The following is a 71379-nucleotide window of genomic DNA, read 5'->3' on the forward strand; positions in this document are numbered from 1 at the left end:
ACCCACATGGCGCAGCAGACCTCTCCTGTCTCGCCCGCTGCTCCCTCAGCAGTGCATTTCAGTCAATCTGCCTATTCTACTCCCAACTCTGTCTCTGGTGAATCCTCTCACCTGCCCGCATCTCTGGCCTGTACCCAGCTCTTGTATGCATAAATAAATAAATCTTAAAAAAAAAAAATACAGTGTGGTTAGGCAGACAGCCAGGAAGGAAGCAAGCTGGGATTCAAACTCAGATTTGTAGAACTCCAGAAGTCAGTGTTAAGCCACTTGATTGTTTTCCTGGAGACCACACATTCTCTTTTCTGATCTGTCTGATTCTAGGATGGTAGCTGACACATGGCTCAAAAATCGTACAAATTAACTGTTATGACATGGCTGGGTATAAAAGTTGGCGCCCTTAGTACTCCTTTACCCAGATAGACTTCCACCCTCCTAAAAGTCACATTCTAGGGGAAAGGAGAAGGAAGTCTAAACCTCACATTTGAACTTAAGCTGCTTTATTTCACAGATTCAAGTATGGTAAATGAAGGACTTTTCTTCCCGCCCCCCCCCAACAAGAGAGCACACAGATAACAATGGTTGTGTCTCATCAACAGGCAAGAGCATCTGGGGATGAGAGTCTCCTCTTACAGCAGCGACTCAAGTTGTTCCAATCAAACCAGGTGGAAGCAACCAAGATAATATCATCAGACCCTATCACTGCGCACACTGAGGCCTGGACAGGGGCAGAGGGAGGCCGGGGGCTAAAAGATGAGATTAAGCTGCGCCCGAGCTGGCAGCCCGGGATCAGAGTTCTGTAGTGTGGTTTTTCATCTAGTCAGCCCGGTGCCGCGTCTCCAAGCAAGTGGTCCTGGACCACTAGGAAACTGTCAGACCACAGGCTCCACTCCCCTCCCTTCGGGCTCGGTAACCCCACCTCCCCCGGGCTCAGGCCTGGGGAAGACGGTTCCTGGTTCCACCTGCAAGGTCCTCCGACGCCCGCAGGTCGCTCTAGCCCCGCTTTTCAATGGTCATGCTTCCGGGGCGGTCCAGCCCGCCCCCTACTACCCGCCTCTCCTCCGCGCTTAGCCCCACTCCTTGGCAAAAGACACCTCTTCCTCAGGAAGCTGGGTCGACAGCCCCATGTCCTGGCCACAGTTCATCTCCCCGCGAGCCCGAAAGAGGCCCCGCCCCCCAACTTCCTCTCCCCAAGCACCGCCCTTCCGGCGGGGCCCCTTTCTGATTGGCTGGCCAGTGCTTCCTCAGGGACGCGGCCACTCGGAGGTCGCTGCAGCGGGCGCTCTAGCCGCCGTCTCGTGGTCTCGCCTCTCTCGTTTGGCTGCGCGCTCTCTATGGTGCTGGCGACATGTGGCGCCTCCCGGGAATCCGGGGCCGAGGTGAGGGGCGTGGGAAACGAGAACCTCTAGGATGCTGAAACATCCACCCCGAAGAGGAGGCGCGCCAGAGGAAACCGCTAAGCTGTAGTGGGCGGGGCTAGGGCCGCGTGAAGGCGGGGCCCAGGGCCATGGCTACACCCAGAATTCGGGCTGTTTTGGCATTTGAGGGTGGGTGGGGTTTGTGAGAAGAAGGTGGAGCTTAGGTCCAAGTTGATGGGCGGGGAGCTGTTGGAAAAGGGTAAGAGTCGAATAGCAGGAGATTGTAGGTGGAGTCAGTGTAAGATGGGCAGAGGTCAGTAAGTCAGCCGGGCCAATGTGGCGGGAATTTGCGACAAAGCGCTTCAAACATTGAGCATTAGTTGGTGGATGACAGTCTCGTCATTTTAGGATCGTGGTGGTCAGCTCTAGGAGGGCACCAGAATCATCTGGGGAGCTTCTTAAAAATGTATGTGCTCCACCCTGAATGGTTCTTATTTATTGATTCTGGGGTGGCACCCTAGAATTTGTCCTAGGCAATATATTGACTGCCACATGTACCCCTATGTAAGGACCTCTGCAGAAGCACATGTCAGTGATTTCTGGGTTCCTCTGGTGGGGCTGTGTCAAGGATCTGAGGGAAGATTGGTGGGACACCATTGCCTCAGTCCTGTTCCTGTTGAGGTGACTGTATTTGTTGCCCTGCACAGCTCTTACCCGGCTGCTGGGACCTGGTCTCCAGGGCGTGAACCCCAAGTCCACCACCCCAGATGGGCTTCAGGTTACCTCCTCTACTCTCCTGGTCCCAGTGCCCAGCTTTGACAGGTAAGATACTGCCATTCCATCCTCAATCTCCCCAGGCCTTACTCTCCTCCAAACTGGGACTGAACTTGATAGTGTCTATTGATTGCATCATCTAGGTCAGGTCCCCATGGCCCAGGTCCAGGTACGAGCAGAGGTCCGAGGTCACACCGATGGAAGGATGCTTTCCAGTGGGTGTCTGCCCGTGTCTCCCCAAATACCCTGTGGGATGCCATATCATGGGTAAGACTTCTATCTTTATGAAAGTAGGACTGAGAAATAAGAACTGGGCCATCCTTATGCTCACACTCAAAATTTGAGTAACCATGGTATTGGAACATATTTGGGGAGATATTGCCGCATATTTTTATTCCTCCTTTCATTCAGGAAACATTTATTTAACACCTTCTGTGAGTCAGGCATTTTTGGTGGGCACTAGGGATACATACCAGAGAACCAGGTAGATATGATTGTTGTCTTCACAGTGCTTACAGTAAGTAATAATAAATAGCTAACATTTATTTGTGCAAAATATTATGCATTACCTTGTTGTACCCAGTATGGCTTCTAAAAACACCTAGTACAGATATCCTGGTCATAATACCTGATCAGTAAATATTTGTTGACTCTGACATAAAGTCAAGTGCTTAGTAGTAAACACAAGGTCTGATAGGGCAGAATCTCTGCCTTCTAGGTTCGGCTTACAAGGTATTCTGAATGAAGTTGGCACACACATCACTCTCATGTCTGTCACTTCTTGTCCCTGTCACTTTTATGCTCTGTACTTTGAGCAAGTGACTTGACCTCTCTGAGTTTCAGTTGTTTCTGCTGTAAGTGGGTGTCAGCAGCAGAGGCAGGGGATTTTCTCCATAGCAGAGGCACTTCTCCCTGGGGAATTGGGAAGAGGGCATACCATACCCAGGAGAGGGGAACCTTTTCCCATTTTTGCCAAAGATCTGAGCCCTAGGGTGATCTCACAGTGAATCCTTCTGGAAACTGGGCCTGAATCTCAGATGTCCTGATGCCAACCCTCAACGCTATCACTGCTGTCTATGTGAAAGCGCTTGAGCTCAAGCTGTCCCCAGTGCCGTGATCATGCGTCCCAGTTATTGACAGTGCTGGCACCTTGCCTTCTTTCTGGTCTCAACTCACACATTACCCCTACAGAGACTTTCCCTTACTCCCTTTCTTATCAGGTTATCCTCTTCTGCTCATACATACCCCCAATTTGTTTCCTTTTTGACAGTGAGCAAAATTTGTACTTGGAGTTTATCTTTCTCCCTCAATGAAGATATAAACTGTGCATCTGATTTGATTGCTATTGTACACAGCTCCTGTTGTAACAAAAAAATATTGTTATGCACAGGAAGGGAAAGGGAAAACCTAGCAGTCACTGGGCTAGCAGCTAGCTTAGGTCTTCTGTAGACCAGGAATGGAGAAATGCCCTCAGCAAGCCTACATCTGTGAATGTGTGTGTGGCAGGGTGGCTTGGTGGGGGGAAGGGAGGAGTTGTGCCAGGCTAGAGAAAGAGTGAGCCTGATGGGAAACTTTGATCTGTTGCTATATTTGTGGTCAAGCCCTAACATACTGCCTGATTGCTTTGCCCTCTTAGACTCTGTGTGTTCTGTCACTCGCTCATACATCTATTCACCATGTTATGTGCTAGTTCTTATCTTAGTACTTTATTGGGTTTTGGGGATACCTGGTGAGCAAAACAGACATGGCTTCTGCCCTCATATTATTTTGGCACTAACACAAAAGACAGACCCTAGATGAATAATTTGAGATGATTATTTAAGTACCAGTTTAATAGGGCTCCAGAGAAGATTGAATGCTGTGAGTGTATATAGTAGGGGAGCCGCCCCAACCAGCATCACAAGTGGCTTCTCAAGATAGTGGTGTTTGATTTGAAGGCTGAGATTGAAGGAGGTAACTGATGGAGACTTGTTTCGCTGACACGCTGTCTTTTCCAGGGCACTCTGGCCGTGCTGGCCCTGCAGCTGGCAAGGCAGATCCATTTCCAGGCATCCCTGCCAGCAGGACCTCAGAGAGTGGAGCGCTGCTCTTGGCACAGTCCCCTGGACCGTTTCCTCTCCTCTCCCTGGTGGCTCCCGCAACCCTGTGAGTTCTCAGTCCCAGGGACAGGAGGGATAGGATGGGAGTTTCGCCTAGCCAGGAAACATCTCTGGGACCCACCTCAGGAAAAGAGCCATCAGCAGCTCTTTGCCTTTCCTATCTGGAGTCAGAGGAAGGGGAATATTCTATCCACCCAGGGTGTGGGCCACACCTACCCCTCACTGTCCTCCCATCACCTTGGAGGGAACCCCATAGTGTTCCAGGTTACTTTCAATCTGGGTGTGACTTCCTGCCTATCCCTCAGCAAGTTAGGTCATTCTCTGGTCTTTCATTCACTAATAAATGCATTTTAATGAGTAGCTATTATGTGCATGGTAGAGAGGCAATGCAGCTTAGCAGTTAAGGCTCTGGAGTCAGATTATCAGGATTCAGGCACCAGAGTGCCTTGTGTGCCAAGGCAAATCGCTTTTAACTTCCTTGTGCTTTAATTTCTTCATTGATAAAAATGGGATATCATAAAATTCACACCATAGGTTTTTTTGGGGGACTAAATGAGTTAATATATATCAAGGATTTCGAATAGTGCCTGGCACATAGTACATGCTCCATAAGTATCAGTTTAAGTTTTTATTATGATGATTAAAATCATTATCAGTGTTACCCTCAAGCAAAGTACTGGGAGCACAACTGTCCATAAGATTGAAGCTGCCCTCTTGCTACAGGAATTGAAGCAGAGGAGTGATTTATGCTGAGGGAGGGAGGTTAGCATAAATGTGGTCCCCTCACCACCCCTGTGGAAAGAAGCCAGCAAAGGAAATGGAGGAGGAGCTGTCACAGGAGTTTCCAAATTCTTTCTGTGGTTCCCAAAACCTCAGGGAGCAATCACTCAAGCTCGAGCAAGCTGACCTGATCCCCTCTGACCTGACTGCTCTTGCTGACCTTTCCAGCCTTGCGGAGGCACATCCTCCCCAGCCCTGATGGCCCAACTCCCAGCCACCCTGGCCTCAGGGAACCCAGGCTGAGTCAGGAAGAGCCCTACCCTCCACGTGAGAGCCCCTCCTCTCACAGGTCCTTGACAGCAGCTGGCCTTCAGGATCCCTCTGAGGAAGGTAGGTCTCTACCTTCTAGAACCAGCAGAAGGTGGTAGGGAATGGGGGTGGTGAGGACAATTGTGCAGATGGTGGCTGGGTGTCAACCATTTCTCTGCAGATCTCAGTGACATTTGCTTCCTGCATGGCAGCAGTAACTTCAAAGGTGAGGCAAAACCAACCCAGCCTCAGCCCTCTGGTGAAAAGCAGGTATTGTCCAGCTTTGCCCACTCAGATCTCCATAACAGGCCCCATGGGCAGGTGGCCATCCCAGTGAACAATCCCATCATAAATATTTATATTTCTTTTTCAGGAACAAGATAAGTCAAAGACTATTTCTCTGGAGGAGGCTGTGACATCCATTCAGCAGCTCTTCCAGCTCAGTGTTTCCATCGCTTTCAACTTCCTGGGTAACTGTGTGGCCCTGCCTCAAGGCAGGTGGATGGGAACGTGGAGAGGGTATGGGCTCGGTCAGATAGAGTCAGGGTAGTGGGTGGTTAAACAAGAGAGAGTTTCTTTTTTCCCAGGTAAGTGGACCAAATGTACCACAGTGGTGTCGGGGCCCCATGCATCCTTATTCTGCCATTCTTAAAACTGGCTTCCTTTTCAAGGTCCAATTTGACTATTCCAGCTCCTGCCCCCTTATCCATGTTATAACAGCTTGGTGGGGTGCGGGGGAAAGCTAAAGGACCCTTCCTTCCCTGTGAGGACCTGATCCAGAAGTTATACTAATAATTGGGCCTCCCTGGTGGCGCAGGCGGTTGAGCGCCGCACTATGAGGCTGTCCACAACCTCTGCAGCGCAGTTTTGATCCCAACCAGCCGGCGAGAATCCCACGTGGCGCGGCAGACCTCTCCTGTCTCGCCCACTGCTCCCCTCAGCAGTGTATTTCGTCAGTCTGCCTGTTCTGTTCCCAGCTCTGTCTGGTGAATCCTCTCACCCTCCCGTGCATCTGGCCTGTACCCCGGTTCTTGTATAAATAAGTAAATCTTAAAAAAAAGGAAGTTATACTAATAATTGTCTAGAATGTAGGCTAATGACCTCACTTTGTCACAGGTGAGCCTGGGAATGCAGTCTAGCTGAATGACCATGTACTTACCTAAAAATTTTGTTACTTTGGGGGCCTCCCTGATGGTGCAGCAGGTTGAGCACAGCACTGTGGGGCTGTCCGCAGCCTCTGCAGCACGGGTTCAATTCCCGGCCGGCCAGGGAGATACCCACATGGCGAGGCAGACCTCTCCTGTCTCACCCGCTGCTCCCTTCAGCAGTGTTTTCGGTTGTCTGCCTGTTCTGCTCCCCGCTCTGTCTCTGGTGAATTCTCTCACCCTCCCGTGCCTCTGGCCTGTATCTCAGTTCTTGTATAAATAAAAATAAATCTTTAAAAAATTTTTGTTACTGTGTGAGGAGGAGAAAATAAATCCTTAGCATTTAGAGAACATTAGCATTCTCTGCCATACATAGGCAGGAAAAGGCTCCTGAGGTTTGGAGTAGACTCTCGGTGCACAAATAGGAACCTCGGTCCTAGAGACTCCAGGTGCCCTCCACCATTTGGCCTGTTCTCTGCAGTGACATGGCTTAAGTTTTCAGCCTTCTGCTGTGAAGATCCAGACACCCAGTAGCATCTGTTATAATATAGAGGGTAGTCAGGTGAGAGACTGGGATTCATTCCAAACAAGTTTGTTGAGTATCCACCCTTTGTCAGACTGCATCTTAGATATTGAGCGGTTCATAGGTGGTTCACAGTGCTTCATAGGACCAAGTCCTTACTCTCATGGAGCTGACATGAAAGTTAGGGACAGAAAGACAGTCATTGGCAACAAATAAAAAAGATAATTTTAGATGGTGATAAATGTTGTGGATAAAATTAAACAGGAATATGTTAGTTACCTGGGCAAGGAGCAACTTTTTTTTTTTTTATAGAGGCATGTTTTATTTATTTATTTATTTGCTTGTTTGTTTTGTTTATACATGCACTGGGTACAGTCAGAAGCGCGGGAGGGTGAGAGAATTCACCAGAGCCAGAGCGGGGAGCAGAGCAGGCAGAAGGACTGAAGTACACTGCTGAGGGGAGCAGTGGGCGGCAGGAGAGGTCTGCACGCCATGCGGGACCCTCCTCCGGTGGCCGGGGAGCAGCCGGGGATCGAACCAGCGCCGCAGAGGCTGCGGGCAGCTTCACAACCCAGGGCTCAACCGCTGCGCCACCTGGGAGGCCCAAGGAGCAACTTTTGATTGTAAGACCTCACTGGGAAGATCTTCGAGCTATGACTTGATAAACAAAAATGAGCCAATCTTGTTTCCATCTCAAGAAAGCTTTCTGAGCAGAGGGAACAGTAGAACCGAGTTTTGCTTGTGGAAGGAATGAAAGAAAGGTGAGTGTGGCTGGAACTTCAAGATAAATGGGAGAGTAGGAGGAGATGCAGTTAGAGAAGCAGGCAGGTGTCAGATCAAGCAAGAACTTCTGAGCTAGGGTAGAGTGTGGATTTTCTGAGTGAGTCAGGAAGCCATTGGAGGGCTTGAAGCTGGAGCAGGAAGGAGGGCAGTCACATGATCTGATGTACTTTTCCAAAAATCTCTGGCTGTGGTGTAGACAGATGTGGATTGTAGTGATGCCAGAGGGGAAACAGGAGTCAGCACCGAGCTGTTAATGGCTGGTTAAGTATCATGTCATGGCAGTTTGTTCCAGGTTAGAGGTAGAGGAGACCGAATAGATAGTGTATGTTGATGGAGCCAGTGTGGGGGATGGGGAAGGGTAGGATCTTTTGCCCTATTGAGTCTTCTCAAGGATAGAGGGTTCTGTGCATCCTGGGCAGTGAGTTTTCAGGAGGCAAGGAGATGCCTTTAATTCACTGCTGGCTGAATGGAACCTGGCTTCCACCTCATTAGCTTTTTGTGATTTTGATGGGCAGCCTCTTCTGAGAATTTTCTTGCCCATTCCTTCATTCATATATTCATTTATTCAGCAAGTGCTAAGCACTGCAGCAGAACACAAAGGGAGCATAAGCCATAATCATATTTTGCATTTGTATAGAGCTTTCACCCTATGCAAAGTTATTTCTTCCACATTCTTTTTCTGCTGCTGCCTCCCGGATTTTACAGTCTAATTGAGGAGACAGAGCTTGTACTCTTGAAACAGTTTAGTTCATAGAAAAAGGCTGGTATAATAAGTAAGTGCCAATGTGTTTAAAGGCTGAGTGTGGTCTGAAGGTTCTGGAGCAGAAACAGATGGGAAGGCCTGATGGTGAAGGCAGGAAATGATATCCTGGGCAGGAGAAATCACGTGAGCAAAGGCTCAGGGCTGACATTCGGCTGTGCCAGCTCCTTCCCAGTTTTCCTTTTTGTTTGGATGATAAAAAGAATGAACATGGGCTTTGGGGTTGGACATACTTGAGTTCACATCTCAGCTCTGTTATTTCCCGTGGTTTCCTTATAAGGCAAGATTAATAGTATTAGCTGTATCAGTTAAGTTTTGTCAGTTAGAAATAGCCTAAACCCACTCTGGTTAACAGAGGCACACAAGGAATCAATTGACATCTAGTGACTTGCCAAGCCTCAATAGGCCAGGAGAGAAGCTCCAGAGATACAGGGCAAGTCATTGCTAAATGGGATGTCCCAAGGGCTGCCCTCAGAATAAATGTGCAAGAGCTGTCATAAGCAGATCAAAATTCAGGTTCCTGAGAGGGTCTCATTGCTTGGCAAGAGCACAGGCATGTTGACTGACGGCACTGTGGGGAGAGCCATTCCCAGAAGGACTCCGTACCATTCCCAAGAGGAGGAGGGTGGTTTATAGCAGGGCAAAACCTACTGATGTCTAGGGCAAACCAAGGGACTATTGGAGGATGAAAATATGTACAAAGTATCTAATACAGAAAAGGAAAGGAAGGAGCTGGTGGATATCTGGCCAAGGAAATGGCTGAGGAAGCTTGAGTGTTTATGCCTGGTGCTTTCTTATAGGGACAGAGAGCATGAAGAATGGAGACCACACAGCAGCCTTTTCATACTTCCAGAAAGCAGCAGACCGTGGCTACAGCAAAGCACAGTACAACGTGGGCCTGTGTCATGAGCACGGCAGGGGTACCCCCAGGGACCTTGGCAAGGTACCGCAACCCCCACCCCCCTCCCAGTTCAGCTCCTGTGCTGGGCTGCTCACAGTGACCTCCAGAAATGAGCAGTGAGCTGGGCTTGGGGGAAATCTAGCTTCTCTCTCCTAGTCATAAGGGAAAGAGAAGAAAGAAGCTCCTAATCGCTCGAAATTTAGATTCAAAACTCAGGGAGGGCAGGGACCTTGTCTTTGTTCTCTGCAGCTGTATACTCAGGGCCCACACCATTACTTTGATGAATGGATCATTTAATTCTCAGAAAGTAGGGTAGTACTCCAAGATGTATATCTAAGAATGGGTTTCTTAGAATTTCATATGGTGATAGTAAAGGGAAAGCAACTTGAAGTTCCTTTCTTGGGGAACTGGTTAATTACATCTATGTGGACCTTAAAAATGATGTGCTAGATTTATATTTATTGGCAGGTAGAGACATTCATGGTGTATTGTCAGGTGAAAAAAGAGTGTACAAAATAGAATGTATTCTCTCTTTCTGCTCCTGTACACACATGTACACATATGTGTATGTAAATGAATATATACATATGTGATGTGTATATGTATGTAGGAAAACATATAAACAGGAAGCAGTTTGTAAGGCTATACACTAAAATATTAATGGAACAGTCTTTAAGAAGCAGGATTTTTTGGGCCTCCCCGGTGGCGCAGTGGTTGAGCTCTGGGTTGCGAAGCTGCCATCGGCCTCTGCGGCGCCGGTTCGATCCCCGGCTGCTCCCCGGCCACCGGAGGAGGGTCCCACATGGTGCGCAGCCCTTTCCTGCCTCCCGCTGCTCCCCTCGGCAGTGTGCTTCGGTCCTTCTGCCTGCTCTGCTCCCTGCTCTGGCTCTGGTGAATTCTCTCACCCTCCCGCGCTTCTGACTGTACCCAGTGCTTGTATAAACAAAACAAATAAATAAATAAAAACATGCCTCTGTAAACAAAAAAAAAAATAAAAAAAAAAAAGAAGCAGGATTTCTTGGGGTTTTTTTTTTGTTTGTTTTATTTTTGATTATCTGTATTTTTAAATTTAGCTTATTTGTATTTTCTGACTAATCTAGTATTATTATGTATTATGTAATTAGGATAATTTTTAAATATTTCACTCAAATTAAAAGCCAGCTTTCAGAGTTACCAGTTGGCTGATGTTTCTCCCATTGCCCCAGGCGGTCCTTTCTTACCAACTGGCTGCCAACCAGGGCCACAGCCTGGCTCAGTACCGATATGCCAGGTGCCTGCTGCAAGAGCCAGCCTCCTCCAGGGATCCTGAGCGGCAGAGGGCAGTATCCCTGCTGCAGCAGGCTGCAGACTCAGGCTTGAGAGAGGTGAGTGCGGTGGGTGTATCTCCCCCAGGTGGCCGGGACATGTGGGGCCCGGCAGAGACCAAAGCGCCTTTTTTCTTTCTTCCCTAACCACAGGCCCAAGCTTTCCTCGGGGTACTTTTCACCAAGGAACCACACCTGGATGAACTGGGCGCCGTGAAATATCTGTGGCTTGCAGCCAACAATGGGGTACGAGGGCTCCACTATCCAGCCATTTTGGGGTTGGAATATGATGAAGGAATTTGGGAACTGGCACAGAGCCCAACTATGCTTAGAAGATTGCTGGGAGCCCTGTGCTGTTTTAAAGCCTTAACTTGCTGACTTCCTGTGTGACCATGGGCAGTCCAGTAGTGTACTAGAGCTGGCTGGCACCAGCCTGGGACTGTAGACACCTTAAAATCAGCTCTGGTAGGAGTATTTGCACTACAGAAATTGCTACAAATCAGGACTTAGCCCCCTGGGGAACCAGTTGTTAAACATTTACCAGGGCTGTACTGGGCCAGTCACATCTTGTTTTTCTGGGCACTAAAATTAGAATAGTAATGCCTGCCTTACCTGTGTGTTACTTCATAGGGTTGTGGTGAACATTGTAATCTGACTGAAATAATAGGTATGAGAGCAAGTGGTTAGCTGTGTGCTTGGAAGGCACCTCCTCATGAGCAAATAGTTTGGGGAAACTTGAAGTAATGTGAGGGAAGACGCTGAGCATTTGGAGGGGCAGAGATGTCTGGTTGTGAACCAGGGGTACTGGCATTCAAGCAGCATGACCCAGAGTTTGTTCCACAGAGCATTCCATGGGATGTTTATAAGTAATACAAAGGAAAAAAATCTTCAGTTGCATTTGGGAAAGCCTATTAAACAGGTATCTTTAATGTAGGAAATCTCAGAGCTTTATGTCTCTGTGAACCACTGAGATTCACAGTGGTTTGCTGCATTCCTTAAGTGCATTTGACCAGTGTAATTTTTGAGTTACGTCTGGAAGGACCAGGAGCGCCGGATAAAGCAAGCAATGTGCTTGTACTAGGATTTCCCGGCCCAAGGGTTGCTGCTTCTCTTTGTTCTCTGGCCAACTTACTGACAGCTTCATTCAACTATTGGGCCTCAGAATACTTTTCCTTTTTCACTATATGTTGGCCAGAGTATCTATAGTCATCCTCAAAAGAACCGAAGTCATCAACCAGTACCTGCTCTACGCCCACCTTTCTTTGAAAGAGCCCCAGTGCCTGCCTTGGGCCGAGCCAGCCAGCACATGCTCACCCAGCCTGGGCCTTGCTGTCCTGCAGAAGGCACCCAGCATGCTAGGTGGAGAAGTCCCAAGGGGCGTCATGTAATACTGGGCTGGGGCATAGTCCTCACACTCGCTCACTGTGCTGGGGTAAGTCTTTCTCTAGCCTTGTACCAAGCAGCATTGTGGGGGGTGGAGAAGTGGGGAGGGTGTTGGCCTAATGGACATCCAGTGATGTGTTTTAAGCTGGCCTGGAGGCATGAGAATCTGGCCTGCATGTTACAGAAACTCCTTCCAGAGATTTGACTGTGGAAGGTAGAAGAAATGGGATCATGGCTGGAATCAATACAGTATTTTATTGTCTTTAGTTGGAAGAGTGACTATAATGAAAACTTTCTACTAGAGAGGGCGAGGCTAATGATGCAGGTCAATAAAGGAAATGAAAATAATAGCATAAATCTAAGTACGTTTTATATATATATCAACACATTGTGTGCTCACAACAGTGTACTAAAGAAAGTACTGATATTATACCCACTTTATAGATGAGAAAACTGAGACACAGAGACTTGCCCAACATTACATAGCTAGTAAGTGGTGGAGCCAAGATTGGAATCCAGATGGCCTGGCTATAAAGAGTAGATCCCTCATCTCTACCCGATACTGCCCCTCTGAGGAGCACATTTCTCAGTAAAAGGAGAGAAACCATCAGAACCATGGACAAAGCCCTTTGCAGAAAAACACTTTGTGATTTATACTTCACAGGCATCCCTGGAGGTGTATTGGGCTATTCCGGAGGACAGCCTCCACCTTTATTCCTGACTCAGAATAATGTAGGCACCTGGCCCTCAGGTTTCCCACAGCTTCGCTGAGTGTGTTCTGCAGCTGGCACTTTTGCAGACTTTCTGCCGCAGCCTCTGCAAGAAAAGCGTCCACACGTTTATGGCTGGAATCTCCCTGGGTGTAGGGAAGCCTGTCTCCTAGGCGTTGCTTAAGTTCTAGCCTCTGGCTTTTCAGAATTGTGATCCCTTGGTACCAGGAGGGCCTTGACCCTGCGTGGATGAAACTACCACCAGTCCTGACTCTCCCACCTTCCTCCTGCCTCAGCATTCCAGTTCTTCAGTACTGTGTTGTATGTATGTACATGTCTGTCTGTCTTCTCCTTTAGGACTCACAGAGCATGTACCACTTGGGAATTTGCCATGAGAAGGGCCTTGGTGTGCAGAGGAGTCTGGGAGAGGCTGTGAGATGTTACCGTCAGTCAGTAGCTCTGGGGAACAAGCCTGCCCGGGAGCGACTGCGGACCCTGTTTTCAATGGAGGCAGCAGGTACAGAGAGGAGTCAGGCCAACAGGGTCTCCCTCCCCGAGCTCAGTATACCATGACAGGGGTGTACTGTCACCATAGTCCTTGATTCAGGAGAGGGTGGCCATAGTCCTTGTCTCAGTATACCATGACAGTACACCTGGTGATGGGTAAGAACACAGTGTTTCTAGTCAAGCAAACCTGAATTTTCATCTCTGCTCTGCTCTGGTCACTGAGCTTCAAGTTTTTGAGCTTCAGTTTCTTCACCTCTGAAAATAAGTGTGTTCCTAACACCGTACTCATTAGGTTGTGAGGATCAAATGAGATGGCTTAGCACAGCCTGGTACTCAGTAGGCCCCGAATACATGAAAGCCACTCTGGTGATTTTTCAGGGGAGACAACATCTGAGGATGCTCAGTGCCCTGGACTACCCTTCTAGGGCTCAGAGAGCCCCGCTCACTCCCGAGTCCTTGGGCTAGTCTGGGTGAACAGTGCCAGGAGGTCCCAAGTCCTTTAAGAAGCCCTTGCTCCAAAGTAGTAATCCAAGAATACATGACGAGTAAGAGTTTCTCTCACTCTCCTTGCAGCCTCAGGACCCAGTGACCTGGCAGTTACAGGACTGAAGTCCTTCTCCAGCCCGTCCCTCTGCAGCCTGAACACCCTGCTGGCAGGAGCCTCACACCTCCCACATGCCTCAAGCACAGGCAGCCTTGGTCTCCTCTGTAGAAGTGGGCATCTAGGATCCAGCCCTGGAGCCCCCAGCAGGGCTATTGCCCCACACCCCTACCCCTTGGAAAGGAGTCTCGTCAGACTGGGTTTTGGCTAAGGTGAGATGGAATAGTTACTGTTTTCTCACTGGGATGTGGATGGGTGGATGGGATTTGAATGGCAATAAAAATAGGGTGTCAGTATTCCTTTCCGGGATAAAAATCCCCCCCGGGGGAACTCAGATTCTCAAGCAACTAAGTGCATAGCTAATAAACGACTTTGACCTTTACCTCCTGTTGGGAGCTCACAGATAAGTGGTGGATATATTTATAGTCATTTCTGGTCTGTGCACAAAAAAGATTTATTCAGTGACCCATGAAAATCTCTATGGAAGGTTCCAGTGACCCTGCTCCCCACCTTAGCTTCTGTCTGAGGATACCTTTCCCCACCCCATGCCTCAGCTTCCTCAGTCTTAGCCAATGTTGTTTTTTGTCAACATTGGATATATATGTGTTCAGTGGTTCACAAGAGAATTTTGGGTGGTATTTGAATTAATATTTTTTATTTTAGCAGTTACTTATTTAATATCAAATGTGAAAATGTGACTAGCATATTCTAGTTTCACAGATATTAAAAACAGTGAATCAACTTAAAGAGAAACATTGTGACATTATATAAAAGGGAACACAGATCCTCCAAAAATAATGAGAGAGAATGGTTCCATGAACAAGTAGTACTTGGGAAATACTGAATCAGGTGGTCCCCAAGACCAGCTCCCACCTTCACTGCTTCCTCCCCAATGGGTTCGTGATCATCTCCTTTTACCCTTTGATCTGGCAGGAAGGAGTTTCTTTCCTAAATGCCTGATGTATGTGCTTCACTTTTCAGACCCTTTTACTTCAGTCCTAAAGCGGGAGTCTGGGTTCTCAGAGAGACACGACAATGTGAGTCCCAAAGAAGAGGCCAGCTACCACCCATCTTCCCAAAGAACCTTAAACCCCTGCCCTAGCACTGTAAAGAGGAAAATGCATGAAGACCCAGGTTCTGGCAGCAGCCCCTTGAAGCACTGACCCAACTCTGCGTTGTTTGCTTAGTTGTAGATCAAGGGTGGTGGTGTCTGATGGGGGGCATTTTGCTGGGGAAAGGATCTTGGTACTCACTGTGGCCTGAGGAGGCTGCATGATGCCCATGGTTATGTGGCTTTGTGAGTCACCAGGCCAGGAAAGGTCCCAGGCCTCTTGGCCCAGGGCTCTCTTGCACCGGTTCACACTGCCACTTTATATGAAAGCGTTATTATCATCCTGCCGATGTGAGAGAGTAAATGGAGATTGAGCACCTGGAGTCTGGAAGCAAGGGAGGGGGGTTCTGAGATCTTCATCTCTGATGGGTGTGCCAGAAATGTATAGGAGTTTAATAAAACAGATATTGGATTATCTCATCACTCTTGCCCTTGAGTGTGTTGGGGAGAGCCAGGAATATGAGCAGGGAGAACTAAAAGCCGAGGCTCCATCCTCATCTCTAAACTCTCCATTAACCAATTTAAAGGGTCTTAAAAGCTTCTCCGAGAGAGACTTAGAAAAAAATGATTTCTGAGTCAACGCTAATGACTCCAATTACTGAATTTGTGAATAGCTGTTCCCTGGCTTCTGGATGTTTGCCCAAGTTCAATAGCATAGGCGTGGTTGGGGGTGGGGATGGGGGTGCAAGGCACTGAAGACCAAACCCCCTAGTGACCCTTCAGATGGGAAGGACCTCCTGGCTTGAGGAGTTCAAAGGTGGGAGTACCGCGGGAGAAGGGCTAGTTGTCCACATTTGCCTCTTTCCTGCCCACCCCCCCACCCCAACCTCTCGTGGTCCCATATCTCCCTCTTATCCAGTGGGGCCCATGTGTTTCCTCTAGCTCCAGGGCCTCCCCTACCCTCTGCCCTGCACAGTGGCTTCATCCCTACTGGTTCCGTTGAGTCACTGCCTCCCACAGAAGACTCCTCAGCACCAGGAATCTTGTCGTCTTTGTATTCCAGTAGCCGAGGCACTTAGCACAAGGCCCCATGCAGGTAGAGGCTCAATACAGACATTGGTTAAAGCTTAGGTTTTTAAGCTGTGCAATGCACTAATCTCTGTGGAAAGAGAGAGAGAGAGAAAGGTTTCTGTGGTCAAATAAGTTTGGGAAACACTGCACTAGACATCCCCTTTTTATAGATTTACAATGCACATCAGCATATTCAAGGTTCCAAGAAGTCCTGCAGTAAAGAACTTGATTAACCCAACGCTTCCCGTCTCCTTCCCTGGAGCAGAGCCCAGCTCCCTGCAGATTGCCTGTGGACCTTCCAGGGGCACTTCCTGCCCTCCCGTGGAGCCCGGCTACCGGCTGCTTCCCCTTCTGTTGTTACTTTGGATTCTCATATTTCCTCTTTCCCTTGCCCCTGCCAGGGGGTCCAGGAGCAGTTCAGACAGTCCGGGGACACTGGGCCTCCTGTGGTGGTGGCCACAGGGGGTTCTCCCTCCCACTCAGTCATTTCAACTTAAGTACTGATTCAATTTGGGGTACCAAAGGTGGAGGTGGGATATTTTTAAATTCTCCTTGTGGAGAGGGAAGGATAGAAAAGTCATGCAAGAATGTTGTCAAAGGACCAAAAATCCTTGGCTCTCAGTCGCTGCGGTCTCCAAATAGCCCCATGGGATGGGCTCATCGGCAGACCCAGGAACTGCTGTGCTTGTGCCATTAAAATTCCGTTACTAATGACTCATGTGCCCTGAAAGGAAATGTGAAGGGAAGACAGGGAGGTGGCCCCTGTCAGCAGGGCCAGCTTGGGTCAGGATATTGGATGATCCGGGGTTTGGGGCCTGACCTTCTTGGTAATGAAACCTTTGTGCAAGGCTCCGCTGCCTCAGTTTCTTCATCCAGAGACCCTGTGGGGCTCAGGGATCCTTGAGACTGATATTTGTTGTATCACCAATGCCAATACTCTACAGGGGCACTTAGTAGATGTTCAGTAAATATTTAGTCAATGAATGAATGATTCTGCGCATCACCCCCTCTTTACCCAATGCCCAGCACCAAGCCTACCCAATTTATTTATTTATTTATTTTAAAAAAAGATTTATTTATTTGTTTGTTTGTTTATTTATTTATTTATACAAGCACTGGGTACAGTCAGAAGCGCAGGAGGGTGAGAGAATTCTCCAGAGCCAGAGCGGGGAGCAGAGCAGGTAGAAGGACCGAAGTACACTGCTGAGGGGAGCAGCGGGCGGCAGGAGAGGTCTGCGCACCATGTGGGACCCTCCTCCGGTGGCCGGGGAGCAGCTGGGGTTTGAACCGGCGCTGCAGAGGCTGCAGTCGGCTTCGAAACCCAGTGCTCAACTGCTGCGCCACCTTGGAGGCCCCAAGCCTACCCAATTTATGCCTTAAATAGTTGTTGAGTGAATGAATGATTCTCTATATCCTCCCCCCACCCACTGCTGTTCTTAGTGCTGCTTCTGATATGTAATTTTTCAATACATGCAAAATGTTCTTCGAATGAATGTTTCCATCATGCCTCACTCCTCCCCCCACCCATTACCATGTACCCAATACTTGCTAGGGACTGGAAAACACAGCTGTTTTCTAGGTACATCTATGTGCCAGGCTGAGCCTGTGCTAACATTCTTCCTTACCCCTCCTGTGTTCTTTTTGGGTTTTGGTTCTCTCCAGGGTCCCTAGGGTAGTGGTTGCCATCTCACTCTTATTTCAGCCAGTGAGAGGTAGGGTCAGCGGTGACAGATGGGCAGGCTGCCTGTCAATCTCTGAGCTGCCCCCAGGCTCCAGCAAGCACTGTATTGCACTCCTGGTGCTGGGGAACAGCTGACTACTGGTAAAAAATGTCCCTCTGTGCTTTCCAAATTAAGACGATATTTAACTGAGTGCTCGCTGGCTTGCCTGTTCCCTCAGTCTCCAGGGGACAGAGCCCATCTTGGAGGAAAATGTTTTGAGCATGTCCAAAGTCTCAGCTTTGACATCTTGGCAGATATCGGGAAGTTTCTGTAACCTTCCTGTTCAGTACACTCAGTTCTGTCACCATATACATGGTCTCACTCTCAGTCTGTTATTGGGGAAGGGATGGCTTCAGCATGCTAGAGGGGTGTTGCATAGTGCAGGCAAGAATGCCAAAACACACACACACACATACCCCTGCCCTGATCAAAGATTAGTTGAACAGCTTTGCGCATGCTTTCTCCAGGCTCTGCAGGGAAGGCAGAACTGAGGACCCTTCTAGCGGATTGCAGTAGTCCTTAATCTTAGTTTGGGCACAGACCCCTTTGAGAATCTGATGAAAACACTGATTCTTTCCCCTAGAAAAATGCACTTCCTCCCAATTTGGCATGCAATTCAGCAGATTCATAGATCCTGAAGCCCAACCAAGGTTAAGAACCTTTGATATATTAGAAAGAACCTCATACTAACTCCCAGATTCAGATCCCAGCCCTGCCACAAACCTGCCATGTGGCTTTGGGCAAGTTGTCAGCTCTTTCTGTCTTACCAATTGCTTGGCTATAAAATATTCAGCCTCCTTATGACTCAAATTGCTCACGTCTGTGGAGGTTTAGATAGGGACTTAGAGCTGTGCAGCATAACCTTTTATAGGTCATGTGTTCCTTTGAGAATGACGAGAACGTTGTGTCTACTGCCTAGCACAATACCTATATACAGTTTACCCGGAATGACAGCTGTCGGATGTTTGAACTAGAGTGATGGGTGAGCCAGTGCAGCCAGCCGTGGTTCCCGGTCCCTTAGGTCACCCCCCACTCCCCAGCTTACACACTTCTCCCCATCCTCCATGCCTCCCTCTACTCTGCATATGAAGCCACAAGTAATCGGGGAATCAGCACTTTTGGCTCTTGTGCTGTGGTTTTCAGACTTTGCTTTCACATAATGGAACCATTTATTTTTCTAATGAAGTCTTACCTGGAGCTCCAATATAAATAAAAGGGAGCTCTGAAGCCTTTATTTCCCCATGCATCATTCATTCATTTATTCATCCATCCATTCAAGTATGGTTCAAGCATCGCTTTGTGCCAGCACCTGGCCTCTCTGACTTGGGCACCCTGTAGTGTGAAAATCAGAGATCTCATAAGGGGATCACTCTTGCCTGGAGTGAGACAATCAGAGGCCTAGGGACTCTGCCCCTAAAGCTCTTAACTTTGGGGTGCCTTATTTTCCTCATCTGTAAGGTGAAATAACGGACTAACGATGCCACAGTGCATTCCAAGTTAATATGGCTTTCACGATCCCTAGTAGGGAGTATGATTAGCCCATTTCTGTGGATAGTGAACATGAGTGCTGAGCTCCAAAAAAGGACAAAAAGAAGAGCACAGAGAGGAATCCAGAACCCCAAACTATTGAGAAGCTAGCTGAATTACAGCTTGGAATTTTCCAGGAAAATTAGTATAAATCTGAGCATTGGGAAAGTATTTGCTGTCTCTCACTCTTTTCTCCCCTGGAAGGTTTGATGCTCTCAGTGTTGATTTCATAGACTCAGTTCACGCACTGTCCTCTTGGATTGAATTCACAGGCCTGAACCTGTTGTGACAGAGAAAGTTTTACTCACAAACAGTGGGTCTACAAAGAGGACTTCTGTCCCTGGAGGACTGCTTGTGGGGAAGGACAGGAGCCTGCAGAAGCCCAGGCCTGCATTAGGTCAAATCCATGTCCCTTTTGTTCTTGGATGTGCAGAGCCACACAGGCCTGACAGGCTTTGGAAGTTTTCTTTTAAATATTGTTTTTTGAGAGGAGGTCAGGCAAGTCTACTACTGGCAAAAGTTCACCTACGGGGATTTTGCCTTGCCTTGCCTTGCCAGGCAGCTTAGTGTCAAGGTCAAAAGCATGGGTTCTGGTATTAGACAAGGCTGGCTCCAAGTGCTGCCTCTGTTTCTACTTGATCTTTGGGCAAGACACTCAGCCTTTTCAAGCCTCATGTCCTTGTCTGTGAAATGGGGATAATTACACCTCCTTCCCAGTGTTGTTGGGAAATTAAATCCTATTGTAAAACCCAGTGCCTGGCTGGTGTAAATGCACTCTAAACAGTCATTCTTTTCCTAGCCCTAATTTTCCAGCTGAGTGTTAGAGTATTAGAGAATGCAGCAGTAGACGTGTGGGGTCAAGGGCATGTGTGTCCATTACTGCATACCTAACAACACTCCAACTTGCCTGACTCCTGTTCAGACCTGGCAAGGTCTTGTTGGAGATGGAATGACAACCCTCTCTGTTGTTCTTCCTTCCTCCCCCTTAACAGGTGCAAACAGGAGAACAAACCACAGCTTTTCCTTTATTAGTAAGTCAGTGAGCTTTTCCTGGTACTCCAGGATCCAGCCCCCATCCTCCAGAATGCAATAAACCATCCTTCCCTGCTTGTGACATTCCTTGGCATAATTCCGCCAGAGGACTGACGCTTCACCCTTCATGTGTGTTTTGCCAGCAAACACTTAATCTTAGCCACAGACACTTCATTTTCCAAAAAGTTCACAGGCAGAGACAGCCCAGGGCTGGCTGCTTTGCTCAGCCAGTTGTTAGTCCTGGACCCCTGCCACCCTCTGTGGGGCAACATGATCACCCCAAATTTCTTGGGTCACCTCTGGCCAGTGAGTTCAAGGATTTTAGAAGCCAGTTCATGTCCCAGGATGTTCAGGGTCTGGGCTCCATAACATCTGCCAGAGCTCCTGGTTCCTGGATCCACAGGCCCTTGCTGCTGCTGTTGCTGTAGGACCTACTCTCAATCCCCTTCTCACCTGCTCCCCCCTGGACTTCTGCGCCTGAGGCCCCACTGGTGGCCAGGTTTAGGCTGAGGGTTCTCCCACAAACAGAGAGGCGTCGCAGCACCTCAGAGGCGGCCTCTACGGGCACGCTGGGGCGCTGCTCCAGCAGCATCTCCAGCAGTGAGCTCATCTCTGAGACGAAGGTGCTGGCCAGTCGTGTGCCCGTCGGGCTCAACTCTGGTCCGGTCCCCTTGCCGAATGTCTGGAAGGTTCTAGGCTCCTCTGAGGCTGCAGCGTCAGCAGAGAATAAGTTGTCACGGTAGTTGGTGGCCAGGGGTAAAGAAAGCCTTGCCATCCAGGCTGGGTCGGGGGTGCTCAGTCGGTCCAGGGCCAAACCTGTAGGGGAAGAGGAGATACAGTGAGGCCCGGCCCAGGAAGGGCCAGGCGGGACAGGGTGGGGTGTGGGCAGGGCAAAGACATGGGACAAAGGAGGGAAGGGAAGTGGGGGAGGGAAAGATGGGTGGTTGGAGGAGGAGCGGGAAGGAAGAGGCCCTGACAGGGAAGCTCATGAGCAGGAAGGCAGGACCCAAGTTCACAGGAGAGCTGAGTGGAAAGGACGCAGGAGGAGAAATTAGAAAGTGGCTTAGAATGAAATTGCCTTGTTTCTAAAGACTCTCCCAGTCTATGAGCTATTTCATGTCTTCGGGTCTTCCACCCATTTCTGTAAGGCCCTGATGGGGTGCATCAGGGCACCACTAGCTGAGAGGGTGGGGATGGAAATCCTTTTTCTTAGCCAAGGCTGCAGTCCCTAGCTTGGTGCTGCCTTCTGTTGGTGTTCAGGATAATAGTTACCACTAATGAAGCACTTCTGTGTCAAGCCATTAAATAATTATCTCATTTAACCTCTATGCAAACCTTTGGAGTTGAATATCATCCAATTTTATGGATGAGGAAACCAGAGAATAGAGTTAAGGCCATCACAGGGAAGCCCCCTGTGGCTGTACCACCCTACATGCTCTCAAAAGCTGACCTATCCTCTCTGGGTGCTCCTAGTGCCCACCTATGGCCTCTGGAATTCCCAGGCCTGCTAAGGTTTGTGCTGTCACAACCTGGCCCTACGTCCTCATCTCCTCAACCTTTACCCCCTGGCCCTGTGCCCTCAACTCTTCAACCTTTACCCTGAGGCACCCTGAGCTCTTCAGCCATTACCCCCTGGCTCTGCACCTCAACTCCTCAGCATTACTCTCTAGTTTCATGTCTGGAACACCTCAACCTTTACCTCTCAAGCTGCGGGAATCACAGTCCTGACATCAGGCTGGAAAGGAGCTGGTGGGGCAGTGAAAATCTTACCCCCAGTCCGCCAGGGCCACCTCACACTGCTTCTTTCCCCAGCTCTTCAAAAGAAAATCCTCCCTCAAAAAACTAGTCCACATCTGATGGTAGGAGGCTAAACCAGAGGAAAGTGTAATTCTTGTGGTTAAGAAACTGAGTCTTTGGAAAAAAAGGGGGGGCACAATACATACTTCAACGTTTATTTAATGTTTGCCTAAGGTGAACTACTTTAAAATCTGTGCATAGAGACTAGGAAGCCGTATGTCAACGTGTTAACTGAAATTACCCCGGGAAAAGGTGATTTATTTTCCTTTTGTTTATCTACATTTTTCTATATTAACCAAATATTACTTCTGTAATTTGTAAAAGTTACTCCAAAATACAGCTAATGGTTGTTTATATTGATAAATGAGCCCTCGCCTTGCCTTGACGGTGTCAGGCTTGCAGGCTTGCAGTATCCGCTTCGCAGCTGGATACTGGGGTCCAGCCTGGGACTTAGTGAACATTTATTGAATGAACATAAGTATTAACCCTGGAAACTTGGGAAATGTAAACCTTAAGGTTCCCTGAGACTCTGAGGTAATAAGGTTGAACTCTTTTGGTGTTACAGAATCAGGCCTTTCCTTGCATGAAGGTCAGATAGCTTCAGAAGGGGTGAAGCTTGGAATAAGTAAACCACCAGGATGTATGAGAAGGACTGGAAGGCCATGGTGAAGTCACTCAGCAGAAGGTGGGGCACTGGGCCAACCTGGGTTTGATTTCCCTGCTTTGCCACTTAGGGGCAGTGTGACCTTGGGGAAAATTGCTTAACTTCTCTGTGCCTCCTTTTCCTCTCAGAAAGTAGAGAAGTGGTAGCACTCATTGTGTCAGGTTGAATTCAGTGAGCTCATGCAGCCAGTGAAATATTGTCATCATCACACCCTTAGGCGGAGCTTTTTTCTGATGCGGCCAGGATCCCAGTCTCAGGCTGGCCAGTCCTGCAAGTAGTAGATGCTTTTATCTCTTCTCCTCTCTTTGTTCCCTAACTTGAGCAGCCCCCAGACTGCTGTGGGGAAGGAAACCATGTAGGAACTGAACTCACAGGTTCTGGTCAGAGCTGGTTACAGAGCTATAATGGCCACAGAGGTCATTTTCAATTTTCTAGTAGACATATTGAAAAAGTAAAAAGGGGAAATTGATTTATAAATTTTTTATGCCTAATGTCATCATGTTTATCATGTAACTGAAATTTTTTAAGTTACTTATAAGATATTGTACATTCTTTTTTCACACTAAGTCTTCCAATATGGAGTGTATTTTATACTTACAGCACACCTCAATTCAGACTAGCCTTTTTCTCTGTGGCCACTGTAATGGCCTCACAGCTCTACATTCTAGACAATGGTGTCCTATAAAACTTTCTATATGGTGATGTCCATAGTATGTCCACTAACCACATGTGGCTATTTAGCACTTGAAATGTGCATAGCATGGCTGAGTAACTGAATTTTTCATTTTACTTAGTTTTAATTAGATTTAATTTTACTTTATTTTAATTTAGAGCTACACTGCCTGTGTTAATAACCATTGGCTGCACAATTTGGGAAAATTACTAAACCCCTCTGACCCTTAGACTTTTCCTTTATGAAATGGGGATAACGAATAGGCCCTATCATAAGATATCCTCATGAGGCATATAGAAAGCACTCAATAAATGTTACATGTATTTTTTAAGGAAAGGGAAGTGCTTCCCATGCTTTCGGCATGTTTGTGCCAGATGAAGCACACAGAATATGCTTGGATGAGAAAGAAACTGTTGGCTACAGAAACGGAAAAAAAAAAAAAATAGGGATGGTCGTGTATAAGGTGAGTCACCTGAAGGAGGCTGACCAGTCTCCACCACAGGGAGGGGGCACTAGCAGGTTCTTGAATTAAAATTCATGTTATACAGTTTATTGTCCAAACTAATTGTTTCTTTAGAAAATTCTCGGTTTCAATTGGAAATGTTAGCACATTAAAGAATGGCTTCAGTTCTCAGGGTTAAAGGGTATTTAACACACCTAAGAAATGGAAATGATTGGGTTAGAAAGTGAGGGGAGGTATCCTGATGACGGGACTGGCTGACCCCTCTCAATTGCTGATGAGCTCTGTGAACCTAGGTGACTCCAGGCAGTCCAGTTACCTCCCTAGCTTATCTCTAAATTGGAGATTTTTTTAAAGATGTATTTTTTTATTTTATTTATGCACACAAGAACTAGGGTGTAGGCCAGAGGTGCAGGGGTGTGAGAGGATTCACCAGAGACAGAGTGGGGAGGAGAACAGATAGATTGACTGAAATACACTGCTGAGGGAAGCAGTGGGTAAGACAGGAGACAACACCGACCATGTGGGTCAGCAGCCTGGCCAGGGATCAAACTCATGCTGCAGTGGCTGCTGATAGCTTCATAGTGCTGAGACTTAACCCCTTGCCCCACCAGGGAGGCCCCTAAATTGGAGCTGTTAATATCTACCTCGAAGGTCTGTGTGGAGGCTAAAATGCAATGATGTGTATAAGATGCTTACAGGGTACTTGGCAAACACCAAGAACTCAGTAATTATTCACTATTTTTATGATGATGTTTTAAAATTAACAATCGAAGTAGAATCTGGTCTTTAAACAAACAAAGGCTTTAGGGGAAATAAAATGTTTCTGAGAGTCCTCCCCAGAAATAGAATGCTGTGTTTCCATGTGGTAGATCTGAGCAGGACTTTGAAGCCTGGGTACAAGAGGGGACTGTGGGGGGAGAAACAGGTTTGGGGTGACCCTGGGAAGTCCTTACCTGTATGGGGGTCCAGCAGGCTTGACAGTTCTTCTTCTAGCAGCTGCTTCACGGAGAGATCCTCTTCAGAGTCCAAAGATCCTTCTTCCTGGTCAGGTTCTGTTTGGCCACCAGCCCTGGCACCTGGGCCCTCTGCGTCTGGGTTTGTACTCCTGTGAAGGAAGCCAACACTGTCAGCATGTGAGCAAATTCACCCATGGATGCATTCATTCCTGTTCACAAACATCCTTTTATTCTTTTCACATTCGTTCATCCATATAGGGAGCTGTATACACAACCCTGCCTTCAGAGTCAGACCAAACTGGGTTCCTGATCCTAGCCCTCCTGCCTACTCTGAGTCATGTTTCCTCATCTGTAAAATGGGGGTAAATAAACAACACCCACCACATGGTAAAATGAGACCTTGTGTGTAAAGGATTTCGTTTGTGCTGCCTGGTACATTGTGAGTGCCTTGGTATAATTATTCACCATTTCCCTCCCATTCTTTCACATTGCCTGGCACAGAGTAGGAGGTTAGTAAACTGTAATTCTTCCCTCCTTCCACCAGCCATCCATCCACTCACCTCTCCCTTCTGCTCCTTCTGTCTCCCTCTTTCTTTTTTTTTTTTTTTAAGATTTATTTATTTATGCATACAACAACTGAGGTACAGGCGAGAGGTACGGGGGGGGGGGGCATGGTGAGAGGATTCACCAGAGACCCAGTGGGGAACAGAACAGGCAGACTGACTGAAATACACTGCTGCAGCGGGGGAGACAGGAGACATCTACTGCACCATGTGGGAAGCTCCCTGGCCAGATCTAACTCATGCTGCAGAGGCTGTGGATAGCTGCACAGTGCTGTGCTTAACCCTTTGCGCCACCAGGGAGGCCCACCTTTCTCTCTTTCTTTCCCTCCCTCCCTCCCTCCAAGTTTGAACTCTAGTGAGGGCGGGGGTTTTTGTGTTTCAGTCCCTGTTCTCCCACCAGTGCTCAGAACAGGACCTGGCACGTAGTTGGTGATTAAAAACTTTGTGGAATGAGTAACCAAATATTTTCTTCTCCCTATTTGAGGCCAACTGCCAGACCAGAAGAGCAGGTCTCTAGAGGACATAGCTGAGGTGAGATATCCAAAAGCTACTCAGAACTTACCACCCTGTTACCACCCTTCACCCTCCCTGTCATCTGGAGAGGTGGATTCCTGAGACATTTTAGCTTGGGGACAGAGGCTTAGCTCCTTATCCCAGAAGGTCTGAAGGCTCCCTGAGAAACTTGTGGACCTGGGGGTCCTTTCTGCTCTTTTTCTATGGCCATTTCTGCTTCTCTGAAGGGGCCAATGGGGAGGTGGCAAGTTTGCAAATAATAATAACAACTAACATTGATGGAACAGTTCCTCTGAGTCAGGCCTCATGCTCTACAAGGTGCATAAACTTCCTATCAGACCAGTTTTGTTACTCACTGGCTGTGTGTCCTTGAGCAAAGTCACTTTTTTTTAAAAAGATTTATTTATTTTTTATACAAGGGTTGGGGTACAGGCCAGAGGTGTGGGAGGGGGAGAGGGATTCACCAGAGACAAAGCAGGGAGCAGAACAGGCAGACAACTGAAATACACTGCTGAGGGGAGCAGCGGGCACAACAGGAGAGGTCTGCCACGCCATGTGGAAATCTCCCTGGCCTGCAGGGTTCAGTGCTGCAGAGGCTGTGGACAGCTTCACAGCACTGCACTCAACCCACTGCACCACCGGGGAGGCCCTGAGCAAAGTCACTTTAAGAGGAAAGAACTTAGTTGTGTACCTGTGATGTTGTGTGCCAGGCGCTGGACTATGGGTTTAGGACATACAATACATCAAATCTTTACCCCACCTCTATGTGCAAGTGTGGTGACCTTCATTTTACAGGTGAGAAACAAGGCCTCAAGGGATTATCTGACTTGCTCAAGTTTACATAGCTGGTGTGGATCACACTACTTAGAGCCTCAGTTTCTCCATCTGTAATAAGGAGGAGTTAGGTTAGATGTCCTTTTAAGGTCTCTTTAATTCTGGGATAGCCGGAAAGAATACTCCCCCGCCCCCTACTTCTGTCCTTAGCCAGGAGCTTTCATATTCTGTTTAAGAGTTAAGAGAAAGAAAGCTGAAAATTACAGACTTAAAGTCCATAACCCAGTACCCCTGCAGTCAGGGGACAGATAGAACCTGGGGCAGGGGCGGGGATGAAGACATTTCCTTAGTAATTTCGGGTCCTGTAAATACTATAAATACAGTTGCTCTAAGACCAAACTGCTTGGGGTGGGGAGATAGACACTGTCTACTGTACCCTCTGGGGACCAGCATCTGGGATGTCTTCCTCTTCTCACATGATAGAGGTTGCAGGGCTGAGGGCAGCCAGTGGGAGGAGGGGGGGTGTTGAGAAGCCTGTGGGAGCTACGTGCTGCTTACCTGCCGCCGCCGGGCTTGGCTGAGTACTTATTTCCCCGGTGGTTTGGTTTGGGCTGGAATTGGCCCTGATGCAGCAAGGACAGCAGCTGGGAGATTTGCTACAAGACAGGAAAAATCTGTTGACTCCACACAATTCCGACCCAGCACACTTCCTCGCCGGATGTTTCCCTCAATGCCGGCGCTTTCTTTTTATAGTCTTTCCTCTGGCTTCAGATGTTTGTGTGATCAGATGGGGGATGGTGAAAGGTAGCGGTGGCAGCGGGGGACCTGTGCAGGCAGGTTCCCCGCGTGGCCGTGTCACCAAAGTACCTGGGTGCCTAAAGGGAGAGAAGGGAGACCTTGTGTGCCCATACCCTCGCTCTCATCCCCCCAAGTGACCTGCTTCTGGTGGAATCTGTGGGATGGGGGTGAAAAAGGCATTTCCTGACCATAAATTCATTATTGCTTTGATAAAAATTATCTTAAAGGGTTATTTCCTCCCCTTCCACAGTATTCTAAAACTCAGCCAATTTTTGTAGGTCAAACGTAAGACAATTTAGTAGAGAAGACAAAATGGTATCATCTAATCATTCACTTATTCATCCATTCATTCAGTCAAGGAGAATGCGAATGAGAACATGACTGAGCCACTGCCCTCAGGGAGCTCACAAGAAGACAGGGCACAGGGTTCCTACCAGGAATTGCATGGGGTTGGGAAGGAGGGGTCTGTGGGACAGAGGAGGGCCCCTCACTCAAAGAAGGGGGGAATGAGGGAGGAACAGGGGAAGTTTATTTATGTCAACATTTGTCTGTTGAATTCATATAACATGCCAGACACCTCTTCTAAGATCCAAAGCTTCCACTGGAGTTTGGCAAGTAGAGGGGGTCAGGACTGGGCGAAGGGTGAAGAGAGTTTCTGACAGAAGTCTCTAAGCTAAAAGGCCAGAGGAGATGGTGACATTTCAGAAGGCTAGATAATGGGGACAGAGGCTGGATGACATGTTGCCATTCGATGCAGCAGGGCCTCCTGGGGGTGAAGAGTAAGTCTTGGGAGGCTGAGTTCTAGTTCAAGGTCATTTCTAGCTTGTATAATTCCAGGCAGGTTTTTAGACATACTCAGAATTTAGTTTCCTCCTCTCTAAGGTGGAACTAGAAATACCTGCCAACCTTCTTGAAAGGGTTGCTAGGATTAATTACATGATTTGAAAGTTAATTCAAACTCCAGATTACTTCAGTTTGGGTTTTTACTCCTAGAAGCACTGCCTCTGCCTCCTGGGCCCATCCCTGCCCTCCCTAAGGAGACCCACTCCACCTCTCTGGGCAGCTTAAGACAAAAAGTGACAACCTCAGGCAAGTTGAACAAGGAAATGACCAGGACTGGGATTTCACTAAGACTTGGGAGGGTCAGGGTCCCATTGTCAGCCTCAGGGCACATCTAACCCCTCCAGCTCAGGCCCAGAAGCCCTCCTAAGGCACTTGTCACCCTTTTCCCCAATGAAGGGGATACTGCTAAATGCAAACCCCTGAGCTGAGCACTGTCATTTGGGATCATTTCATAGTTAAATCCCAGACTCTGGAGTCAGTCAGGCTTGGTTTCAGATTCTAAATCTGACCCTGCTCTAGTTTCCATCTGTTTGACCTTGAGGAATTCATAAACATTCCGAACCTCAGTTTCCTCAGCAATGAAAAAGGCAATAATAATGAGGTCTAGGCCATATGATGATTGCAGTTATGAAGCAAAATGAAAGTGTATAAAACATTTATCAATAGATCTTATGAAAAGCACTTAATAACTATAATTATGTATCACTTAGTTATATAATCTCATTTAGTTCTTACACTAACACAAAGAGAGAGTTACCATTACACCCATTTTACAGATGAGGCTCACAGAGGCCACACAACAATTAGTGGTAGTGTTAGAATTTGAACCTGGACCTCCCTCCACCATAACACTATGCTGTTAGAAAATCATGAGCATTAGGCAGTCTGCCTCTTAGCCTCAAGTTGATTCCGAATGAGCACCCTAGTGGGGTCACCTACTGTGCCTGTTCTCTGCTGTCTCTGTTCACCAGCCACCAGCATGTGTTTGACACAAAGAGCTCATTTAGTAAGCATTTGATGAATGAATGACTGAATGAATGGCTCTGGGAAATTTCTAGGGCTGCATCAAGCTCAGGACTAGATTCCCAAGGCAGCAGCTGGGCCCTCTCCAGGTGGCTTCCTGGAGAGGTGTGGGGGAAAGGAAACAGTGGCCTTGCTCCACAGGAAATCAGAGCTGATGGCCTACCCAAACAGACGTGTGCCTTGGGTGGACAACCTGGTACAGGGAAAATTATCTGGGGCTCAGAGGAGCATGTGAGCATATCAGATACCATCCCTGAAAAAGATTTCCCATCTGTGTCTAGTAAACCCAGGGTCACTAGACACTTTATCATTCATCATCCTGTTTGATCCTCACCCCCTGGGAGACAGACGTGGTAAGTTTGGCATCATAATCCCCATTTTATAGATAAGAAAATGAAACTCAGATGTTAAAGGACTTGCCCCCTGTCCCCCAATTTCTAAGCAGCTGTGCTGAAATCTGGATCTGGATCTAACAAACTCCCAGTTCCAAGGTTGTTTTAACTGCCCATCACACAGGCCCAGCTGGCAAGCTCTGGGTTCTTAGGCAAGTCAAATGCAGCCCTGATCCAAGGGTAATGATGCCCATGCCACCTAGCTTCATGAAGAAGTTGCCCAGATGAGTAGAGGGCAGGTGGAGATGGAGAAGAGATTTGTAGAAGTAATTGTAATTATTTGCTGAGTGCTAAGTGCCAGATACTGTCTGGAAGCTTTATGTGCACTCAGTTTATCTCCAGGCAAGCTTACAAGACAGTTGCTGTTAACATGGACATCTTCAACAGAGAAGCTGTGTAACTTCCCTGGTTCCAAAATTTGTTCTCTTTATCACTACCGCTGCTGTGTGTCTGCTCATGCAAGGCACCCTGAGTAAGTGCGTTAGAGGAGTTAACTGATCGATCCTCAGAACAGCTCTTTAAGGCAGGTGCTCTTACTGTTATTATTTTACAGATAGAGACACTAAGACTCAGAGTCAGTGAATAATTTGCACGGGCTCACACACAAATACTGTTGACCCCAGAGCTATGCCCTGAACCACTGGTACCCACCGTTAAATTCTTGGTCAGCCTAAGAAGTGAAAGTGAGGAATGTTAGGGTAATGGAGTGTCTGATGGTTGGTGGTGGTGGTGGTGCAGAGATGACCAGAGTCACCCACACCCAATGTACCTGAACAGGCGGAGAATCCACAGTGAGCTCCTCCACTGGGTTCCGTTCTGCAAAGGCAGCCACAGACAACCGGACCAGGCTTCGCAGAATCTGATGGGGGCCCGTCTCTGCCTCAGAGGCCACTTTGCCATTGAGATTCCGCTGCCGCCTCAGGGTTGCAGAGGAGGCAGGTGGGCTCAGTGGGGCTTCCTCGCTGCTTGGGTCTCTAGACAGCCTCCCTGTGGGACTGCTCGCAACCTTCACAGGCTTCAGGCGTGACTGGCCTGTAGCAGGCTGAAGCTCAGGAAGGCTCAGGTTCTCCCGGGAGGCATTCCTCTGCCTGGGATGATTGAAAAGGAGGTTGACCGTGTCAGGCAGCACCTCTCGGCTCTCAGTGAGGGCTCCCTGGTTGCCTTGGTTCCTCAGGGTTCGGTATAGAGTGGGTGTGAGGTGAAAGGGGGCCTGCAGGCAGGGATCCCAGCCTGCTTCCATCATCGCCTCCTTGCCTGTGTCCTTGTGGGACTCTCCGCCTCTGCTCGGCTCATCCGCCTGGCCCCTGAGCACAGGCACGAGATGAATGTCTGCTTTCTGAATGTGTTTTTGGGGCCGCTTGGGCTGGTGGCGGTAGGTGGACTCAGCCTCCCGACAATTGTAGGCCTTGTCCTTCTTTTCTGTCCGGCAGATGGACACGATCAGAGCTGAGATCAACCCGAAGATGGCCAGCAGCACGATCAGGCAAATCACCGTCAGCACTGATGTGCTCAGGACCCCGGGCTCATGAGCTGAGTCCCTCAGGTGGTCCACGCTGCTGACAAACAAGACCCTCAGCAGGGCTCGGGTCTGCAAGGAGGGGCTGCCACGGTCTTCCGCCACTATTTCCAGCTCCCACTCACTCCCAATAAGGCTACTGGCATTGGTGATGTTGATGAACAACTGGCCCAGGTAAGGGTTGAGGACAAAGAGATGGGCCTCGTTCCCACTCCGAATGCTGTAGAGAACCTCTCCATTTGCCCCTGAGTCTGCATCTCTTGCTACAATGGTTGATAAAAGGAATGGCCGGGAGCTGTGGGTGGCCAGTGGTGATGAGTCTGTGCCTACTAGACCCAAGCCATTAGGAGTCTCAATGGGCACCAGAAGGTGGCCTGTGGAGGCATTTACAAGCACTGAGAGGCTGGCTTTTCCATCACTGAGTATGGGATGAATCACCTCTGGGGCATTATCATTGGCATCCAGGAGACTGACCCGTACAGAGACACTGGACACGAGCTGGGGCTGCCCCTTGTCCTCTGCAATCACCCGGAACTCGAAGCCAGTCAACTGTTCATAGTCTAGTGACCTCTGAGCAGTCACCTCACCTGTGTCTGAGTTAATAGCCACCAAGTGAGAAACTGGGGAGTCCTGGATACAGTAAGAGATTTTTCCATTAATGCCCAAATCAGCATCATGAGCCTTGATGGTAATGAGGTGAAGAGAGGGTAGGTTGTTTTCTCGAGTAGAGACCTCATACCTGCTCTTCTCAAATACAGGTGCATTGTCATTCACATCGCTGATCTGAATGCTGAGCTGTTTCTTGGCTGATAAGGGCTGGGGTCCTTGGTCTTGAGCCAACAGGGTGAGGGTATATTTAGGCCACTGCTCCCTGTCCAGTGTGGCATTGGTTAGCAGCATATATGTGTTGCCATTGTTCCTTTTCAGCCTGAAGTGGCCCAGCTCTTGGCTCAGCCAGCAGTGAACCAGACCGTTGTTTCCTGAGTCCAAGTCATTTGCCATGATGAGAGCAATGAAACTGTCTTTGGGAAGACCTTCTGACACCAGTGATGGCTGGGAGGCCCAGGTGATGTGGATGCTTGGGGCATTGTCATTGACATCCAGAACCTTGATGAGAACTTTGCAATGGGCTGGGATGGGGTTGGGACCTAGGTCCCTTGCCTGGACATCTACCTCATAAGCAGGATTCTTTTCATAATCTAGGGATTGAAGCAGAATCATCTGGCCTGTCTTGGCATCAATACTGAAGGTGTCCAGTACTTCTGGAGGCACATGTTTACTGAGGAAGAACTCCACCTCCCCATTGGGGCCTTCGTCAGGGTCCGTAGCAGTCAAGTTTATGAGGAGAGTACCAGGGGCAGCGTCTTCTTGAATTTCTAGTGCCAGTGAACTCTCAGCAAACACAGGGCTATTGTCATTGGAATCTAAGACATTGACCTTGACCAAGCTGGTGCCTGACTTGGGGGGGTTCCCACTGTCATAGGCCGTTAGCACCAGATCAAAAAATGAGTGGATTTCCCTGTCCAGCTCCTTCACCACCACAAGCTCTGCATGTTTGGTCTCATCAGGCCCCACAATGACATCTAGGGCAAAGTGCTCGCTGGGAGACAGGGTGTAGGAATGCAGGCTGTTAGAACCCGTGTCTGGGTCAAGGGCTCTGTCCAGGGGGATCCTGGTGCGCAGAGAGGCACTCTCAGAGATTTCTAGCTCCTGCTCACTTTTGGGAAACTGAGGCTGGTGGTCATTGATGTCTAGCACCTGGATCTCCACATGGATCAGAGCCAGATCCCCTGTAGCAAGCACATCAAAGGAAACCAGGCAGGGGTCCCGCTGCCGGCAGAGTTGCTCTCGGTCTAGTCGCCTCCCTGTGCTGAGAAGGCCATCCTCAAAGTCCACCTGGATGGGGAGTGCCTGTGGCAGCTGCAAAACCTGAAAGGCAGCCCCCACTTGCCCACGCCTCCCCTCCCGGCCCAGTTCCCGGGACAGGTTCCCTATCACTGTGCCAGACGGCACTTCCTCTGACACTTGGTATTTCACAGTGAGGGTGGCCACCTCCTGGCAGTCTCCTGAAAGCAACAAGTAGCCACCTGGCCCCCAGAATCCCAGCAAAAGTGGCAGAAATTGCATCATGCTTACCGCCAGTGAGCTAGATTCAGAAACTGCTAGAGTTCTTCAAAGGCTGGGCAAGTCCTCCAGTGTTTCTGGGGGGCGTTGATTAACCCCGTTCTCCTGCCCCCAGACCTGTGGGCACAGCCCTGTCCCATGGTTAGATAATGATGGTACTAGCAGGATTCCCAGGCAAGGCCATCTTCATCTGAAGAGATCTGAGAGATCCAAGCGCGGGTGAAGGGAAGTTGCCGGGGGAGATCCTGCAAAGGGGAACCCACTGGCTCACTTCGGCAAATGATGGACAAGAGCCGGTCAAGGGGGGACTTGATCCAGTAGAGCAGGATGTGGGGATCTGACTTCCAAACAGTTGCTGGGCTGGGGAAACAGAGAAGCAGCTTTTTCCTATGGAAACCCCACCTACAGGAAAAGGGAGGGCTGTGAGTTTCAATGCCAATTAGAGGAAGAGCATTTCCTGTGAAGCGGAGTGGCCTGTGCTGAGGAGGATGCGCCAGGGCTCCGGGGCAGCCTGATGGGAAGGTGCTGTCCACACGGCAAGGCAGCCGCTGAGGGAAAGGGAGGCCCTGTGTGGCCAAGTGAGCAGAGAACCCTGCCTGGCCACACTGAGGCTGGGATCTGTCCTGGGCAGGTCATGCTCCCTGACTCTCTTCCTTCCCTCAGTTCTCTTTGCCATTATTTCCCCCACTATTCCTTGCCTGTTCCTGTCTTTTCCCCATACTTGCTTGCCTTCGGTCTTGGTTCACCCATTTTTGTCTCACTGGGAAGGAGCTGTGATAAAGCGAGCACAAAGTCAAAACCGCTTGGGTTCTAATCCTGACTCTGCAAAGCTGGGTCACGTGGGACAAATCACCCAGCCTCTCTGAGCCTCCGTCCCCACATCTTTAGAGCAGGAAGGGACTAACAGCTCTCTACAGGAAATTGAGAGGTTGGAATGAAATGATGCACAAAGGACTGGGCCTGGCAATGATATTGTGAGGTGGGTATTGTGAGCCTCTCTGCTCATCCTACCTTATGACTCCCCTGGTTTCTCACGCTGGGGCTGTGCCAGTCTCGGCCCCACACTGACTCGATGTGGTGCCCATTGCCTCGGCTCCTGAAGTGCAAGAATTTCCCTCTGACCTGGTCTCGGGACTTCCCTTCCCTTCCCTCCTGGCTCCCCCAGCTCCAGGCCCATTGTTCTCTGCATCTGGTCTAGTCTGAGCCCCTGTCTGGGGGAATCCCCCAGCCTCCCACTCCTGAGTCTTGGAGGTTTTTATATTTTTCTCTCTCCCACTCCTTCCTCTCCTTTTCCCTCCCTTCCTGCAATTCTTCTCTCCCCACTGCCGTTTGTGATGGAGTCCCATGAGTGATAACTCCTATGCTGCCCCCAACACTCCTCCTAGGTAAGTCAAGGTATGCCCGCCCTCCCATTCACCTCCTTGCAGAGGTGGGGCCCAGAAAGGGGACGAGTGGGAGTTTGCTTGGGTGGCCTGCAAGGTGGCTTGCTACTTCTTATGTCCCTCCTCCATTTGCTGCCCCAGCAGTCTCCCAGCCCCTACATTGAGGTCAAGTCCAGAGGTTTGTAAAGCACTTGAAGTTAAGGGAATTAAGGACCAGTTTCCCCTAGATGGGTGTTTATAGCTCAGTCCCTGGGCAGTAGTGCTCCATTTGGATATAAGTCAGGGCCTGTTGGCATGGAGGCCTGTGACTTTTAGCACTGGGCTGGCTGAGTGAACCCCCAGGCCCAAGAACCATCTACATGTCCCCTTCCCTCTGATTTTCCTTTCCCACAATGCTATTCTTTCACCCCATTCCATTCCTGGAGATTTCCCGACTTCCATCCTGATGCCCATTGAATCAGACCAAGGGCCTGAATCCCCAGGGCCTTGGAACATGGCTCTGGAGACAGAACCTCAAGCTCTGAGACACTAAACAAGTCACTTAAGCCCTCTGGGGTCTCATCTTCCTTCTTTATAGAGTGTCGCTGTCCTCCATCTCACAAATTTGTGGCAAAAATTCAATGAGATGATGCGTTTAAGCATGTAGCACGGTGCCTGGTGCAGAGAAAACTCTCACTATATGAGACTGCCACTTGTTTCCCAGGTTTTTAGTCTTCCTTTGCAAATGGCAAAGATGGTCTAGCATTTTCTCCTTTTCTTTTTTCTCTGCTGCCTTGATCATGAAAGCTCATTTCCCAGGGCTCCTCCAGCTCAGGCTTGGACCAGGCGCTGGCCAGGCTTTGGGGAAACAGCACAGGGCCCAGGCCCCTGACTGCTAAGTTTCTCAGAGCTCAGAGAAGTGCCAGAGCCTCCTTGCACTCTGGTGACAGTCAGCCATCAGGGCAGCCTCGGGGTGAGGCCTTACTTATCCTACCATGTTCAAGGCAGTGAGCAAAACAAAGTGACCCCCTAAGACACTTGCATTCTAGGAAAGGAAAGAAGTGGGCCCAGCAGAGTAGCTCTGGTTTCAGGCCTGGGGATCTCCAGGGGTGATTTTGCGCAAAGGGTACCCAGCTGAATCCTGCAGGATAGAGGAATTTTCAAGAAGAAGGCAGTGGAGAAACTGTGGACAGAGACTAGAGATAGGCAAGCTGGTTCCTTACTGCGCTGCAAGGGGGTCCGTGTGGATAGTAGAGAGGAGGGAGGTGGGCCGAGAACACCAGCAGGGACCCTGTGTGGAGGAGGACTGGGCCACGCAGAGAATTCAGACCTTGTTCTAAAAGCTTGGGCAGGTCTTGAAAGGCTCTGATCATAATGACAGAACAACAGCGACATGCTGGGCCTCATCCTGAGTGCTTTTCCTGCTCCGTCCTGTGCCACTGTCACACCAGCCATTGGGGCGAGGAAGCTCAGCAAAGAGGGCTAGCTCTTATGTCCACAACCACAGCTTGGCCCTCCAGAAAGCCCATGAAAAGTGGATTGGGAGGGAACAGAGAGAAGGGAGCCAGGCCAGTTATGAGACATGCGGGGGAGCTTTGGTGCAGAAAACCCTGGTGCTGAGAATGTTTCCAGAATGCCATCTGGTGGCCAAAGGCAGAGAAAAGACAGAGGCAGGGTGTTGGGTGCCTGAAATCACGCATGTCCATAGCTCCAGGCCTGTGGGCAAAGAAGTGCATGATGGGGGTAGCTGTGCACACATGACAGTTGTTTCTCCTAGGAAACCTAATATGGCCCAGTGTCCACAGAAGGAATTAGGGAATTTATGAGCTTATATACACACACATATAGACACTATATATACACGCACATGCTTATATTCATACATATACTGTTACATACATACTGTGTGTGGTGTGTGTGGTTTGTGGGGTGTGTGTGTGTGTGTGTGTGTGTGTGTGTGTGTTAATTTCACTGGGACCATGGATACAAAAGGTGGACTCGGGTCATGAGAGTTTGAAAGTGGATTTCAGAGGTGGTTTTGATTGTTTGTGTTTGTGTTAGTCACCTTGGAGGTATGAAACTGAGACAACCCTTTAAGAATCCAAAGCCAGAAAACAAGGCACCTGACTTTTGAAAGGTGATTACCTTTGGGAATTAGGTCTCCATCTAGCAATTTTCTCTCCCTTCTGGCTGTAGGGTCAGTTGCTCTTCAGCAGCCACATGTCTAGGGGTGATTGAAGCTGTCACTAGGTTTTTTTCTGGAGAGCTTTCATCCCCCAAGTTTTGAAAATAGTATTCAAGTAACAGAGGTAGTCTGAAATAGGTTTGAAATAGCTGAGGACTGTCTCTCTCAAATCCAAAATATTTCTTAGAAAAGCGAAGCTTTGTGGCAAGGTGTGGAGAAAAAGAACCCTCTTATACTGCTGGTGGGAATGCAAACTGGTCCAAACACAATGGCATACTGTGTCTAGGTTCCTCAAATTACTATATGACCCAGCAATTCCACTCCTAGAAATCTACCCAAAGACACAAAAACATTAATTCGAAAGGAAACCTGCACTCCTGTGTTTATTGCAGCAGTATTTACAACCTAAAAGCCCCAAAACAGATGACTGAATCAAGAAGATGTGGTATATATACACAATGGAGTACTACCCAGTGATCAAAAAAGATAAAGATAAACTCATGCCATTCACAGTGACATATATGGAGCTAGAAGGGATTATGCTCAATGAAATAAGTCAGAAGGAAAAAAAATGGATGGTTTCATTTATAGGAGAAATTTCGGGAAACCGAACAAAGGGTCAAAAAAAAAAAAAAAGGCAAAACTTGCAGGCAAACTATAGATCTGAAGCATACAGCAGGGGAGCAGCAGAGAGAAGTGTTATAACAGGGGTGGAAAGAGCACTATGGTAAGGGTTCATGGGTGATGTGGTAGTGGGAAAAAAATCTAATAAAAAAAAGGCAGCTTTGAGGGTGGTACTGGGATGCCTCATTTACTATCAACCTTGGAGTCATTCCCACTTGGTCCTTGGTGGAGATGAAGTGGGAGAGTAAGGGTCAGAGGATCTTTTCAAAATGCCCGGAGTCCTGAGGAACCTGAGGGGTCAGACCAGCAAAGTGGGGCTCTGACATTTGCGGGGACACACAGGCCAGTGGGATGAAGGCTGTGATCACGGCCACACAGTGAGTATTCAACTGGGTTTGCTGCCCAAACCCAGGGAGCCTCGTGAATGTACCACTGCCACCACCAAGGCAGCTTTGATGATGCTGGGAAGCTTCCACCCCTCAAGACCATTCAGGAAGGACCACCTCAGTTCAGCCTCTTTTTTAAAGGAAGATCTTGAAGTTAGAGCCAATTTGGCCAGGCATCTTGACGGGAGACGCGGGTGGATATCCTGGGTTACCTGCTCATGGCACAGCCTTTTGTGGTCTTTGTTGGGACAGATGACAGATGTCAACATCTGGGCCCAGTGCAGAAGGAATGCACATTGCAGGGAGAAAGTCCCAAACAGAAATATTCAAGACATGAAAAGACTTGGTTAAGAGTGATAGTTCTCAAAAAGGGATAGGTGTCAGAATCATTTGAGAAGCTTTTCAAAATACCAGAGATGGGGCAAGAACATTCGTGCCTTTCCCTCCCCCAACAGGCCAAAGAGCAGTTTGTCATCGCCAGTCCCATTCTCCCCAACTCCCCACTTCAAATATCTTTCAGATGATTGGGACAGGAGTGGGAAAGTTGATCTGGCCTTTTTGCTGGACAGAAAGCCTTGGTTGACCTACACAATAAAAGGGAAAATAGCTAGTTGAGAGGAGGGAAATTGCTGATGATTAAAGAAATTGCTGGAGATTGAGGAAGGGAGTAGCTAGGGAACAGCAGGGCCATATAGGAAGTAGATTGAAGATAAGACTTCCAAATGAGTTGTAAACTATGCATCTCCTTCATGGTTTTCAAGAAAAATGCAAGAACATATTTATAATTTATTTCGTTCTCTAGTAACTACAACATGACTCCCAAACTAGGCCACATACTTTTTTTTTTTTTAATTGCAGTAACATTGGTTCACAACACTGTGTGTGATTCAAAGATAAGGGTTCACACCCCTTCATATTGGGCCATGGAAGTTCTGAGTTGATGAGGGTCGTACATACATGTATTCTTTGTCAACCTGTTATGGCAGTTTCCCAGAGAAATCAGATGGCACTCAGAGAAGTGGAGAGATTTACTTGTCACACCGGTGGGCTCAGTGGGGTAGCTCCCAAAAGGCTGAGTACCCAGGAGTAAAAATGGCAGTGTTTTATACAGTTCGTATGAGGAAACTTGCTATCCCATCCACCATAGCACAAGCATTCTTTATTGTTCGGGTCAAGGTAGCCATTGCTACCACTGTGAACAAGCAGTGCAGTACACCCAGCAACTTCTGTGCTCCAGCAAGCAGCAGAATCTAAGGAGCAGACTCCCCCAAGCAGCAGACTTGGGAAACTTCCTGCTTCAAACCCTCAGAGGGGAAGTGGTTACTTCCAGCATGTCGATTTCAGTTCTGATCTTTCCATAGGTCATTTGGACACACACCCAGCTCCACCCCAACCACACCTAGAACCACTGATTTAATGCTTCTTTGAAGCACCAGCAAATTTGTAAGGGCCAAGCCTACAGCCATCAGGCCTTTATAACCGAGCTTCCTCCTGGTCTCCACACTCCACATCCCTGTGTCACTTTCAGCAGATGCTCTGAGCACACCTGGTTCTCCCTCCAGATTTCTGCAGACTCTCCTGTTGGCTTCTCTGATTTCCCCTTTGGTCTTCCTTCCTCTTTTTTCCAAGTGTAAGCATGTCACCTGCCACTGTCCTCAGCCCTCTCCTCTACAGAGACACAGAGTTACTGGCCCCAAAATGGGTCTCCAGATTTAGCAAATAAAAATACAGGGTGCCCAGTTAAGTTTGAATTTCAGATAAGCAGTGGAAACTTTTTTAGTGAAAGTATTTTTCCCTGCCAATCTTATCCAGAAGTAGTGCATGCTCACAACACAAGTTTCTTTTCTGTTTTTTCCTCCTTTTTTTTTAGACTTTTGGTTTACACAGTGAATTTGAAAATCTATCAGTAAACACAAAAGTCAAACATATTGACTGTGAGCATCATCTGTGCATGAATATTCAGCAGCTGACTGTGTTGATTGGCCTTGTTATGTATTCAGCATTTTTGGGTGACTCCAGGATCGAACTGTTCTCACAGTGAAAGAACCACCCAGAGGAAGCCTGGCTCACATTCATTCATTTATTTATTCATCCAGTCACTCATTTATTTGGTGGAATTCAGTGTGTTCTCTATTTACAAGGTCAATATTTTTGGCCAGGGAAGTAGCTGAAGTTGTCCCACATTTTCCCTTTCTCTAAACCATTGGTTTGGTTTTCTTTCTTTCCATAGAATCTAATCAGTCCAATTCTCGCCTTGCTTCAGAAAGGTTCTTGCAGAAAGGAAAACGAGTCTTCCCATCATTACATAAATTCTCATGGGGCTTCCCTTTATACATTTCTGACAGCCAGGAGTTGCGCCTGCAGCTCCTTGAGAAACAGCCACGCGCTGATTTATGATGGCAGCTGTTGTTAAATGTCACCCCTCTTTCCTTCTTACAGAGCCATGTTACCTTGGGGTTACAAACTCTTTTCACTGTTATTCAGGGGAATAATAATAAAATGCCAGGTTGCAAGTATAAACATGATCATTCTGTGCCTATTATTGTAAATCAAATTTTACCTTGCATCAGAAGCACAGAAAACATTTTTTACTGTCAGCCTCCTCAAACCTATTCAGGAGTCTGTTTTCATATAACCCCGGGATGACCAGAGGAGGTATTTGAGCTACATTGATCAGGGAAGCCAGTCGCACAGATAATCTGGCTATGTCTGCTTACACCTGACCACTTTCTTTGAGAGCAAAGTGTTAATTTTATCTAAACATGGCTTTGGGATGAATGATGTGGACTCAGGTCTCAAGTTACCTGGGTTCAAAGCTTGGCTCCATAAATTTGACATCTGTGTGACGGTAGCAAGTGAGTTCTCTGTGAGTTTCCTGAGCCTTGCAATAGGGATGATGATGATGATGATGATGATGGTCACAATGTTGTAGCCTCTGGGGTCACTGTGTAAGCTGTAGAGTTTAACTTACTCACGACATATGCATTCAGATCAGCCTGGGATGTGGGTAGCACTCTAGATGTTAGTTATAATTGTGCTTTCACTGTAGTAGCTCCCAATTCTTTTAGGATGATGCCCCATTTTAAAACCAAAATTTCAGATTCCCATGGGATACTAGTACAACTGTTAAGATCTACATAGTGAGCAAATACACAATAACAAGAGATCATCAGGAATCAGTGACACTTCTGTACTGGGGTGGCCGCTTTGGGTCCTGTCCCAGAGTTGGGGCAGGGCTTTTGCCTCCATATTGCTGGCCCTCTTTATCAAGGCTTGCTGCAGGAGGGCTTGTGAGTGGTGGCCATTGGAAAGGAAGCTGGCTCCACTGGGCAGGTAGGATGAGCTCAACAAACTTTCTGGACACTCACTGGATGCAGCAGTGAATGGAAACAAGTTCAAGCACTGATGGACGGCCTGCTAGTCCCCAGAGTAGCCAGCTATATTTTGTGACTGGCTCCTGCTTCTCTTTCTGGTGCCCTTTAAGTCCTGACCTCTGGCCTAGGACTCACAACCCAGCTATTCGTACTCTATATTCATCATGCGATGTCTCTGGGATGAGTGACATAATTGGGTCTCTCTCACACTGTATCTCATTCTCACTTATCATTATGCTGTAACTCTAATCCTAACTTTCCTAGGGATTTCCCTTTTAATTCTTTTTTTTTTAAGATTTATTTTTTATTTATACAATAGCTGGGGTACAGGCCAGAGGCACAGGAAGGTGTGAGGATTCACCAGAGACAGAGTGGGGAGCAGAACAGACAGATGGACCAAAAGCACTGCTGAGGGGAGCAGCAGGTGAGACAGGAGAGGTCTGCCGCGCCATGTGGGAATCTCCCTGGCTGGCTGGGAATCGAACCCACGCTGCAGAGGCTGGGGACAGCTGCAGAGGCTGCGGACAGCTGCAGAGGCTGCAGACAGCTTCATAGCACTGTGCTCAACCCGCTGCACCACTGGGGAGGCCCCTTCCCTTTTAATTCTTAAGGCCAGAACTGTTTTGTTCTTTCTGTTTTTCTAGCACAACAAACCTGAATTACCTTCTTGCCTAAAGAGAGGGTCAGACTAAGAGGAATTAGTTGTAATCCTGTATGTCACCACTGTATGACATGGGTCAAATCACTTTACCTCTACAGCCTCAATTTCCCCACCTGCAAAAATAGGGAGACAAAACTGTAGGGTGTTTAATGGGTTAATGTGTGTTAATGTGTGTAAAATGCCTAATGCAATGGAGCTCAGGGAATATGGAGGGAACTCAGTTGGAAAGACTAGCCAGTCACATAAAAACAAACCACAAAAGTCTGTTATTTTTATGGAGTCTGAAAAATTTACTGGAAAACTCTCTTTATTCAATCCTGACCTCAAAAACAGGACTCTAATTATTTGGTCCACTGAAAACATACAAATACTTAACCCTTATTTAAAGCTTATTCTTCTAACCCTTCCATCCTTTAACCTCTGGCATGAGGTCATGTCATGATGTCACAATTCATCTCCTGCTTCAACTTTGTGAGAATTTCTTGAGCTGCTTCTTAGATTCCCTCACTTTTTGCATCTTGGAGGTCTGGCAGGATTCATGGTCTCACTTCTGAATGTGGTGAGTTAGGGTTGCTGTGCATTTTGCGCTTGATTTCCTTTGGTGAACACTTAATGAGTGAAATTCAGAGAATCTTCCTCTTTCCTTTGACTTTTCAAGGAGTACGTTTCTGGGTTTGGTATCTCTCACAGGGGTAGTTAGATTTCTGTTCTGTGACAATCAAAATTTACAGCACAGGATATTTGGGAGTGATTATTTGCATTTCAGAAGTTTTCCCTCTGTGGCAGCCAGGGAAGACCCTCCAGGGCCCTGATTTACCCTGTTTTGTTTTTGTTGTTGTTTGTTTGTTTGTTTTGAGTGCAGGACCAGCTACATCATTTACAGTGCAAAATGAAAATGCAGGTCCTCTCGTTTGTAAATTATTATGAATTTCAAGATGGCTATAGCAGAGTGTTAGGCAGCAGGGCCCCTGTGAGGCTGATACCTTCCAGAACCAGGACTTTACATACTGTCTGGACAATTAGCCCAGGCAGCCAATCCTAGTTGCAAAGCAGGAGTAGTGAAAACCCTTAGGATTTTGTACACCTGCGTTAGAGGCCTAGCTCTTTGTGGTATCTTTTGGCGGGGAAAAGTACATGAAGAGGAGGACACAGGAGTTTATTAGGTCACTAAGGGTATCTTAATTTTTAGTTATGGAGAGCAGGAACCAACACTTCAACATCCCATGTAAGTGCTGAGACTAGTACTTTGTACCTATTTTTTTATTGGTATATAATTCGCATGATAAAATTAACCTTTCAAAATTGTACAGTCCAGCTTTCTATTATATTCACAAAGTTATGCAACCATCACCACTAGCTAATTCTACATTTTCATCTCCCAAGGGAAATCCCATATCCATTAACAGTCGCTTTCCTTCCCCTCCTGCCTCAGCCTCTGACAATGACTAATCTTCTTTCTCTCCCTATGAATTTGCCCATTCTAGACATTTCATATAAATGGAATAATGCGTATGTAGTGTTTTGTTTCTGACTTCTTTCATTTAGCACGATATTTTTAAGGTTCATTCATTTTTAAGCTGTGCATCAATCAGTACTTCATTCCTTTCCATAGCTGAATAATATTCCATTGTGTGGCTATTCCACATTTTATTTATCTATCCATCCATCGATAGACATTTGAGTCATTTCCACCTTTTGGCTATTGGGAATACTACTGCTCTAATGTACATCTATGCACACTATATATAAATAAATATATCCAAGTTTACATCTGTATATTAGTTTTTGTGAGAACCTGTTTCAGTACTTTGGAGGCCACACCAAGAAGTAGAATTACTGGGTCTTATTGTAAATCTGTTGAACTTTTTGAGGATCTGTCAAACTCTTTTCCAAAGCAGTTACACTAGTTTACATTCCTACCAGCAGTGTATGCAGGTTCCAACTTCCCCTCATCCTAACCAACACTTTTTATTATCTGCCTTTTTATTATAACCATCCATCCTAGTGAGCATGAAGTAGTGGTTTTGATTTGCATTTCCCTGAGCATTAATGATATTGAGCATCGTTTCATGTACTCATGACCATTTTCATATCTTCTTTGGAGAAATGGCTACTTAGATCCTTTGCCCATTAAAAAATTGCATCATTTGTCTTCTTGTTGTTGAGTTGCAGGAGGGCTTTAGTTATTATGGATGTTAGATCTTTTTTTAAAAAAATAAGGCATTTTGACTTTTTTTTAAAGGTTTATTTATTTATTTACACAAGCACTGGGGTACAGTCAGAAGCGCAGGAGGGTGAGAGAATTCACCAGAGCCAGAGTGGAGAGCAGAACAGGCAGACTGATGAAGTACACTGCTGAGGGGAGCAGGAGAGGTCTGCGCGCCATGTGGGACCTTCACTTGGTGGCCGGGGATCGAACCGGCGCTGCAGAGGCTGTGGGCAGCTTCTCAACCCAGCGCTCAACTGCTGCACCACCAGGGAGGCCCTGGATGTTAGATCTTTATCAGATATATGATTTGTGAATATTTTCTTCTATACTGAAGGTTGTCTTTCACTTTTTTGACAGTGCCCTTTGAAGCACATTTTTAATTTTTTTTTTTTTAATTTTTTTTTTTTATTATTTATTTTAAATAGAGGCATGCTTTATTTATTTATTTATTTTATTTGTTTGTTTGTTTTGTTTATACATGCACTGGGTACAGTCAGAAGCGCGGGAGGGTGAGAGAATTCACCGAGCTAGAGCGGGGAGCAGAGCAGGCAGAAAGACCGAAGTACACTGCTGAGGGGAGCAGCGGGCGGCAGGAGAGGTCTGCGCGCCATGTGGGACCCTCCTCTGGTGGCAGGGGAGCAGCTGGGGATCGAACCGGCACCGCAGAGGCCGCAGGCAGCTTTGCAACCCAGCGCTCAACCTCTGCGCCACCAGGGAGGCCCAGCACATTTTTAATTTTGAGGAATCCACTTTTGTTGCTTGTAAAATCTAAAAAACTCCTAATTTACCTTTATAAAAATTTACTACTACATTTTTTTCTAAGAGTTTTATATCTTTAGCTCTTACATTTAGGCCTCTGATCCATTTTGAGTTAATTTTTGTACATGGGAAGTAGTGAGCATATAATTTTAATTCCCACTTAGCCTCTTAATAAGCTCTTTGGTAAGTTCTTGATCTTCACTAAGTTTCAATTTACTCATTGTGAAATGGGGATAGACCTAAACCATAAGGTCATAGTGAGTGTGGAAGGTAAAGAGAAACTGCACTTAGCACAGTGCTTGAAGCATCCTAACTGCTTATTATATGTGGTAGTTTGTCGTGTTATAACATAAGCAATGAGAGAATGCATTCAGAGTGGAGGTGCCAGAAAGATGGGCAGTATTTCTTTGAAGGTTTCTCCTTTCTTTGAAGGGAGAGGGGGATTATTTGGTCTGTTTGGAAGAGGAAGTCTGGTATGGGACTGACTGCCCAGGTAGACCCTTTCCTCACCAAATCCTCTAAGAATTGGTAACCATTCTAATTCCTGGTCCCCATTCCAGAACATCTGAAAGGAGTCCCTTTACAGAATCTGCACTCATACCAATTTTTCCAGAGGCGTGCTTAATTTTGTAAGGCAGTGGTGTGGGTGACGGTGGGTGCGCCTGCATCTCCACCTTTGGCCTGCAGGGGGCGGCCGCGGAGCCGGGGCGGTCACGGCGGCTGCGCAGAGCCCACCTCAACCCCAACCCGGGCTGCCCGGGTCGGATCTGCTGGGCTCAGCTGACTGCCGGGAGGACGGAAGAGGCGGTACGCAGGTAGAGCCGGGCGTCTCCTGGCTGGGCCGGCGAATGACGGTGAGGGGACCCGGGGCAAATGCTGAGGGCGGAACTTTGGGACCCGGTCAGGCGGGGCGGCCGGAAGGTACGGTGGGGACTGCGCTCCGGGTGCGCGAGGCAGAGAAGGGCGGCCGGGCCGGGACTGCTCAGTGGGCCTTAGCCCCCCGGACTCGGGACGGGGCGCCCCTAACCCGGCCCGGCTAAGCACCCCCAGGGCGCACGGAGGAGGAAGGGGAAGGTACGGGGCCTGCTCCTTCGGGACGCCCTGGGCGGGCCCACACCTCCCTGGTGCGCACAGCGCCCTCTGCGTCCCTGCGCCGGGGCAGTAGCGAGGCCTAGCCTGCCCGGGTGGCGGGGGAGCCGCACGCCGTGTGGCGGGCGGTGGAGACTACGGCGCCGGTTTTCTGACCCCTGCGCCAGGGCCGACTTCAGAACCTGGACTGAGTCCAGGGCGCGAGTCCGCACGGCGGGGACTGGAAGAATGAGTAGGATTTTCCCCGGCCCGAGGGATCCCCGGCGGAGGAGGGCCTCCCCTACTGGTGTAGCGGTTTCCGGTTTGCCAGAATTAATATTAAATTTGAATTATCTCGTCTCATGGCGCCAGGGTTTGCTATCGTACCCGTGTTACAGATGTAGAAATAGGGTGGTCTGAACTCAGATTAGCTGTATTATCGTGGGCCAAAACAGGACCTATACTGTCATTTTTCTTGTCTGTGTAATGGAAATAGTAAAAGGACTTGTTCCATGGGATTGTGGGAATGCAACAGGAGTTAATGCGTTTAAAAGGTTTAGCACAGGGCCTCCCTGGTGGCACAGGAGGTTGAGCGCAGCTCTATGAAGCTGTCCGCAGCCTCTGCAGCGCGTTCGATCCCTGCGAGAATCCCACTTGGCGCGGCAGACCTCTCCTGTCTCGCCCGCTGCTCCCCTCAGCAGTGTATTTCAGTCAGTCTGCCTGTTCTTTTCCCCACTCTGTCTCCGGTGAATCCTCTCACCCTCCGCAACTCTGGCCTGTACCCCAGTTCTTGTATGCATGAATAACCTTTTTTTTTTTTTTTTTTTTAAAGGTTTAGCACATTGCCTGACACGGTGAGAACTTACTAAATGTTAATGTTCTTGAAGTTATTGTGACCACCAGCCCAGCCTCCCGCTTCTAGTGATTACTGAACCTTATGCTTCTGGTCCCCTCTTTAGCACACTGCATCTTACCCCAATTCAGTTCTCATTTTTCCGGTGTCTAAAGCATGGCACTACAATACAGAGATGCAAAACACTTGATCCTCACTTTAAAAAATTAATGCAGTCTGGTTGGAGGGGAAGTGCAAGTTCATAAACCACTGTAGTGCAAGGTGGATGTAACATATAATAGGAAAGCTATAGTAAATTTTGCTGGGTTTTTAAAGACATGTCAATTTGGAAAACTCTACATGGGATAGGAACTTTAGGGGTAAGTGTTGAGGGCTGAGTGGGTAGAATCAGAAGGAAATAGAGGTCATTGAACATCAGCTGAGACTAGAACATGTAGATTGTTGATGGGAAACACTGCTTGGAGTAGGTTCTCAATCCTGGCTGCAATTAGAATAACTTGGAGAGCTGGAAAGATACTTATTCCTGATTTAATTGTTCTGGAATATCATTTGGGCATTGGAATTTTAAAGGCAGCTCCTCAACAGATTTTATTTATTTTAAAGGTTTTATTTATTTTTATTTTTGTGTAGAAGAACTGGCGTGTAGGCTAGAGGTGGGGAGGTAAGAGGATTCACCAGAGACAGAATGCGGAGCAGAACAGACATATCTACTGAAATCTACTGCTAAGGGGAGCAGTGAGAGAAACAGGAGACATCCTTGGCAGATTTCAATGTGCAGACAAGATAGAGAACAGTAATCAAAACCAGAAAACTATTATGTGAATTCATCTCTTATCCCATAACTAACTGTTTAAACTGGAAGTAATAACACCAAAATGTAATTACATTATCACCTTTCACTACTGATAAAATTGTTCAAGATTAAAGTAATGGAAAGAGATTAAACTTAGTAGAAAGTAGATGCTCACTAAAATCTAAATTGATTGAGAATTTCAATTTTAGCTTATTTGGGGGTTATATATCTGAGAATCTGGTTTTATTATTTTTTTTATTTTTTAAAGATTTATTTATTCATGCATACAAGAACTGGGTATAGGCCAGATGCACGGGAGGGTGAGAGGATTCGCCAGAGACAGAGCGGGGAACAGAACAGGCAGACGGACTGAAATACACTGTTGAGGGGAGCAGTGGGCTAGACCGGGCAAGACAGGAGAGATCTGCTGCGCCGTGAGAGTCTCGCCAACCAGCCGGGATCGAACTAGCACTGTAGAGGCTGTGTTCAGCTTCACAGCACTGCGCTCAACCGCCTGCGCCACCAGGGGAGGCCCTGAGAATCTGGTTTTAAAATGATAGTTTCATGTAACATTTTTGCTTATAGATTTAGGGTGTTCATAGAACTCTCCATACCCACCTATGGGCCACCTTTCTCTTCCCCCATCATCCAGTTAAGAATACTGGATGTAAAGCAATTAGAATGGGCCTAAAAAGTTTGTGTGTGCATGTTCTTTTTTTGTTATGTTTTAAATATCCTGTTATCCTTAAATTAACCTGACATTGAGCATCACTGACAGGATTAATTCATTAGCAGGCAAGAGGAAAAACTTGAGGGGCATAAGAAAGGAAGGAGTAGAAGAGGAAAGGAAAAATGAAAACAAACCCAAGAAAGTGTTTATTATGGGGTGTGGTAGGTTGTCCTCTCCAATGACATAGTGGTTCTCCTCAGCTCCTCCCAGGGCTGAAGACAGTCAGATAAGGTCTGCCTCATTGCTGGGAACACTAAATGTTCCTTTACCTGTGTGGCTCAATTCAACTGTCCCAGGAGAGTAATATACAGCTGTAGATTAGGATTTACTCTGTGTTAGGAAGTCTTTTACCTCCATTACAATAGTGGAAATTCAGAATTTAAATTGGAAGAGGGTCCTAACACCATCTTTTGTTTTTTTTTTTTTTCTGCAGATGGCAGGATTTCTATAGTATATCTAGTATGAGTTCCATATCTTGGCCTCTTATCCAACTTCTGCAGTCACATCTCCACCGCCTAGAGAATAAATGGGATTTGCATGAATTCTAAACTCTCAACTGAAGTACAGACTGCATTGTTAATATCAAGTATCACTTTCTTCTGGTTGTTATTAACAGGTATTAATTCACCTCAAGTAGAACATGTTATTGTGTTTTAGGGATGCAGTTTAATTAGAACCATTATCATCTAGAAACTTATTTTTTTGAAAATGGAATCCTTTTAAGTAGATTTGTCTAAATTTTGTAGTGTTTCCTTTTATGATGTGATAAACTGTCCTAGCTTTTCAGTTGTATACTATTGAATTAATATTTTAGTTGAAAGGAGCATGTTTGCAAGTGCAATTACAGTGCAAGATTTTCATTGATGGAGTAATTTTTATGTTTTACTGAAGTAATTTTCATAGATTCTAATTTTTTTCATATTTCCACTATCTGAAATTGTGATGCATCTCTTAGTCACTGTGAAAAGCATTGTTGCATATGTTAATTTTAGCATATTTTCATCCTTAGTATTACCTAAGATAATGGTAAATCTTTTTTTTAAGATTTATTTTTTTTCATTTATGCATACAAGAACTGGGGTGTAGGTCAGAAGTGCAGGAGGGTGACAGAATTCACCAGAGACAGTGGGGAGCAGAACAGGCAGATCTACTGAAATACACTGCTAAGGGGAGCAGTGGGTGAGACAGTAAAGGTCTGCTGCTCCACTCCTGGGCAGGGATCAAACTCATGCTGCAGCAGCTGGCTATAGTTTGATAGTGCTGAGACTTTAATCCCTGTGTCACCAGGAAAGCCCAATTATGGTAAATCTTAAAAATGATTTGTCAGGGCCTCCCCTGGTGACACAGCAGTTGAGTGTTGGGCTGCGAAGCTGCCTACAGGCTCTGCAGCGTGGGTTTGATCTCCGGCCGATGGCGAGGGTCCCACATGGTGCGCAGACCTCTCCTGCCGCCCGCTACTTCCCTCAGCAGTGTATTTCGTCAGGACTGCCTGTTCTGTTCCCCACTCTGGCTCTAGTGAACCCTCTCACCCTCCTGCGCTTCTGACTGTACCCAGTGCTTGTATAAATAAATAAATAAATAAATCTTTAAAAAAAATTGATTTGTCAAAAGTTGGTGTTACAAAAGTTTGATGCTATTTTACTGCTTCCTCAGTTAATCTAACTCTTATGTGGTATCTATTCCTGTAACATTATCTAGAATAGGGTGTTCTCAACTGAAAGCAATTTTCCCCTCCCATCCCTGATCCCAGGAAATTTGGCCAGTCTGAAGATATTTTTAATTGTCAAAATTCTGGAGGGAAAGTGACACTTATGACATGTAGTAGGCTCAAGCCAGGAATGTTGTTATACTTCCTGTAATTCAGAAGACACCTTCCCACATCAAAGAATTATTTGCTCTGAAATATCAGTACTGAGATTGAGAAAACCTGCCCTGGAAATTCCTGTGGATTTTTAAAATTCATTTGTTTTTAAGAAGTATATCAAATATACCTTGACTCTTTGTGAATAAGGCATTTTGCTAGGTTTAGCACACAAGTCAAAGTAATTCATGATATGTTCTTTAATTTTTGTTGGCCTTTCTTCCCCTAACTTAGTCATACGTAACTGATAAAGTTAGCTCTATAATCATCCCTTTTAAAAGTTACTTCTGCAAAGCTACTAGAATACTGGATATGCTTGTCATTTCTTGTTTAGCAGAAAAGTGAAAATACTGATTAATCTCTTGAGGTGTTTTTCTTTTTTTCGGTATCACTATACTTTCCCAAACTCTGTGCCTATTCTAGTCTGAACTCACTTGAATGGTTGTCTTTAGCTCCTCAGAAAATTAAATGTCGTCTGAAGACCGAGAAGCTCAGGAGGATGAATTGCTGGCTCTGGCGAGTATTTATGATGGAGATGAATTTAGAAAAGCAGAGTCTGTCCAAGGTGGAGAAACCAGGATCTACTTGGACTTGCCACAAAATTTTAAGATATTTGTGAGCGGTTAGTTAATATTCTCTCTCTCTCTCTCTTTTTTAAAGTTAATATTCTCTTAAATAGGCTTTTTAAAATAAAGATTATTCACAATTTCTACCCTAAATTATTTATCATTGTGTTTATAAGCATCAGAATAGATGATGGTATTATGGATTGAATGTATATTTCTGTTTTAATTGAAAATTGGAATGGGAGGGGCAAACAGTTTCCAATTCGATTCTATCTTTTGACCTCTGAATTGGATATTATCCGACATATTTCATGCATCCTAATTTTCTTCTGACTAGTAGTGGGTAGTTTATCAACCATGAGTCATTGGTTATCAAGTAGGGATGATAAAAGGAAAAAAATGAAACAAAGTATGTGAAAACACTTGGAAAGTTTTAAAGTACCATGGTGGTTGTTAATATTGTTTGGTTTCCAAAATCTTTTCAACTACCATGACAACATGACACGTGTTGTTACTCTGTGAAACTGCTTCTTTTCATATAGTCACAGATGATTTTGATGCATACTTTCTCAAAATTTTTCTACTATAAAGGCATTGTGATCTACTGTAAAGTACATGTGATCATTTAAAATGAAATTTTGATTGTGAGAGTGTTTTGTGCTGCTTTTTGGCCTCAAGCCTAAGATCATTGTGTTGGCACAAGTTCTCCCAGCTATGATTCATGGGTAGTTGGCACATACTGGTCTAAGTAGGTCATGGCTCTTTGATAGAAATAAACATCCTTTTCTCTAAATTGTGTCTTTAATCATCTACTGTAAAACAAGAAATGAAACATTGTGTGTTACTTGCTTGTTAGTGATAGGAATTGTACTCAAAGGTGTATACAAGAATAAGTTGTGTATCTTCATTATAAATTTCATGGTGCTTTGTAGATTTTTCAAGGACTTAGATATTTTTTAAGGTGGCCACTATATGAAGTTAAAATTAGGAAAGAGAAAGTGCTTTGGAGGGTTTTTATACCCTCAACTAAAGCATTAAATCTTTGTTGAGCACTGCTCAACAGTATAGACACTCAAGTATTGACCAACTGATCCTTTCTAATTTTTGTTTTTGGTTCAGGCAATTCAAATGAGTGTCTCCAGAATAGTGGCTTTGAATACACCATTTGCTTTCTGCCTCCACTTGTGCTGAACTTTGAACTGCCACCAGATTATCCATCCTCCTCCCCACCTTCATTCACACTTAGTGGCAAATGGCTGTCACCAACTCAGGTTAGACCCGAAACTTAATTTCTCCTATCCGTTTTTAGAAACTTAAAAAAATCATCTTTAATTGAAGACTACCTTGATGATCTTAAATTCAGTGCATGAAGAACAAATGGCTTTGATTTTGTAATTTTTTCCCCTTCCATCATGATTCCTAATGTTAATGAATTGAAAATGTCTGGTATTTTAGAAAGGAATGGCAATGATTAAAACAGTTAATCATTATGGATTTTAACAGGAGTAATTTTTTTAATTAAGTATGTTGTTTCTGTTGTCTTGCTATTTTCCCATTTAATCTGTATTGTAATGGAGACAATAAGGCCCTCATTACTTTCCCTAGTGCTGGTATTCCTTTTTTTCCCCCTTAGTTTTCTATCCATCCCTTAAATGAAAGATTTCATTTAGGAGGACAAAAATTCAGCTAATGTAGTTGTAATAAAATTCTTCAGTAAACATAGGTAATTTCATTTTTAGACATTGTATGTTAATAACATAATTCTTGGCTAGTCTTGCGTAGATGTAAATGCACACATAGAAACGTATATGATTCCTGTGGGTATCTCATTAAGGCTTGATATCTTATATTACAAGCCTTCATTTCCTCTGTGATATATATCCTTTTCTAGTAAAAACCTCAACTTCTTGATTGAGACATAAATATGACTTGGAGCTAATACAAAGCATTCTGTGGTAGATAATGGATCGATAGCAGCTACTTTTCTAGATGTCATGATGAAGATTGATAGTCTGATGTATATTAAGACAAAAGCTGTCAGTTACTTGACCTCAAGGAATGGCTTGTCAGTTTTCCCTTTCTGATCGTGTAATTTTCATACCCCCTCCCACTAAAAGATCACATCTAATCTTTTAGATGAGAGTGTTATAAAATTGAACTTAAAAACAATTAAACTTTAAAAAGGAACAATGATGTAGAATTAAAAGGAATATTGCCTCAGATTTTAATATCTGTGCAATAGGCAGTACATGCAAGACAATAGATTATTTGCTCAAAAATTGATATCACGACTTTGACATATAGGTCATTGGTAGTTGACTGAATTATTTAGATACTTATAATTCTAGAGAACTCGACTCTACACGCACACACTCATACATGCACAAAATAAGGACAGGCTAACTGGGAGTATGGTTGCAATTTCAGATTATATAGCCAAATAGCATTAACTTCATCCTGGCTTTTGAGGGTGTGAGCAGAGGAGTTGTTCATTATTTTATGTTACACTGCTAAAATTATAGTACAATTCTCTTATCAAATAAATTTTTGTGCATATAATTGACATTTTAATTTGTCTTTTGTTCCTTCTGGTTCTATTCTTGTTCATTGTTGGGCCTTGATTCCTCAGCATTATGCATTTCACTTGTTGATAGTGAAGCTGAAACCTGGACCTGTGTTTCACTGAATTGGAATTGGTAGAAAGAAGGGATTTTGTAGTTTAATTTTGTAGTATTTTCTACTTCCCAGTACATACGCAGTCTTTTGTTCTTTTCTTCTAAGCATATCCTCCTCCCTTAGATTTATGTCTATCCCAGCCACCTCTTTTGAGAAGAGGCTGGAGAAGAAAAGAGGATGGAGAAGAATTATTTCTTCATTGGACTTAGTGGCTCAAACAGCACTCAGAGCTTCCCCTTTAATGTTTATTTCATTTTACACATTGCAGCAGGTTTCTGAAAGTCATGGTTGATATAAGCATGAATATGGGGAAAGCCTTCATTGTCCAATCTTGAACTGCTCAATAAGTGTGTAAAGTTCATGTCTGTGTGGGGCTTAGTGAATAGTACTGTACACACACAAGGAATAGAAAAGTGATCCCTTTTCATATGTTATTTAAATTTATAAAATTTGTTTGCATTAGAAAGGTTTTTTTCCCCCTTGAGGTTTACCTTTAAAAAAAAAAGCTGCTTGGGCCTCCCCGGTGGCGCAGCAGTTGAGCGCTGGGTTGCGAAGCTGCCCGCGGCGATCCGGCTGCTCCCTGGCCACCGGAGGAGGGTCCCACAAGGCGCGCAGACCTCTCCTGCTGCCCGCTGCTCCCCTCAGCAGTGTACTTCGGTCCTTTTGCCTGCTCTGCTCCCCACTCTGGCTCTGGTGAATTCTCTCACCCTCCCGCGCTTCTGACTGTACCCAGTGCATGTATAAACAAACAAACAAACAAATAAATAAGTAATACATGCCTCTTTAAAAAAAAAAAAGTTGCTTATTCCCAAGCTCTACTTACATGAATTTTACATTTCTAATGGAAAATCCTCATATTTGTCCTTCAAATTGAACAAACCCCTCTAAGAATGTAGATGTGTGATTTATTGATATAACATTAGTTACAACAACACTATTATTTCTCACCTCAGCAACTATATATCACACCACACGCACCACCAAATGTCCAGTCATCATCCATCTCCAACCAGTTGGTCCCCTCTACCCCTTCCCTCCCTTTCCTTTCTCTATGGTAACCACCATTGAGCAGATCACTTTTAAAGAGGAAAAGTCAAAATAGTTTAAACTTGGTTGCTTAGCTTTGAGAGTGTGAACTTTCCTCTGGCAGCCAAACCATGTTAAGCAATTGTTATCATGTCCAGGTTCAATAAGAGTCTGCGTCCCTCCATTAAACCAGTATCTGGTGCAAGCCCAGACTGCTTAATTAAAAACTGCTTGGCAATTTGAATAGTGAGGACTCGTTAGTGATTCTTTCACATGAACTGATTTTTTGATAGGATTGAAAGAGTTTGTTTTAAAATTTTGATGGTATTTTTAAACTGCTTTTTCTCTCAGCATTATTACAGGGTATCTATAAGGCTGGCACTCCAAAGAAATATAAATATTTAATTTTAGAACTAGATCTCTTATATGAAATAGGTAATACTAAAACAAGGAGCAAATAAAGAACAGAACAAAGTCTTCCTTTTCAGTTCATGTAAACCTGGTTATATATCTTCTGTCATTTTGCCCTTTCTCTCATTTTCATACTTCTTTTAACTTCTGACTTTGTATTCTGTGTGACTTATGTTAAGAAGTGCTATGATAAAGAGCATTGGTGCTGTTTTGCAGCACACTATGTCACAGCAGTGAAAAAAATCACGTTGGACAGTATAAGGGCCTAAGTTATAAGTTATAAAGATTTCAAGGGATATCAGGAGTTGACTGCAACATTATCTTTCCAAACTCATCAGCATCCTTAATGTGTTTTCTTCTAGCTCTCTGCTCTCTGCAAGCACTTAGACAACCTGTGGGAAGAACATCGTGGCAGCGTGGTCCTGTTTGCCTGGATGCAGTTTCTTAAGGAAGAGACCCTGGCATACTTGAATATTGCCTCTCCTTTTGAGCTCAAGATGAGTTCTCAGACAAAAGTGCAGAGAAGGACCACACAAACTTCGTCCAATACAGAGCTAGATTTTGGAGGAGCTGCTGGATCTGACATAGACCAAGAAGAAATTGTAGATGAGAGAGCTGTGCAGGATGTGGAATCATTGTCAAGTCTGATCCAGGAAATCTTAGACTTTGATCAAGCTCAGCAGATAAAATGCTTTAATAGTAAAGTGTTCACGTGCAATATCTGTTTCTGTGAGAAGCTGGGTAGTGAATGCATGAACTTCTTGGAGTGTAGGCATGCATACTGCAAAGCTTGTCTGAAGGACTACTTTGAAATCCAGATCAAAGATGGCCAAGTTCAATGCCTCAATTGCCCAGAACCCAAGTGCCCTTCAGTGGCCACCCCTGGTCAGGTAATTCTACTCTGCTGAAAACTGCCTCCTAAGTCTCTTTCAGAGAGGGAACCATCATCTCAGAAAGTTCCTTGATAGGACTCATTAGCACAGTCTAGACTTTGGAGCCAACCCCGCAAGTTATTTTACTCTTATCAAGAATGCCATGGTCTTTCTTTGCTAGCTAAGCAGGTGGTTAAGTAAATGCTTCCTTTTATTGGCTTTTGAATGGGTGGTTCTATGCAGAGGTGAATGATAAAAGTAATTCTGGTCATTTACTTCATATATCTGCTAGGATTCCATCAACTTGAGTAATCACTAGCCTGTCTGTATATGGCTAGGATCTGAAGGGGATAGCCTTGGGATTGAATCATTTGTAGGCTTTGACATAGGTCCATGTACTCAGATTAAAAAACAAATCAACTTTATTAAAGCATAAACATCTAAAGTATACCGTTTGCTTAGTTTTGACGAATTCATAGACCCATGTAACCACAGATCTTAGTCAAGATGCAGACTTGCCATACTTGATTTTGACGTGAGATAGAGTTACTTTATGAGCATCTGGTTTGCACCAGCATACTTAACGATCTCAGGATCAGAACTTGTTGGAGAATTGTCAGACCTCTGTGTTTTATATTTCTGTTCAGGTCAAAGAGCTAGTGGAGGCAGACTTATTTGCCCGTTATGACCGCCTTCTTCTCCAGTCTACCTTGGACCTGATGGCAGATGTGGTGTACTGCCCCCGCCCATTTTGCCAGTTGCCTGTGATGCAGGAACCTGGTTGCACCATGGGCATCTGTTCCAGCTGCAATTTTGCCTTCTGTACCTTGTGCAGATTGACCTACCATGGGGTCTCTCCATGTAAGGTGACTGCAGGTAAGTTGTAACTGTGAACTCAGTTCCCCTATATCTTACTCCTACACCTCCTCCTCAAAAATGAAAAAGCCTGATTACTTCAATTTGGAAGTGAAGTGAATGGAAACTTCAACAGATATTTTTATATCAGTTACTGACCTGGACTGTGGGATATAGCAGTGATGCATTTTCCTCATGGAACTTGTATTCTGAGGCAGGGGGGCGAAGGAGATAGGCAAAGAAAATAAGAATATTAGATGGTAGTAAGTACTAAAGGAGAAAATTAAAGCAGGTATAAGATATGAAATGTTCTGAGGGAAAGGGTATTGGGATTTCACTTAGGGAAACCAGAGGGAGCCTGACTGGAAAACTAGTTAGAGTAAAACTTAAACAAAGGAAAGAAGCCATGCAGGTATCGGGGAACATTTCAGGAACAGGCTGGCAAGACAGTATTTGCCCATGAACAAGGAATAATAGTGATCTGGTTGACAAGTGCAGAGCATCTAAGCTGCCACTCTTGTTTCCATGGCACAGATGTCCTGTCAGTCATCAAGTGAGCCCAAGAGAAGGCTCAGAATCTTCCCGAACATTTTAGAAAGCCACACTTTTTTAAAAAGATTTATTTATTCATTTATGCACAGAAAAACTGGGATGTAGGCCAAAAGTGCAGGGGGTGAGGGCATCCCCTGGTGGCACGGGTGGTAGAGTGCAGCGCTGTGAAGCTGTCTGCAGCCTATGCAGTGCCAGTTAAATCCCGGCTGGCTGGCCGGCGAGGGTCCCACATGGCACAGCAGACCTCTCCTGTCTCGCCTGCTGCTCCCCTCAGCAGTGTATTTCGTCAGTCTGCCTGTTCTGTTCCCCACTCTGTCTCTGGTGAATCTTCTCACCCTCCTGTGCATTGGCCTATACCCCGGTTCTTGTATAAATCTTTAAAAAAAAAAAAGTTCAGGGGGTGGGAAGGAGTCACCAGACAGAGTGAGGAGCAGAACAGGCAGATCTGAAGTACACTGCTAAGAGGAGCAGCAGGCAAGATAGGGGAGGTCTGCTGCACCATATGTGGGTTTGCTCTCTAGTGGGGGATTGAACTCAGACTGCAGCGCAGTGCAGCTGCGGTGGTAGCATGACAGTGCTGAGATTTCACCCCTACACCACCAGGGAGGCCCCAGAAAGTCACCTGTTTGTCATTTCTGATGTAGATAGGATTAAGAAATCAGACTCAATTGAATTGGGCTTGGTGACTTAGTTTTTCATAGACTAATAAGAATGATGGTAGTAGCTCTTCCTAGGTCATTGTAAGGATGAAGTAAACTCTTGTGCTACTCAGAGTTATATTTGTCTGTGGCAAGATAAATATAGAATTGAGAGTTAGGGTTAGAAACTATTAGTTATTTCATAGAGTGGTTTTGTTAGTCAAATCCAATAAGTCAAATCTAAGTCCTGTATTTTTAGTTTTCATCCATTTTTCTAATAATTAATTTGATTTTGTTTTGTAAAATATTGTCCTTTGGCGGGGGTGGGGGTGTGGACTTTCTTCATAGGTAGTTTGAGAACAATGGGCTAATACATATAAAATGCAAAATGATATTTTTAAATACAAATATTTTTGTTACACAGTTACAAATTGCTAGTGTTAGCAAAGTGTTATTTTTCTCCCCTGAGGGAAGAATGAGTATATCCTTGTAGTTGCCTAAAATATAATCTTATAGTGATTTTGAGCAGATGGGATGGAGAACTCACTGGAGTGTAATAAAAACCCCACTGTAGACTTTTGTAATCTTACCATTGAGAGGCTGCAGTACATTTCAGGTATTTCACAGCATTTGTGGATGAAATTGAAGATAGGCTTGGGGACTTAGCAAATTTGGGCATCTCTCTTTGTATATACATCTATTTCTGTGTATTAATAAGTACTAGATGTTGCCATGGAAGATACATGAAATGCTATCAAAATGTTATCATTTTGAGAACATAAGAGCAATAGTCTTTGTCCTTAAGATGTCTAGAAACACAAAAATGAGTTACTAAAGGGATAAAAATGGCAGACTAAAAAGACACATATCTGCTACATCTAAGTAGAGCTGATGGAGCCATGGGAAGGCACAGCACAGAGAAAGGATTCACATGTGAAGGAAAGAATGCCTCCCTGGTGGCGCAGCGGTTGAGCACTGGATTGCGAAGCTGCCCACAGCCTCTACAGCGGCGGTTTGATGCCCGGCCACGGGCAGACCTCTCCTGTTGCCCACTGCTCCCCTCAGCAGTATACTTCGTCAGTCTGTCTGCTCTGCCCTCCCCTCTGGCTCTGATGAATTCTCTCACCCTCCCACGCTTCTGACTGTGCCCAGTGCTTGCATAAATAAATAAATAAATCTTTTAAAAAAAAAGAATGTAGATAGGATTGTGTGCCAGATGCCCACTGTATAAAGAAGACAGATCTCTATCTAATACGGGAAAGTAAACTAATAAAACAGCAAGAATAATAAAACACTGTTGAAATAAGTCTTTAATTGTATTGAAAATTTTAAGTAATAGAATTGTGATCAAAAGCCTTTTGTCTGCAAACAAAGCATTTGGGAATGGCTGTCTATTCCATGTGTTAACCAATAGTGCAATAGCCAGGTTGAAGAGTGTCAAGGGGCAAAAGGTCACAGGAGGAACTTTTCAGTGCCTGTGAGTGGAAAATTTTATTCACTTATAAACAAAATTTTATTCACTTATTTTTAAAAAAATACAGAATTAAACAGTCTTTGCCTTTAAGGATGCTTTTGTTTGATAATGATATTGTTCATTATCAAATGGTGAATGATGCTGACTTAGTAGAAAATCTGTGGCTGTTTCAACTTTTGTGTCTTTTAGATAAGTCATTTTTTAACTGTGTACTACTAGTAACACAAAAATGCCAATATTAGTACATCAAAGTCAAAGGAAAATGATAAACTATTATTTCACTACCTTTAGCAAATTCAACTTTTTTTTTTAAACATTTATTTATTTATTTTTTAAGAGGCATGTATTTTTATTTATTTGTTTGTTTGTTTTGTTTATACATGCACTGGGCACAGTCAGAAGCGCGGGAGGGTGAGAGAATTCACCAGAGCCAGAGCAGGGAGCAGAGCAGGCAGAAGAACCGAAGTACACTGCTGAGGGGAGCAGCGGGCGGCAGGAGAGGTCTGCGCGCCATGCGGGACCCTCCTCCGGTGGCCGGGGAGCAGCCGGGGATCGAACCCGCACCACAGAGGCCACGGGCAGCTTCGCAACCCAGTGCTCAACCGCTGCGCCACCGGGGAGGCCCTAGCAAATTCAACTTTTCTAGTTGATGGATTTCTTTCCATCCTTGTCACTCGTGTGTGTAATTTTTTTTTTTTTTAAGATTCGTTTTTATTTATTTATGCCTACAAGAACTGGGTACGGCAGGGTGAGAGGATTCACCAGAGACAGAGGGGGGAGGAGGACAGGCAGATCTACTGAAATACACTGGTGAGGGGGCAGCTGGCGAGACAGGAGAGGTCTCCTGCGCCATGTAGGTTAGCTCCCTGGCTGGGGATCAAGCCAGTGGCTGGCAATGGCTTGATAGCACTGAGACTTTAACCCCTGAACTATCAGGGAGGCCCTTTGTGTGTAATTTTTGCCTAATTATAACATAAGTACACTTTTTCTTATAATGAATATTTTATTTGGGTTGTAGTCATCCTAATTATAAGTTTTTAATAACCGAATATTATGTCATCAAATAACTCTTGCACATAATTAGTCCCTTGTACATTTAATTTGCTTGCCATTGTTATAAGCATCTCTATGTGTATGACTTTATTATTTCCTTATGATAAGGCCCTAGGAATAGCATCATTGAATAGTCAAAGGTTATGGCATTTTTAAATGGCTTTTAGTGATTGTTGCAAACTTGTATAAAAATTAATTTTCCATTTCATTTTCTAGAGAAATTAATAGACTTACGAAATGAGTACCTGCAAGCAGATGAGGCCAATAAAAGATTCTTGGAAAAGAGGTATGGTAAGAGGGTGATTCAGAAGGCACTGGAAGAGATGGAAAGTAAGGAGTGGCTGGAAAAGAACTCAAAGAGCTGCCCTTGTTGTGGGACTCACATAGAGGTAAAGTTTGGGTAAGACTTACAGGCAAATAGACTTACAAGCTAGTTATGATTGTCTCAGTAAGCCTTTGAATTTTATGACTAGTTAAGGAAACACATTTTGGTATATATTAAACCATCTTATTTGGAAGATGCAAATTCACTACTATTATTGACCTTAAATGTATGTAGACTTTTCAGCATGTTTTCATACATTGATAATTGTTATTACTTTATATCCACCTCAAAATAGAGTTGGTTATGAGGATACTGTACTGGCACTACAGTGGACTCTTAACTCATCTGTGTGGCTAAAATAAGCAAAAAAAAAGAAAAGAAAAGAAAAGAAAAAGATCCTGCCTGACTTCTCATAACTATTTATCCTGAAATTTAACACACTTATTTAAAAATTATACAAACAGACGTTTTCCCGATCTGACAAATGTTTGAGCCAAAATAGACAGATACGGGCCTCCCTGGTGACACAAAGGGTTAAGATGCAACCTATGAAGCTATCCTCAGCCACTGCAGCATGAATTCAGTCCCCATCCAGGGAGCTACCCACATGGTGCAGCAGACCTCTCCTGACTTGCCCACTGCTCCCCTCAGCAGTGTATCTCAGTCAGTCCATCTGTTCTGTTCCCCACTTTCTCTGGTGAATCTTCTCACTCCCACACCTCTGGCCTGTACCCCAATTCTTTTTTTTTTTTTTTTTTTTAAAGATTTATTTATTTATTTGTTTGTTTATACAAGCACTGGGTATAGTCAGAAGCGCGGGAGGGTGAGAGAATTCACCAGAGCCAGAGTGGGGAGTAGAACAGGCAGAAGGACCGAAGTACACTGCTGAGGGGAGCAGCGGGCGGCAGGAGAGGTCTGCGCGCCATGTGGGACCCTCGCCCGGTGGCCGGGGAGCAGCCGGGGATCGAACCAGCACTGCAGAGGCCGCGGGCAGCTTTGCAACCCAGCGCTCAACCGCTGCGCCACTGGGGAGGCCCCTGTACCCCAATTCTTGTATGCATAAATAAATCTTTAAAAAAAACCAAAATAGACACATATATCTATAGCTTCTTTTTTTTTTTTAAATGTATTTCTTTTTTTTTTTTAATTTTTTTTTTTTAAAGAGGTGCGTATTTTATTTATTTATTTGTTTGTTTGTTTGTTTATATATGCACTGGGTACAGTCAGAAACGCGGGAGGGCGAGAGAACTCACCAGAGCGGGGAGCAGAGCAGGCAGAAGAACCGAAGTATACTGCTGAGGGGAGCAGCGGGCGGCAGGAGAGGTCTGCGCGCCATGTGGGACCCTCCTCCGGTAGCCGGGGAGCAGCCGGGGATCGAACCTGCGCCGCAGAGGCCGCGGGCAGCTTCGCAACCCAGTGCTCAACCGCTGCGCCACCGGGGAGGCCCTATCTATAGCTTCTTGACAAAGTCTTAATGTGTTTCAAAATAGAAATATATCTTTGCATTGGATCCTACTGGTCCAATCCATTTCATCTGAACTGAACCTGGTAGCAATTCCCCAGTTACTACATTAAGGAACCAGCATTCTATTTAACAACTTCTGCCGTGACTCAGCCCTGTGAGGAGTGGAATGTTCACTTATATTTATATAGAAAGTTTAAAGCCACACTGATTCCAAACATTTTATTTTTTTATTTTGATTTTTTTTAAGGTTTTTTTATTTATTTATACAAGAACCGGGGTACAGACCAGATGCGCGGGAGGGAGAGAGGATTCACCAGAGACAGTGGGGAACAGAACAGGCAGACCGAGAAAATACTGCTGAAAGGAGCAGCAAGCGCAACAGGAGAGGTCTGCCGTGCCATGTGGGACCCTTGCCAGCCAGCTGGGATCAAACTTGCGCTGCAGAGGCTGCAGACAGCTTCACAGCGGGACGCTCAACCACCTGCGCCACCAGGAGACGCCCTCCAAACATTTTAATAATTATTTCACTACATGTTCCACTCACAATATACATGTTTGGTGTTTATCTACCATTTTATCAGAAGAAATTTTGCTAAGCAGCTAGTTGTAGGAATACCTGCTAAATATTTTCTATATTTTACCTGTAATGCAAAAGAATAGGCACTTCATAGTTGTCAGTGTGTTACCTGTAGATCTCAATCCTGCATGAGAGAAGGGAGAAGACTGGGAGAATGTTGTACTGAATCTTTTTGGCAGATGCATTTCTGTTGTTCAGACTTTCATATTTTTCTATCTTTCCCACCAGAAATTAGACGGATGTAACAAGATGACCTGTACTAGCTGTAAGCAGTATTTTTGCTGGATTTGCATGGGTTCTCTTTCTAGAGCGAACCCTTACAAACATTTCACTGATCCTGCTTCCCAATGTTTTAACCGGTAGGTACACACTAAGCTCATTAGCAGTTTTTGGTACTTAATGTACAGAAATCCAGTGTTTTACTTAAGTACTTTGGCTTATTTAGAGAATTCTCTTACAGTATTTTCCTACATGTGTGAATTTTTATGTTTTCTTGAAAATGAGTTTTATGATAAAAAGACGCTATCTGGAAATTTGACTATATTTCTATCCTCCTCAACTTTTTTTTTTTTTTATAGAGGCATGGTTTTTTATTTATTTATTTGTTTGTTTGTTTGTTCTGTTTACACATGCACTGGGTACAGTCAGAAGCGCGGGAGGGTGAGAGAATTCACCAGAGCCAGAGTGGGGAGCAGAGCAGGCAGAAGGACCGAGGAGAGGTCTGCTGCAGGAGAGGTCTGCGCGCCATGTGGGACCCTCCTCCGGTGGCCGGGGAGCAGCCGGGGATCGAACCGGCGCCGCAGAGGCCGCGGGCAGCTTCGCAACCCAGCGCTCAACCACTGCGCCACCGGGGAGGCCCTCTCCTCAACTTTTTAGAGTGAAAAATTTCAAACATACAGAAAAGTTGAGAGAATGGGTCTATGAATAGAGGGATCCTTCCACCAAAATTAGCAATTGATGATATTTTGCCATATTTGTTCTCGAACATTATGCTGAAACACTTAATCCTAAATTGGAGATAAGGTGTTTTTTTGTGTTTTTTGTTTGTTTGTTTGTTTGTTTGTTTTTTTTGTGGGACCCTCACCGGTGGCCGGGGATCGAACCGGCGCTGCAGAGGCTGCGGGCAGCCTCGCAACCCAGCGCTCAACTGCTGCGCCACCAAGGGGAGGCCCAAGATAAGGTGTTTTTTTCACTCATTACTTTTAGGTGTCTCCTAAGATAAGAAATTCTTCTACATAAAAAAGAATATTTATTGATAATGTCATACTGACATTTAATGACCATATTTAAAACTTCCCACTTATCCATAAAACAGCGTTTAAAGCGGTTCTCTTGAAACAGAATATAATCAAGCTGGGTCTTTGTATTTGGTTCTCTCCCTTTAATCTCTTAATATAGAAAAATTGCCACCCCTTCCCCCCCTTTTTTTGTCATTGAGAACATTGACTTTTTGAAGGGGAGAGGCTAGTTGTCCTATATGTCTTACCTTCTAGAGTTTTGTTTCTCCATGGTGTCTTTGGCTTTTTACTCCCACCTCTCTATTTCCTGTAAACTGGAAGTTAGATCTAGACTTGATTTAGGGTAACATTTGACAAGAATACTTCATATTGTGTAACATCAGATCTATAATGTCAGACTGTCCCACTATTGGTATGTGCTCACTATCACTTGCTCCACTGTAAAGTTAAGTTTTCTTTTTTTATTATTAATAAGTAATCTCTGGGGTGATTCCTTGGCACAATGTGAATATCTTGTGCTCCCAGAACTTCAATTTCAGGGTCAGTTGATCATCTTTGTCAAGTTAATAGATATCTATCTATAAAATACCTGCAGTCATTTGTGCATTGGTGCATCTGCATGTGAACCACTGGAAATCTAGTGTTGCAAATTGCTTAAATTGTAGGTAACATAAGGGAAGCAGGACAGGTTGGCAAATACAAAACATTCTGCAAATATAAAACATTCTACAAATGGAGACTGCAAGGACTATGAAGATAATGGAGTGGATAGCCATAAAAGAGTTAGAGTGCCTTGAAAGAGTTTAACGTCTTCTGGATTGTCAAGCTTAGCTTATTCTGCATATTGTACACATTGAGTATTACTTTCATGATACCCACCTCCTATTATTGTTTATCCCTCATCCTGGAGAGTTTATATCCTAAAAGGGCTATTTTTACCAACTCTAAGGCAACTTGTTCAGAAGGACCTATATTTCAGCACCCTTCAGTGGAATGACTAAAGGAAAGAAAAAGATATACAAACAGGTTATCAGAAGAGTGCAGGAAGTATTTTGAGAGAAGGGAAGAAATTACATTTCATTTTCTTGTAAGTGCATAAAAGTTACCTTACTTTATGCTTCCACAGGTTGTTCCATGCTGTGGATGTTAATGGAGATATTTGGGAAGATGAGATTGAAGATTAATTGACTCCTACTGCTCAAGATGTGGAAGCAGAATGGTTTGCCCTAGTCTTTTGTTGAGTACACAAAGTAACTTTGCAGGATATTTAGGGTTCCATTCATTTATTCTTCCTATGTAGAAGATACGGAAGAACAAGGTTTATATTTTCCACGTGGTACTACTGATTAAGGCACATTTACTCATTTTTCAATGTAACAAAATTGAAAAAAAATTATAAACCAAAGGTTCAGAAAATGTAAACTAGAGAATATTAAATTACAATGTGCCAGAATCTCTGATAGTTAAAAATGCAATATTTATTTTATTACTCAAACTTTAGGTCAGGAGAAGGATCAAGAGTTGAACTTAAAGATCTCTTTATTTCTGAGAAGCAACCCTCTTAAAACATTATGTGGGAGTCCCCTCAGTAGTACTACTTATAACTGGGGTGGATAGAAGCCCTATTCAAATTGTACTGAGAGCCTGATCTTACTGTTACATTCCTTCCAATCTAAATTTTTGCTAAATTAGTCCTCCAGAAGGAGCCCTTTACTCTATAACTGGATGACCCATTGTCGTTTTGATCTATTGCTTTTCAGAATAGAAATTTGTAGATAACTTAAAAACTATTTTTAATACCACAGACACTGTGGGTCACCTGATATTTATTAGGTGGTTTTGAGCCAAATCTAGAATTTAATGATACTGACACAGAAGGATTTCAACTCTTTTCAACTTTCCTGGGCAGTAGAGCCTAGATTCAAAGTAACTTATCTTTGCTACTTTTGTTCTCTGTTGTCTCCCTGGCCCTGCCTTCCTTTGGTAAGGACAATTTTAATATTAACTCCAGCAGCTCAAATTTTTATTTCTTCTGCTGGAATAGGAAAAAGCCTGATATAGTCCCAAAGTGAACAAGCTGAACTGTCTTTATCTGCTTTTTGAACACCACACCACTGTAATTCCAGTACTAACTTTCTGAATTCTTTGTGTAAGTCTTTTCTAATGAGTTGTGGGGAATTTGACTTCTCCCCCTTTTTTGCCAGAGCAGTGTTTGAGGGTATAATTTTGGCTTGATACCTAGATTCTTATTTCTAGGCTTTGTTGGCTTTTTGAAAATTGTCTTTCCATGTGATTTTGGTGAGTGGCCTGATAACAAAATAAGTTTTTTTTTTGGAAAAAGAGGACAGAGAACTTCAGCTGCAGCTGTGAATATGTTCTTTTTTTTCCATACCTTGTCATTGAATACTGGGAAATCACTTTTAACTATTTAATGTGTGTATCCAAAGAGTCAGCAAGGACTGTTTCTGGATTGTCAATGAGAATGCTTAATCTTGAAAATAAAAATAATTTAAAAACTGTCTTATAATTAGAGGAGAGTTGCTATTTGTTGTTTATCTAAGGCAACTAATCACATTTAAAAACTATCTGATACATAAACACATAAAGTGAGAAGAAAGAAGTTAGGGAACAACACCTTTTACCTGGGCTTATGACTGAACTTAAGTTTAGTACCCATATTTTGTTTACACCACATAGTTTCATGAACTTCCATTCAACACATTTTATCTAAAAACTAAAGTTAATTATAAGAATAAGTGGAAGAAATGGAAATTAAAATCATTACTTTCTTTACCCTTGAGAAGAGTGTTTCTGTGAACAGGAGTTTAATTCTCAGTTTTTTAATCGCAGCTTCTCAGCTCTTTAGTGCATGGGTTAGTAGATATTTATTAGGGATTATTTTATTTGAGGATATTGTGCATTATGATGACATAGTGGAGATAGGACAGAAGCCTTTAAATGCAGTTTCATGAGAGAAATGGGAGGGGTTTTCTCTATAATTTTAAAAAACATGACTGGTGGTTATTCTCAAAATATAGTTTATCTGAGTATTCCTTTCATAGTTCCAAAATCTTCACCCTTAGTATTAACAAAGACAACAGGACTTGTGAAGTCTTATTTTTGATGCCTGAATTATGAGCTACTTTTAGGATGGAATAGCTTTGACTTTGAGTGAAACGAAACATTGGGGTATCCCCCTTAAGGCCCTTTGAAATAAGTTTTTGGGAGTTTGGGTATATCAAGTATATGACAGAATAGAGTTTTATACCATATTGTGAAGGCTTTTTTTACAAGTGGGCTGAGATTTGTCATAAGTTGATGTGGACCTGTGAGGTTCACTGTGTCATTTGATTTTATATAAAAGCTTTGAATCTAGAACTGATAAATGGGAAAAGCTACATTAATAACTTTTTTTTTAATTTTTTTTTTTTTTAAATAGAGGCATGCTTTATTTATTTGTTTGCTGGTTTGTTTGTTTGTTTTGTTTATACATGCACTGGGTACAGTCAGAAGTGCGGGAGGGTGAGAGAATTCACCAGAGCCAGAGCGGGGAGCAGAGCAGGCAGAAGGACAGAAGTACACTGCTGAGGGGAGCAGCGGGCGGCAGGAGAGGTCTGCACGCCATGTGGGACCCTCCTCCGGTGGCCGGGGAGCAGCCGGGGATCGAACCGGCACTGCAGAGGCCGCGCGCAGTTTCGCAACCCAGCGCTCAACCGCTGTGCCACCGGGGAGGCCCTACATTAATAACTTTTAAAGTCAAAATAGAGGTTTAATTTTTAAGCTTGTGATTGAAGTAACATAAGGATCTGCTTTTGTCAAGACTTTTTTTTTAAATAAAGATTTATTTATTTTTATACAAGAACCAGGTTACAGGCCAGATGCACGGGAGGATGAGAGGATTCACCAGAGACAGAGCGGGGAACAGAACAGGCAGACTGATGAAATACACTGCTGAGGGGAGCATTGGCCGAGACAGGAGAGGTCTGCTGCGCCATGTAGGATTCTTGCAGGCTGGCCTGGATTGAGCCCACACTGCAGAGGCTGAGACAACTTCACAGTGCAGCGCTCAACCGCCTGCGCCACCAGGGAGGCCCTGCTTTTGCCAAGACTTTTTGCATCTGTATTCATCAACAATATTGGTCTATAATTTACTTTTTTGTGATGTTCTTATCAGGTTTTGCTATTGGGTAATGCTAGCCTCATAAAATGAGTTTGGCTGTTCCTTTCTCTTCAATATTTTGGAAGGCTTTGCAAAAACTACATATTAAATCTTCTTTGAATGCTTGTAGAATTTACTGGTGAAGCTGAATGGTCCTAGATTTTTTGTTTTGGAGTAGTTTTAGATTTACAGAAAAATTATAAAGATCATATATAGAGGTCCCATATACCCCAACCCATCTCTCGTACTATTAACATCTGACATTGATGTGATATGTTATTATTAGCTGCAGTCCATAGTTTATTTAAATTTCCTTGTTTTTTCCTAATGGCCTTTATCTTTTCTGGGACGCCATCCAGGATAAACCACACACTACATTTGGGCCTCTTGTCTCCATAGGCTGTCACAGTTATCCCATCTATTTTTACTGTTAATATTACATGAAATTCCATTAGATCTTGAGACTCCTGCATTGGTCAGAAACTGAAAAATTTATTTTGAAGACTAATGATCTAATCCTAGCAGACGTAGCAAATCAGTGAAATTCCTTTGATTCAGGTCTCTTTATCATTTTAAATCAGTTATTTTCTTGGAACACTTCACTAGCTTTGTATAGTTTTAGGGCTGAGCACCCTAGTAATTTTCTTGCTTTGTGAGTAAATCATTAAACATTGGACAAATTGATCAGACATGGGTCAGCTGGACCCACAAAGCTCTATACTGGTATGAGATCATTAACCTGCCATCTCAGAAAAATTCTGAATCCCATGAATGAGCACTGAGTTGACATATTGCTTCCTGGTGATTAGATGTATAATGAAGAAAAGATTCAGCAGCCATATTTTGAAACCTGGATCATTGTCAACAAGATCATTTTTTGATAAGAGGGTTTTTGTTTACATTAGAAATCCTTAATGTTTTTTTTTATTGTTGCAGTTAAGAGAAAATTAGAATTAATCAGATAAGGTAATCATAAAGCCATTCATGTCACCTCTACTTTGAAAGGGAATTTTAACTGGAATTTTCTGTCTCCCAAGTATTAACTTTGTCAATAGGAATCACCAGCAGGTGGCAGCAGTTTCCATGTTATAAAAATACACCAAATGGTTAAGATAGGAGTTGTGTTGTTACAAAAGTAGGCTTATTTCAGGGAATTTAACTTTCCTCCCTGTGTTTCATTTAGTACATTAGACACTTTGGAAGCCATAATGGAATCTAATTTACCAAGAATGCAGGAACAGTAGTATTAACAAAAACAGTAAGACCTCTTAAAGCTATATCTGAGCCATAGTTGACATACGTTTGTTATGTTGGGAAGTGTCACTCCTAGTAGTAGCATTTTATCTATAGCCTCTGAAGTTAGAGAATTAAGTTTTGTCTGAAGCCCCTGAATAGGATGGAGGAATTGTAGCACTGGTACCTTCTGATACTGGTAAGAATAGTCAGATAGTCTGCCACTTGAACTTTGGTTAAATATAAAATTAGTTGGCAGACCAGACTGATATTTTGAGGGTGTTCTTAAAAAATGTTTATGATGGGGCCTCCATGGTGGCACAGGTGGTTGAGCGCTGCACTGTGAAGCTGTCCGCAGCCTCTGCAGCGCGTATTCGATCCTGGCTGGCAGGGAAGAAACCCACCTGAAGCAGCAGACCTCTCCTGTCTAATCTGCTGCTCCCTTCAGCAGTTATTTTGTCAGTCTGCCTATTCTGTTCCCCGCTCTGTCTCTGGCGAATCCTCTCACCCTCCCGCACATCTGGCCTGTACACCGGTTCTTGTATAAATAAATCAATCTTAAAAAGTTTATGATAATTATCAACTTAAACTTAGGTTGCCTGAAGATTTACCACTCCAAGGATTTACCTATTTCTCTGAACCAGAGGCTGCCTTGGAGAATGTGCTCCTTAAAAATTTAATGAGACTCTTATGCCAAAGTTACTAAGTAAAAAGTCAGTAGAATTACCTTTTTTTCTTGGCTTTTTTTTCTTCTTTATTGAATCAACAAATTAATATTAATGCAACACAACTGCCTATATATTTTCAATGTGATTATATCTTATTTTTAGTCCTTTTACTATATCTTGAAACCTATCGTGTTTCTTAGTATTCATTCACTTATTTAGTATTTACTGTTCACTTCACAATGGACTTTACTGTTTATGTGCTGAGAATGTAGCAGTGATTAAAAGATACACATCTCCTACCTTTGTGGAACTTAAATTCTGGTGGAAGGAGACAGATACTAAATAAATTTCATGGTACAACGAAAGTGCTATAGAGAGAAGTTGGAAGAGCCAGAGGGAATTGGGGAGGCAGAGTGATGTTGGAATTTTTGAATGGATAAAATTTTATCAAGATAGCATTTGGAGGGCCTCCCTGGTGGCACAAGGTTAAGCACCCTACTATGAAGCAATCCGCAGCCTCTGTAGCATGAGTTCGATCTCTGGCCAGCCAGGGAGCAACCCACATGGCGCAGCAAACCTCTCCTGTCTCGCCCGCTGCCCCCCTCTACAGTGTATTTCAGTCAGTCTTCCAGTTCTGTTCCTCGCTCTGTCTTTGGTGAATCCTTTTACCACCACCCCCATCGCTGGCCTGTACCCGAGCTCCTGTATGCATAAATAAAAATTTTTTTTTTTTAAAAAGATAACATCTGGACAAAGGTTTGGCAGTGTGGGAGTGAACCCTGTGGATACCTTGGAGAATCCAGACAGGGAAAACGCAAGGGCCCTTAGCATGGAACCATGTTGGAGGACACTAGGAACAGCATGGTAGCCAGTAAGGGCTGAAGCAGTTGAGGCGGGGAAAATAGAGTGGAGGTTGATGCAGCAGACTGCATAAGGCCTCATGTCAACTTTGGCATCTACTCTGAAATGGGAGACTTTGGAGGACTTTGAGCAGAAGTGTGACTTAGTTTTAAGGGAGCAAGATGAGCAAGGGTAAAATCAGACCAGTTGAGAGATTACAGCAGTCTCAGGTGAGAAGTATAGGTGGCTTGGAGCAATGTGTCAGCACTTTAAATTTTGAGACATGGTCAAATTCTGTACTTGAAAAAGAAACTAATAGGATTTGCTGACAGAGTGGATGAATAAATGAGTCTTCAGAATTAAATTTATAGATTTTTTTCCAATCAATTGAAGTAAAGAAACCTGTAGACAGCACAGATTTATGTATGAAGATTAGGAATCTAGTTATGGACACATGAGTTTGTGACCCTGGTAGTTATTTTAATGGAGATCTTAGCTAGGCAGTTGGGTAT

General features: G+C 45.0%; 3 protein-coding genes across 4 annotated transcripts; 2 read left to right on the forward strand and 1 right to left on the reverse strand.

The window, feature by feature from the left end:
• Nucleotides 1-1345: 1345 nt before the first annotated feature.
• DELE1 (DAP3 binding cell death enhancer 1) lies at nt 1346-14085 on the forward strand (the record flags this gene model as incomplete). Its single annotated transcript, XM_084252517.1, has 12 exons — nt 1346-1376; nt 2063-2177; nt 2273-2396; nt 4127-4274; nt 5177-5338; nt 5439-5524; nt 5631-5727; nt 9269-9411; nt 10575-10733; nt 10827-10919; nt 13124-13283; nt 13847-14085. The coding sequence occupies 12 exons, from the start codon at nt 1346-1348 to the stop codon at nt 14083-14085; spliced, it is 1557 nt and encodes a 518-aa protein (XP_084108643.1).
• Nucleotides 14086-20625: 6540 nt separating this feature from the next.
• PCDH12 (protocadherin 12) lies at nt 20626-33381 on the reverse strand (the record flags this gene model as incomplete). 2 transcript variants are annotated; one of them, XM_084252569.1, is made up of 4 exons in its annotated part: nt 20626-21092; nt 24827-24978; nt 27238-27335; nt 30505-33381. In XM_084252569.1, 4 exons carry the CDS (start codon nt 33379-33381, stop codon nt 20626-20628), a joined length of 3594 nt encoding a protein of 1197 aa, XP_084108695.1. The 2 variants fall into 2 exon arrangements, with proteins under 2 accessions (XP_084108695.1, XP_084108694.1); XM_084252568.1 differs by having other exon boundaries at nt 24827-24996.
• A 17326-nt stretch (nt 33382-50707) lies between these two features.
• RNF14 (ring finger protein 14) lies at nt 50708-65151 on the forward strand (the record flags this gene model as incomplete). Its single annotated transcript, XM_084251908.1, has 7 exons — nt 50708-50861; nt 51925-52076; nt 55281-55808; nt 56438-56666; nt 60579-60751; nt 62958-63088; nt 65094-65151. The coding sequence occupies 7 exons, from the start codon at nt 50708-50710 to the stop codon at nt 65149-65151; spliced, it is 1425 nt and encodes a 474-aa protein (XP_084108034.1).
• Between the last annotated feature and the right edge of the window lie 6228 nt (nt 65152-71379).

The sequence above is a fragment of the Talpa europaea genome (genome assembly GCF_964194135.1).
Source record: "Talpa europaea genome assembly, chromosome: 13".
NCBI lineage: Eukaryota > Metazoa > Chordata > Mammalia > Eulipotyphla > Talpidae > Talpa > Talpa europaea.